The 72089-nt window shown below is 41.4% G+C and overlaps 2 long non-coding RNA genes across 3 annotated transcripts; one reads left to right on the forward strand and one right to left on the reverse strand.

Annotated features, from left to right (window-relative positions):
• Window positions 1-23240: 23240 nt before the first annotated feature.
• On the forward strand, window positions 23241-30982 carry LOC308188958. The gene is made up of 3 exons (XR_013945904.1): window positions 23241-23447; window positions 23755-23822; window positions 30852-30982. It is a non-coding gene; the product is annotated as an uncharacterized lncRNA (long non-coding RNA).
• On the reverse strand, window positions 30888-57109 carry LOC308188957. 2 transcript variants are annotated; one of them, XR_013945902.1, is made up of 4 exons: window positions 56983-57109; window positions 50401-50462; window positions 33118-33249; window positions 30888-32654 (listed from the first exon to the last, which is right to left on the reverse strand). It is a non-coding gene; the product is annotated as an uncharacterized lncRNA (long non-coding RNA). The 2 variants fall into 2 exon arrangements; XR_013945903.1 differs by lacking the exon at window positions 50401-50462 and having other exon boundaries at window positions 30898-32654; window positions 56983-57103.
• Between the last annotated feature and the right edge of the window lie 14980 nt (window positions 57110-72089).

Consider the following 72089-nt stretch of genomic DNA (forward strand, 5'->3'; position numbering starts at 1 on the left):
TATATGTATTGGCATAGCACAGAAATGAATCTTTCCCACAGCTGACATCTAAAGATTATTGGCACTGAATCAGTCTGATAAATGTATATAAGCCTTGGATAAAACTTTGAAGAGCAAAGACCTCATTTTTAATTGTGATATCAGCACTTAGCCTGAGAGCTCCTATACAAATGGGCTTCTTCATCAACTGAACAGTAACTGCCTATGTGTTTGCTTTTACCTTCCAGAAGACAACAGTAAATAGGAAATAACTTGAATCTCTTTTCCTAAGGGATAAACTGCCTTCTGTTTACCATGCAGTGCTTTGCCCAGGAATATAAACAGCTGCTGTAGAGCAGCTGATGTGCAGTGTCTTGTTGGTGGGTCAAAGCCCTGGAATATCAATACTTGCAGGACCAGGATCTTCAAAGGGACTTAACTCCTACCAACGGCACTGGCTATTTTGGACCTGGCATATTTATATTGTTGATGTTCTGGACCTATTTTCATAAGTCACAAGTGAAAAACTGATTTAGGTCTTATAATACATGACTTCTTTTGAAAAGGTTGCCACTTAGAAGCATGACTTATCTCAGCTAAGCAGCCTTCAGAAATGATCGTGCTCTGGCTCTGTGCCTGGAACCAAAATGACAGGCTATTTGTTGGACTAGACAAACCTTGCAAGGTTAATTTGCAGCCATTTACATCTGCTGTGTAAAGAGAAGATAAAGAAAAGCATGGAATCAAAACTAATAAAAAATCATCCTTTATTGACTCTCATAATCTTCCTGTTAAGTCGATTAATTTATATGTACAGGAATATATAAGAAAGGAGTGAATTTGTAATTACACATAATGCGTTGCTGCTAAGGGCAATGCTGAAACAGATGTTTTTGTTCATGACTATGGTTTTAATTATACTTACATCTCAGGCAAGACAAAAAAAGTGGGTGAGAGAGACAGATCAGCCTTTCCTGCAGAAGAAAGGGAAGAACTGGACTTCTTGGAGTAGGTGTGTAGTGGGTGGGATCACGTGGGTGTACAGAATCTTCCCTAGCAGAAGCTAAGGTTTTGTTTATAGGCTGCAGAGCATCTTTTGCATCGCTCATCTTCACAATGAAGTAATTTTTAAGTTGGGAACTAAAACCAGATTTTAGCTCACAGAAAATCTCCTAACACCTTCACCCAGTTCTCACAGGAACCTCTTCAAAATCCAGTGTGAATACTGTTGCTTGTCTCTCCCATGCCCTTAATGTTGCATTCCACTGTTGGTGGTTACCGCCTGTGGTTAGAACTCCAAATTGCTATATCCTGCTTGTTTTCAAACTTTTCTCCATTTTAAACTGCTTTTTAGCAGAAGTGTTTTCACACTACATGCACAAAAAAATGAGTCTCAGACCTGCCCATTTGTCCTTTCCATTTAGTTCACCATCACTACACCAGATACCAAAATGGTTCTCTGCTCTTCTGGTTTTGGGGCAAGAGTATGGGAACTTTGAACTCATTTTCAGTGTCAGCCACCAGGTTTACAGATAGCCACTGCAGTGAAGTCCCATACCATGTTTCCTGATATTTCATGCTGAATTCCCTTTCTGAGTTTTATTCTATGACTTGAGACACTCAGAATAATTTCTTCCTCCCCCTTTGGAGGAGGAAGGAACTGTGGACGCTGCTGCTGTAGCCAGGCTAGCGTCATGCTTCCATCACAGTCCTGGCACAGCCAAGCCATACATATTTAAGTCCTCTTTACCATGCCTGTGAGTTTCAGACTTTTACCGGTGCTTTTATTTTGGGCATCCCCAAACACATTGAGCTGAGCACTCAGGATACAACATGATATAAAAAGAGTCAGACAGAACAGTGTATTGCAGCATCTCTACTTTCCCAGTAGTTTTGGTAACTAGCTGTGCTGCTTTCACCTACGTTACCACCTCTCTTCTTGTAATACCAGTCCTGACATCTGTTTTTGTTTTTCCTCACCATCTTCCTTCAGATCTGCTTATTGTGCAAACATTGGGTTTTGTTTCCCTAAGAAAAAGCCCATTTTCCCCACTTTGGTGACAGGACACACACATCCAAAATTGCTCTAAGTGTTATAACAATAGCCATCTCTATCAGATGGCAACTTATGTCCCATTTACAATACCTTCCCCATTTTCCTTCCATCTTTCAGGGGATATCATGACTCAGTCTATTCCAACAGTCAGGATCTGGGACAGGGGGGAGATGCTCCACAAAAAGGAGCAAACTTAACAGTAGAATTCACATTACTTCAATGTGATGTCTTCTTGCATATCTTCCAGGAAGGAGCCCTGCAGTCCAGACACTGCTTGATCTGCACTCAGACACTGTTTCTATCATCGCATTATTGTCCCCTTACACAGCTCTTTAATTAGAATTTCCTTGGTGGGATCTCATTTGCCAGCTTACTGATGTGACCCACAGGTAGCTTCACCAAGAACAAGACGTAATTTAATTGACAAGAGGTACAAAACAATAGAAATTAAATAGTGAAAGTGAAGGGAAATGCATTAAAAAGATTGTGTTATCTCTTGTTAAATCCATACCAGTTGTGGCAGGTTGCCCTGGTGCTCTTTCTTCTCCTCTGAAGACTCTTCTCTGCAATTCCCTCTGCCAGAAACCCAGTGTCTACCCTCAGTACTGTCTTTCTCTGTCTTCTTGGAAGAGCTTTTCAGATGTCCTTCATCTTCCTAAATTCCTAGGCTTCAATTTGTTAATTCAGCCTAATGCTCCCCAAATATTCTCCCAGTCTGTGACCTCCATTAATGCACTGATGACATCTCACAGGAACAGCTGCTGGGCAGCCTGATGTACCAGTCAGATGTAACACAGTGCTGCCCTCCACTTCTTCTGCCACCCTGGTGGAACAGCCACCAGCTTTATGGCACATTGAAGCCAGGTAGCTTTTCTATTCCTGATGCTCTTTATGATACTGACCATCACCTGCTGTTTATTACCACAGCCTGATTATACAGTTCACACCTGATGGAGATAGCTAGTTATTCTGCAGCGTTTAAATGGTCCCATGACACCACCTAAACTTGTTGACAGTGCTTTCCTTACAACCCTTCAGCTGGGTTTTCAGAACACAAGGTAAAAACTGAGATCAGGTCAATTCAAATACAAGTTGTTTTCAGGACACCATCATGTGGATCACAAATACTCTGCTGAAGTGCTTGTACATTATACCTGCTCCACTTTCTTCTAGTGTTCATCTTATTATGCTATATTGAAAAGTAATCACATTTTCAAATGGGTCTGCATTTAAGAAACCTGCCTGACTGCCTTTATTCTACTTCATTATGTATCTGAGCACACCCTGTGTGCATAGCATTTCAGTGTAATCAAAAAGGTAAAATGTATAAAGCCTTCCCAAAAAATAATGAAATAGCCTATTCAGGATAGCAATAAAGAACTTAAGTTGCTACTTACAAATCAATTTTAAACATTCTTTTCTTCTTTTGGAGTTTTTATTCATGGCAGATATTTGAGTGAAGGAGCTCACAGAAGAAATGGCCTGGTGTGCTGAACGATTTAGCTAACACTATGCAGAGCTCAGCCTAGCCTTGCTGTGGCAGATCACTGTCATGCTTAATCACCTGAACCCCTCAAGCAAAACAGCTGTTTGGGTGTTATGTTTTAGTGGAATCTTTTGCCCACATCCAGCCTTCCACAGAGAGAAGAACAGTGATCTTGGCAAGCAGGATTTGTGCCATCCTTGTAAGCAGCTTTCAGCCTGAGAGGTTACCAACCACACGCATGAGCCAAGACCTAAGGGCTGCTCTTCACGTTTGCAAAAACAAACAAACAAACAAAAAAAACACCAGTACCTTTGGAAAAAAAATGATCCAAGTAGCCTTAGATACCTAAACCAATGTCCTTATCCTCCTTTTAGAGTGAGTGGAGAAAAGAAATCTCTAAATCAATGTTTAGCTGACCTGTTTTAGATGTGTACGTTAATATAAGCCAAGCTATGCTTGTGACAAGGGGAAGAGCACGTAGCGGTATGTTTATGCTCTTTGCAATTGCCTGTCAGTCATTAAGTAAGCCATCTCATCACAGATGAGGTGAGACTACTGAGGAGGCTAGTCCAGCCCAAATCTGAGGTCCTTCAAACATGAGTACTTCTCTGTCAACTGACTTCACTGTCAATTGTTTTGCCCATGATGGTAATTGGTGAGTGATTTCCTTGTCCTTATCTTAACACTTGAGCCCTTTTTATCATATTTTCTCCCTCTTTCCCTTTGAGGAGGGGGAGTGAGAGAGCAGTTGTGGTGGAGTTCAGCTGCCCAGCTGGGTTAAAATACCACACCAAGGCCTCATCTAACCTGGCATTGAGCACCTCCAGGGATGGGACAACCACAGCTCCTCTGGGCAACCTGTTCTAGTGCCTCACCACGCTCTGAGTGAAGAATTTCCTCCTAACATGTAATCTAATCTTTCCTCTTTTAGTTTAAAACTGTTCCCTCTTGTCCCTTGTCTCAGCATGGTCTCTGGTATGAAGACTTTGCTCACGGGCACATACATCAGTGACACCAGAGAGTGCAGTCAGATATCACTGTGACATCTGGATCATGATGGGAGGCAAAGGGGAGCCCCCAGTTATCCTGCCTGCAGCCATGCCATGAGCTGCCTCTCCACGGAGGAGCTCTGGGAGACCTGGGAAAATGCCAGACGAGACAGCAGTGTCCTGGGACACAGATTCGTGACCAATCCCTACACTCCACAATCTAGGGAGCCCAGGAGGACTCGCTCAGAGACCCTGCTCCCTTAGAGATGCCTATATTTAGTCAGATGAATTTCTGTTTAAGAGCAAAGAGTTGTCACTAGCTGAGCTGCAAGCAAAACAGATGCTCAGCCCAGCCAGGAGGCCATTACGCTGTGATTATTATTACCGTATGCTTAATTTCCAGCTCTCTAGTGCTTGTCACTGATGGATGCTGTCGCAAAAAAGTCTCCAATCTTGCAGATTGTTGAGAGCACACAGAAATGTAATTTTCTTGCTTTATCCCAGTAAATCTCTACCGTTCAAGTAAACTGGCTAATCATTAGTACATATCCATGCTTAGGCCCTGAAAGCTTAAGCACAAGTTAAGATAATCCACTGCTGAGCTGACAATGAGGAGGAACATGTGGCAAAATTAATTTTTTTTATAGTTAGAGGTATTAAAAAGCCATTCAGCAAAATGAAGTTGTTGTTATCACAAATAAATTACAGTTCAGCAGGAAAGAATTATATTGAAAATGGATTGGCTGTAAAATTAATAATGTTTTGGGCAATGTGCCTGCTGCTGGTGCTTCAGAGATGTGTCAGGCTCTGGCAGTGATCACGCCAGTCCCACACAGTTCTCTGCATCCCATCTTCTAAGAGGGGTCTCTTAAGTCTTGTTCCTGGGTATCTGGCATGTACCCATATATATCATGGAGGAAGAAGGCACCGTGGTTGTGTGCTGTCTGTGCAGATCTCTGCAGGGAACATGTGCCCGAGAGGATGGCCAGCATACTGCCCCCGTGCCTCTTCTGTTCTCTAAACAGAGAGCTGTATAGGGTATTTCCACACCAATCTTTTCTATTTTAATGCATGGCTGTGTGGCAGGAGGAGGGGAGTATTCTCCTTACTCAGGGGTGAATTTTAGCTTGAAAAAAGTCTATTTTAGTTGTAGCAGTGTCTCTGAGACAGTTGTCAACAACTTTTAGAGCAGTGGCCACATCTCCTTTATGCCAGTGAGTGCCCTTATATAAACAATTACAGTAACAAATACAAGCCAGTACAATTGTGTTCAGTTGGAGAACTGGGAGAAGCTATCTCAGATCCTGTCTGTTAATGATGTGGCTTCATCCAAGGAAGAGCCAGGTTTCCTATGTGGACCTTAGTCTCTTTGGAAAAACTCACACATGAATTAACAGTAGAAGAGCCTTATACATCTCTTCTGAAAAGTCATAATCAGAGCTATGGCAACTGCCATATCCCCGTAGACAAAAGATGCTTACGATTGATACCGGATTGCTTGAGGACAGCTTGTCATTACATCTTCCTTGTGCTCTAGACAGGGCACTTGTAGCATTTAATATTCTTTGATGAGGTGATAAAATCCAAATGTGTTGTGTGTGCTTGGATTTTTTGTCCTCCTGCTCCATCTGCATGTGTCCATTTAGGATAATATGAGCAGAAGTTTTTGTAAGAAAAGTTCTATCCATGGTAAACTTACACTCCCCAGGACTGACAATGGCTATGGGGTCAGCAAAGGACAACAGTCTTGTAAGGAAATGATGGGGACAATCAATATCCTGCCCCAGATTCAATGTTGATAGCTTCTCTCAAAAGATTGGTTGCTTCCAGTCACTCTCTCTCAAGTTTATCTTGCTGCCCATCACATTAAGCAGGAGAATTTTCAACAAAATATCCCCAGTGGACTTCCTGATGTCAGAAAATCCTATTACTAGTCTTGATTGCATAGATATAGCAGATAGATACCATGGTTATAGCCTCATTAAAACTGTGTAGAGAATGAATGAGTTCTAATGAGACCCTTTGGAATACATGTAACTGTGTCTGTTGACTGTCTTTCAGCAAATACCAAGTCATAAAAACGTCATTGAAGGTTACATATATTCAAGAAAGAAAAAGTAAGTACCTCTTGAGATAAGAAATACTGTCCTTCATAATACAAGTCTTATCTGTAGCAGACACTCATTTTTAGATTTGTCTAAATCTAAAGTTGAAGTTACTGCTTTCAGCCTCAGAACCAACTGGGAGAGATTTATCTACTTCAAGAAAGAAATTCAAAGTATTGGTCTCAAAAGGCAACTAAATTAAAGTCCAGTTAGATATGATGACATAAAAATAATAATTAGAGCATACATGCTGGGAAAAAAAAAAAAAAGTTTCCGGTCAAAATGTGTCTCTCTTTAGAGATGTGTTGCAGCAACAGAGCTGTTGAACTGGTGAACTGTTGAACTCCACTTGTGATATTCTGATGAAAATATCACGGTGTGAGGTAATAATGTGATGGGTAGGTGGTAGTTGGTCTCGTAGTTTGCAATGCCTCTATCCTTAACCTGTCTTCTTTGTGGAGCGAGAGGCAGCTTCTCCAGGCCTGCAGCTCTCAGTGAAACTTGTCTCCCTTTGCTGGCATCTGAGGGATGCAGGGGAGAGGAGTCTGGGGTGTCACACCTCCATTACCAAGCGCAGACTAGAGTAGGGACTTAGCATCAGGGAAGTGGTGCAAGAAAGTGTATTGCAATGGCAGTTGTTTCAGAGACATCAAGGAACATCTTTTTGGAATCACTGTTTCATTTTGCGGGGAGATGCAATTTTACTTCACAAATCTGAATGAAGAAAAAAATAAAGCATCAAGCAGTTGTAGTGGTTCCCAAGCTACTCCAAGAGCAACTCACTCATATGATGTTTCCTGTTCATCGCTTTCAATGTGCTTCATTGGGATTGTACAGAGAAGAGCACACAGCTGAACAAGGAGCAGACTCTAAGCTTTTGAGTCCTTTCCTGGAGTGTTATCCACTGAGATGGACCTCCCTCAGACACTGTCTAAATTAAACTCATGAAACTAAATGATACAGAGCTAGCCTGCAACTGCATTCCCTACTGCTTACTTTGGTGTCATAGGTAAGCCTATAAATCCAGGCTATATCTCTGACTTATTACATCTTGAGGTGGTGTGCATCTTCTCAGCTTCTTTCAAAAGGACACAGCCTCTGCTGGCTCTAGTCATGTTAAAGAACTGTGAGAAAAACAGAACTCAACAGGCTTTACAAATGTTCTATAAATATATATGTACATAAACAGTCATGTTGTGTGTGGTGAATGTGCATATGTTGTGTGTGACTAGACACAAATTTTTAAGCTGTTGATGCCATTATATAAAATCCAATCCAGACTATTTTAGCTGCTGACAGCATGGGCAATTTGCTTTTCCCACAGCCTACTGATTTTAGGTTCAGCCTTCCTAGCAGGCACTTGCTTTTGAAAAGAAAATGTGAAATTATGAGAATGTGTGCATGTCTAAAAGGTGAAGACAGCATGATATGTGCCCTTGAATGGGTCAGACTGGATTATATTCTTGAGGACATTGTTTTTTTCTCGACGTTATTTCAGACTCACCATGATTGCAGATTTAGGCAGGTCTGACAGAGACTAGAGCGAGCATCTGCCTTAGTATGGTGCATGCATTTGCACAGCGATGGAAAATTACCTCAGCAAAATGTTTTGCCACTTAGCAGCAGACCGTCGATGTCAAAATAGCGATAAATGCTCTCCCAGCCCACTAACATCAGCAACGTGCTTGCCTCTCCTGGCATTTTCCTTCTTGTACCCATGCTGAAGCCAACGAACAAGTCTTTCTGATGCATCTCTGTGGCCGTGGTGGGGCCTGGAACAGCACGCACAAGTGATGTGGGAGGAGCAGTGACTGTCAGGGCTGACATCACACCATTGTTCTCGTGACATATTGTCCCCACCAAATGAGGCGTATGCCCTGCTTTGTATGAAATCCCCAGAGCTGTTCCTCCCCAGAAGTGTCTCTTTCAGTGACACAGGAGGGATTCATGCAAGGACTATGAAGTCCTTTGAGATGACTTAACACCAGCGAGTGGTGAAAATAACAATGACTGAGATCTCTGTTTCAATCTGCATGTGCTACCTGGTCCCTAGAGCCTAACGCATATATAGCCAGAGGAAGGGTGCTGGATTGGCAAAGATGGAGTAAAATACCATAGGCTGCTGCACTTTCAGCAACGTGCTTAGACTGCTTTGTGTAGGGCCATGGCTCATGCCAGAATCCGATCTATTCACATGCTTTCCTGAAGTTAGCAGTCGGTATCATCCCTTACTCAAACCCTAATTTTGAACACATTTTGGAACAACATAAACCAGACAGGCACGATGTCAGGCCCAGCCTATCTGCTTTGCTCACTCTTTCTGGAGCTGGGTGTTCCTTTCTCTCTTGTGCTGATTGATGAAGAGGTCTCTCAGATCTCACACCGTGGAGTTCAAGGCTCTCAGCACTGCCTTGTTCTTCCCTCCAGATATGCCATGGCTCACACTTTGCTTTTCAACTTATGGGCCTGTAGCCTGCATGACTTCTGCATGTTCCCATCCACCCTCAGTGTCTTTGTTTTCTCTTTTTTTCCCTAACTTATCCTTGATATAAAAATTTAGAATGATTAAAGGACCCCAGCCTGAGCTTGTGAAGCATTCAGACAGCTAGCTCTGAATTTACCTCAATTCCCCTTTCATGAGTGTAGCAAATAGATTTTTTACTCAACTTTGATTTAGTAGCAATTTAAGATTTATTAATATTTTTATGGTAAATCACAAGATTAGATTATGTGATTCTTATCAGAACTTAATCATCAGTCAATTTAACGCAATGATTCAACAAAATTTACTACAATTGAAACAGAGACTTAAAGATTTGAGAATGACAAGGCTCACGCAGGACTTACTGCAGGCTATTGGGGGGGGGGGTCTAAACTCAGTCACGTGCTCACAAACTTCCCCCCTTTTTTGTGAATTATTCATCCTTCTCCTTCATCAGCATTTGTCACCTTGATCCTTGTGAAATCCACCCTGAAAGGCATCCCAGCTCAGGGGGAGGCTGACTGTCACAGCCCACTGGAATCTCTGGAGAGCTCAAGGGGCTCTTAGGACCATGAGGTGTGGGCTGTTAGTCAGTACTTTTCTATCCTGGCTATAGTTCAGATAAGGCAATTTTGGTACTTTCCACCAGCCACGTCATTCTGGTACCTTCCAGAATGTACAGTTCTGGTACTTCCCAGACTGGGCTATGCTATCTTGAACCATTGCTGAGTTTGGGGAAAGAGCTACTCCACCACAGTCCACCCCATGACTGAAGTCAGTTTGTCTCTTTTGCACAGTAGTGGTGTGATCACCTCTTGCCTACAAATAGATGAAGCCTCATTTCAGTTAAAGTTTGAGGGAACAATTTCATGTGTGATGAATCTCTGTAACTATTAAAGAAAGTTTCATCTAGTGGGGCTAGATGGTATAACATTCATGGGGAAGCCCTTGTGGTAATGTAACGTTTAGCCTTCCTCCTTCCTCCTATCATATACCTTGATGTGTAACATAATGTTCAATAATAAACACGAATTAGCAAGATCATAATGGCCTGTAGCATTAGGTTAAATACTTTAGTTGCTGTACAGGACCATCCAAGCAAGACTTCTGACCATTTGTGTTCTCCATCCTTTTTAACTCTCCCCAGTAGTTGAGATATTTCTTACCTATCATGATGGATAGTGATTACAGGTTTGTGTCCATTGTTCTGGGTGCATTTTAGCAGCTGATGCCAGTCATCATGTTGTAGTTTCTTTGTTAACATAAGGTTTATTCTGTTGGGGATAGGCAATAAATCTTGACTTATTAAATAGCTAGATTGTAAAAACTGATAAGATGTAACAGGAGTTGAATAATTAATGTTGTATCCTATAATTTTAGTAAAGTTGCAAACATATATTTGAGTGCTTGTAACTACAGTAGTGTTATCTACAAATATAAAATCACAAGGGGTTCTCATACAAACACATCCTTTTCCAATATATACAAGTGTCATTTCAGGGGGTTCATCGGAATGCACTTCAAAATGACAAACATTTGTTTGGTGTCAAGAAAAATGTCTTGGGCTTTGGTGGTGTTATTCTTCACAAATAAATCCTTGTTCTTCCTGTACAGTGCACATGTTGACATCAACAGTTAACCATTTATTTCCATTTTGTTGAGCCCACACTGTATGCTCCAATGGATAGAGGGTAGTCCCTTTTTGATTTAATCCTGTCACAGTAATTGGGTATATGACATATAGTGAAGCATTGTGTATTGTAAACACAAAAGCTATTGCCTTATTGTTGATTGGGTCATAAGTAAAACTGACTAAATGCCACCAGAATTAGAATTTCCTTTCAAATTTGGTTGCATTCAACTCGTAATAGTCCAGCTCCATTGATTATTGTAGGTATACTTCATTTCTGTGCATGACTACAGTAGAGAAGTTCATTATCAGAATTTGTTTTTGTAAAGCTACTCTAAGGTTTTCTAAGTGTAGTAGCATTATTAGACTGTAGCATATTTGCCTGAACACAGCATTTCTGTTTGCCATCCTGCAGGTGCTGTAAGAGAAAATAACGATTCATTTCGACAGGAAAATTCTGAACAGGTCATTCCATTAAAAAGAAAGATTAATTCATTATGCACTAATTTTATGTTTAGATTTCCTAGTAAATGGAGTACTAAACTCATACTGTTTGGCATAAGTTTTCACTTATCTCTTTTGGAAGGTGTTTTCTTAACTATATTTAGTAATAATTGCCATCTTTTCTTCTACAGACTAGGGCTCTGTTTATTTCTCAACTTAAGGTTTCCATTGACAGAGCCATTTTCTCCATCCTGTGCTGGTAAAGTAAACGCTCTTATTTTAAAGTCTTTTTTTTTTTCTTTTTTCTTTTTTTCCTAGTTTGTATTGGTTGTTCTTAATGCATTTTTTAAACTTATTTGACTACACAGATGGAAGGTAAAAGTCTTTCATCTATTCAGAATATTGTAGTCATGTTCCTTTAAATGTAGTTAACTTAGGCATGCAGCTGCTGTTATTGCTGCTCTTTCTGATTCCCCCACCCTTTTAAGGGCAGTTCCTTTAATTAAAGTGTTATTTTACGTTGACACAATAACACATCTTCAGGGAGTGCAATTGTTTTAAAATTCAGTACATACAGCATGAACGATTGTGGGTGAAAGAGATAATTTGTTATTTTTCCAAATTCAATTTGTTTCAGAAATTCCACCCCATGCCACAAGAGAAAATGAATATTGGATATACAAATATTTTTGAATTAGAGTGCAGGGGCTGTGTGAAATACACTCATTGTAGCCTCCTTACTTTTACTGGGGCTGGGGTGATGTTTGAACTGAATGACTTGTCCAAGGCCATACATTTAAACCATCAACACCAGAAATCTTTTTCGTGACGATTTATAATTGCAAAGTAAGTAGCCAGTATGTGCTTCTTGCCCAGGAACCTTAAATTAGTTTAAGCAGTTTGGCACACAACACTTGATCTGTTTACATCAGTAATCTTAACCCTTTGCTGTCAAATAACATGCTCAACTTCTCAGCATCTGGTTGTGCTGACATTAAAATTTATGCTCCCATATTTATTTAAAAAAAAAAAAAAAAGAAAAAAAAAAAAAGAAAAAGACTTTACCAATTGTCTTTAAGGACCAACTGGAATTAATATATATGTACCCATATAAATATATAGATTCACACATACATTCACTACATTCACACATATTTATATTTATACATATAAAATACATATATGGCTGTTACTTACTCTTAAGCTTTTGCTCAGACATACAGGTCCAACCTCTTTCAGGCACCTCTCGTTCTTAATTCAGGCCTTGCAATTCAACCCTCTGAGGGAGGAAGGTTTTTTTTTTTTTTTTTTTTTTTTCCCTTTCTGGATCTGGAACCAGAAGAAATAAAATGCAGTCTTTTCCTTCACTGTTATTTCTTTTCTGGACTGCATTAGTTAGGCTCAAAATAATGTTAGTAGGTTGACCTTGCATCATGGCTCTATGAATATCTAGAGTTAATCTTTCTCTCCATAATTAATTTCTCCATTTCTTGAAAATCTCTTTTGCAATTAGATAAGATTTAAGAATTGGTGGGGCTCCTCTAATCAGCATCTTTTATACTGTGAAATTTACTTAACTGTGAGACATCGTGAGTTCCTCTTTTGTATATTGCTTGTACGCAAGCAGGTTTTATGAAGGCTGTAGAGAGGCCACTGCAAGATTTAATGGGGATTACGGAGGGTTCACCCCTCTCTATGGTGTCTATTTCCTCAGCCCAATAAACTTGGTTGGTGGTAGAATGGGGCACATTTACTGGTCAGATACTAAATAAAAGCAAACTCTTTGGCCCCAATAGTCATCCACTTCATCCTCACTTAATGTTATTCAGTTGCTGCCACTTAGGCATACTTGCCACAAATATTTAGTTCCAGTTTTGCTTGGTTTTCTGCTATATTGTTCTTGTAGATTTACCAATTGCAATGCATCCCAGGGGGTGGTTTGCACAGTATGTTGCAGAGCACCACCCCAAGGTCTCTCGTTTTTTTTCTGTTTTAATGACATCTAGCCTCATATTCAGGAGGATTTTAGTGAATTAAAGGATCATCTTTTCCTGGCCAAAAATCTATTCACAACAATGAGAAGCTGTGTCATTTTTGCGAGAGGCCTTTGGTGCATGGGTCTGTGCACAGGAACACAGTGTGTATTATTCATCACATGAGTTGGCATGAAGGAAATGCACAGGAAATGTAGCTAACTTCTCTTGATCTCTGGTTTAGAGACGTGTATACTCTCGCTTTTCACCACTGCACCTAAACTGCATCCGCAGGTACTGGGTGGATGGGAGGTTCATCTCTGGTGAAGATGTTTAATATGAGCTGGGCAACTCTTCTTGCCATGCCATTTATTTTCTGTGGTGACATTATAGCACCTATTCATTTCTCACAGCAGATTTGTATTGGATTATCTGTGTTTAGGATTCTGTCCTTAGGTTGAAAAAAAGCCTTTTCAGCAGGAATGCTGCACAGCCTTTTCCATCTGTACTGTGTTCGGTGAGGAGGCTGAGCTCATATGTTACACTGAATTAAAAACTAGATCCTTCTTATAGCTATATCATCGCTGTTTCACTGCCGCGTAGCAGGTGAGAGGGAAACAGGCTGCGGACAGCTTCTGCTCTGACAGAGACCATCTGTGTGACTGCTGACACATAATTTAAGCCCTTTTTCACTGTTCCCAAGTTATGTCGCGAGAAACGACATGCAGAAGGCACTGAGGAACTCTAATATAGCACAGTGATGGGAAATCTACAAGCACGTGCTGTCTGAGCAAAAAAATTTGCATCTCCCAGTTTTATAAATGGTGCTTTCATGGCTTCTTGAAATGCCCTGTCCTCTCCATAGGCTAGTTAATTTTAATGAACTGTCAGCATTTGGCACAGCAAACGAGTTAAGGATTAATAAAAACCTGGTGCTCTGGCTGGTTTGAAGAACCGTGCTAAACATCAAACATCAGCAAGAGGCAATATGGAATAGAGTCAGTACAAGGGTGGGCTGCTTCCAAGCACAAAATGCTGGGCTGGTTTTACTTTCCATGTTTCTTTAAAACACAGCTTTTAAACCTTTTCTATCCCAGTAGACTTTTTCCCCTCCTATGTCTTTCTCAGGATAAGGGACAAAGCCACATTCTTAAAATGCTCTTAGTGACAGATGGAGTGGTGGAGGTGTTTCTGGCAACCTTACAACTGACAAATGCCTGGACAGAATATACAGTACCTTGCTGCTGGCCCTTATGGTAATTTTTCTTCCCCTTTCCTGGAAGCAAATGGTGGGCAAATGACACTCTCTCTTCTTGCAGAAGTCTGATGTGGAGAGCCTCTCAGGGGCAATCTACACAGGACAGTGAATTTAGGGGCTCCATCCTGCAAGCTGCTCAGAGCCCTACCAGCAAGAGGTGTGGAAGGAGTTTGGTGGTGCTGTTTTTCTGGGCCAGACAGCAGGCTGGTGGCATAGCTGTTGTTTGCAAAGATTTTACTTGCTTCTCATACTCCTGTCAGGAAAGCTCTTCCAGTGCCCCTGGGGAGTCTGCTGTCTCAGTGACACTGTGTCATCCAGATAAATGCCAAATGTTCACTTTCACCTTTTCAGTGCAATAACAGCCTTAGCCCAGGGCATCTCAAGGGATGAATAACTGTCTAATTTGCAAGATATTAAAAGAATCCATAAATTATTGGTGGGACCCACATGAGGTTGCATAAAAAGACTTTGCCCTTCACAGCAACCAGGGAGGCAGCCCTCTCCCCCAGTGTCTCCAAGCCAATCCTCACTGGCATCATCAGCTGTGCAGCAGGGCCTTGCTCCGGTAACAGCACCTGTTCCAGGATAATCCTACTACCTCGAGCAGAAAGAACAACATACTTCACTGGCTTAAATCCCAGGTGGTGGCCACCTAACAGAGCCCAACATATCAACACAGACTGCTCAACAAAACTTGATGTTTAGACACCTCAGGATGCAACTATCAGCAAAAGCCTAAGTAGGCCCTGCATCCACACTGAAGTTTGGGTAATGAGCACATAAACTTTTGGATCTTCCCACTCCCTCATGCCACAGCTAATGCTGAGGCATGCACTGATTGCAAAGAGAAGGTCATATATGTTGACAGCCAGCTTTCGTGGGGATTTGTGATAAAATTCTTGCTTCCATGATGTGCAAATTGCTGTCTCAGGATACTCTTCAATCAGTGTGTCTCACAGGAGAAGGAGGTCCTAGGAGAAAAGAAGCAGCCTTCTATTTTGGCAATAACTGATTGTTGACTATTGTCACCCCAGCATGACGTTATGGTACTGGTCATAACACTTTGTTAGTCGTGTTGAGGTCAAGGCTGCCCAGTGCTGTGTAAAGACAAAGCAAAGAAATCTTCCTCAAAAAAAAGTCTATGCTGATGGAGGTCCATCTCCTTGAGGAGCAAGTAAGGATGTTCTTGAGTATTCTCTTGTGGCATTTGGCAGGCAGAGGAGTGAATTGTGCATATGTAGTCAGGACCTTGGTGTTGAACCTGAGTTTGCAACTTCTGCATCTTTTTGGTACTGGCTTCTGGCTGTGCGTTGGAAACCATACAGCCAAAACATGTGTAGGACCAAATCCCACTGAGTTGTTGTGCGAGGGAACTCAATTCACAGGGTCTTTTCCCATAGTATTTTCTGCCTACCAGAGTTACAGGAATCTAGGTTAACACTGTTAACCACTACTTCAGGTATGAAGGTGGGCAGCCTGCCCTCGCGTTTGCATGCTACTTATACCAAATTGTATAGACAATAACAAACTGATTTGGAAGTTGTGATGACAACTTAATGACAAGAACAAACTGCATCTTTAGAACCCTGTGATTTAAATCATCTGTAAGTAGGATTTGGATCTAATAGACTACCATTCAAGGCTGAGCAGCTCAGTAATTGCAGCAGTACCCAGAATACAATAAGCTACCATGAAAAAAAAAAAAAAAAGGCAACAAAAAGAGGAAGAAAGAAAAGGAAAACAGCCTTATTCAAGACAACAGTTCTACAAGAAGTAATTGCCATTGCAGCTTGGCTGCTGTTAGGTGTTAGGCGCTTCTGTAGCAACATAAGCTCTTCCCAGCTGACTGTGCTTAGCAAAGCTAAAAATAGGAGGAACAAAGCCCAGCCCAAAATAGCAATAGGAAGAAGTACCAATCCTCTTAATTCGACCCAAGCACTAGAAAAATGTGGCTAAGGCAGATTAGCACATACTTGATGATTTTGTCTGGTTGCTGTTTTTGCTTTGAAGAGGTGTGTTCTGAATTGGTGTTTGAAGGCAAAGACGTCCAGTAGAGATGTAACTTCTCCAGTGCGAGGAGGTGACCAGTCTGGCTGTAACATGAGGATCTCTGCTTTTCCTCAGGTTTCTGATGACTAATTAGTTCAAAGATCATTTTACAGCATGGTTTATTCTCTCTAGGATTTGAAGTATTCTCCACATATTCTTACTCCAATGGTCCATTAATAAAAGTGATATAAGATTTACTAGTGGGTCTTGTTCTGAAGCATGTAAGCTAATTTTTCCTCCTGAGTTGAGTGCTGCACAGGTAAGGTTCAGTCATGTTTCTTCTGAAGCTGAAGATACTTTCCTAGTTTTCCTTCAATTAGGTCAATCTTTCAGTGGTTTTGAACATGTTGAGATCACTTTAATCATAGCAGAGGTGCTGTATTTTAAGAATCCTCTTGCTTTGGTCATAAACTTAAAACCAGCTTTCCACAGTACTGTGGTTAAAAAAAAAAAAATGTTTGGGGGTTCTGCATGAAAATGTTAATGCTTCTGATTTTCTAGATTGCTAAGAAAGAATGTGCTACATCAGCCAGCCTGATCTGCTGAATGTTGTGTGCTCTTTAAGTCTAGCACCAAGGGACACAGCAGAAAATGGTATTAACAGATTAAGAGTATACAACAGAGAGGCAAGAATATGAGGACAAGGCAGTGTTTTGATATTCAGGGATGATATAGATACAGCAACAGAGAAAAGACTAACAGAGAAGAGCTGATAGAAGCAGAGGACTCAGGAAAGAGAAGCTTAGCAGCAGCAATTGAAATGCTGAAATCAGTAAAACGTAGGGATGGCACTGACCACTCTCTGTCCTGTTGCCTACCTCTGCACGCAGAAGCATAAATACATCAGAAACATCCCTGTTATGTTTGCCTAGCCATGAAGGAGCTCCTGAGCAACTCGGTGTCATTTATAACTTGAAAGCTTTCCTCTGAGTCATGCCTAAATGTTCACGAAGGCATTTTCCTTCCATTTTTGAGTTCACTGAATTTGCCTTCCTCCTCTGTACTGTAGTGAAGGGTTTCACATTGACACACAGGTTGGAAAAATGCCCAAATATATTAAAAACTGCAGAGTTCCACTCGGGTTTGTGCAGGTGTGTTGAAATTTCAGACTTTGTCATCCTCTGAAACCAGGTAAATTCAATGTATTGCTGGTCTGGAATGAAAGTGGTATTTCAGCTGCCTCTAAGCAAACTCAGTCTCTTAAGGCTATACGTTCATCTGTCCTTTTGTCTGTCAGTCTTCCCCACAGAAACCAAGTTTAAGAGAAAATTTCTTTCAAGTGCTGTGAAAATCAACACCTGGCTGAGGGAGAGCAAACCAAATTAATGGTTTCTGAGAAACAGACAGCAAGTCCTCAGCTTTATACTTTATTTGCACTGATTGTGGCTCTCCAGCCAGTGTGTAACTCAGAATTAACCCCAGTACTGACATTCTTGGCGCTGGTGGGAAGACTGGGGCAGCATGGTGGTGTGCTGTAGTGCGATACTGCAAGAGATACAGGCTGCAAATCTGGAGGAGCCTGGACTCCACAGACACCACTTCTTGCTTTTCAGGACCTCTGCCTGCCAGAGAAGCTGGAGCACATGGCCTCTGGAGGAGCAAATCTGCTCTGAAAAGCAAGAAGAGTGTGGTGATTTTTGGAAAAAAGGTGGCTGATTGTAGGAGGCAGAAAGAGCTGCTTCTCACCCTGGAACTGCTCGTGCTTCCAAGAAAATAGTGGGCAGAGGTTTGGCAGGCTCGCCCAAACGGAGACGTGAGGGTACTTTGAACGCTGTGAAATACACAACCCTGGGCACATCTGACACACAAACCGATGCTGGGGGCAAAGGCTTATGCAGTTTGCCAAGCTGAAGGTCAGGCCTGATATTTGGTCCAAAATAATCCCCTTCCTGCTCCTTCTGGTGAAGGTTTTATCATCGTGGTGTTATTTTAGTCTGTTTTGTTGTTGTTGTTGTTGTTGTTTTTTCCAGCCTGTGGAAATAATGCTTCCAGCCTCCACTTGCAACTCATAAGCATGAATTAAAAACCTGACAGCTTGTCAGGCTGTCTTGTAGCAGCACTTGCCTCTGCATTGCCACAGTGAGGCAAAAGAAAGCGTAAAGGATAGTTAGGACAGTGAAGGACCCCTGTGCAGTGAGAGGAGATAATTTCCTGGTAATGCGCATGAAAAACTGAAATGTTAAAAGTGAAGGTCATTTGGGGGGTTTCCTTAAAAAGAAATTGGTACATTTCTAACTCGTTGACTATCATGCCTTGATACAATCCAAAAGACCAAAGGCATTTGGAGCAAAAGGTGTGCAGGAGAGCCATGGGGGTGGAGATGGGTGGTGAAGCCACCTCTGTGCTCTGGCCAGCCTGGCTTGTATTGGAGGCCAAAAGAAAAAACACAAATGTTTCTCTGCCCAGACAGCCCCCTCTGCAAGTTACATCAGAGCTCTGGCATTGCTTGGATTACTCATGGCAGCAGTGACACTGTTTGACCACAGCAGTCTTGGATAAGTGAGGGTTTCAGGGACAGAGATTATCTTTCACCTGTGGGGAAAAATGGAATAGATTACGGTTCAGAGTCTCTTCACTGATTCTGACAAGAAGCTGAGTCTATGTGGGGTGGCTGGAAGATGGTTTCACGTTAAGCACCGTGAAAGCAGCTCTGGAGATAGGAAACAATAAAGATATCAAGGTAATTGTTTAAGTGAGGAGTGGACGAATGCCATCACACTGTGAAGGGTACTTAAATAAGTAATGAACAGATTTGGCAGTCCTGCAATGTCAATAAAAAATAGATGAGAAACTATTGCTGAAAGAAAGGGAAAGGAGAGCTTTATGAACGCACACCATGCAGCATCCCTGAACAAAAGAGTGAGTCATTGAAGTCCTGAGTGATGAGACCAGACCCCAAAGGTGGATGGAAGTCCTGGGCAGCAGGATCTTGACCTATTGCTGTCTGTTAGAGAGGGGGACCTGGAGGGAAGACATACTCAGTTTGTGAGTTATTTTTATCGTATTTGGGAAGCACTCCTTAAAAAAAAAAAAAAAAAAAAAAAAAAAAAAAAAAAAAAAAAAAGAGTCAAAAGAGTCAACCTGAGCCACAAAGGACAGATGTAGTAAAGCAACATGTAAATGGAGAACGGACTATACAGAAGCATGCCCAGGTGTTGGACAACCTAGTTTAGGGCTATGGTTTGCTGCGTTAGGGTAAACAGGGCTTGGAAACCATGGAGAGGACCCTCCACAAGATCCTCACAGGGTAGCACGGGCTGAATCTCCTCTCTGTGTGGCCTTTTTAGAACGGAAGCCGGGAAACAGTGGGATGAACTAGTGAAGTGACACCTCAGTGGGGTCAGCCATGGGCACCTCAAGCTATTATGTCAGCTGCATCTTCACTGTAGATGATGTTCACTGCCTATCCAGCAGAACTGGCTGGACAGAGGTAGAAACAGGGAACCCTGTGTGGAACACCGAGTTACTACAAGAAGGGGCCACAGTCAGAAGGCTGGCAGTTGCCTCACCTCAAAATGAAAGGAGAGCTTTAAAAAAATACTATTGTACTCCAGAAAACCATTTGTCACTATAACGTATTTGCCTGCTTGTCTTCCTGCTGGCATTTTCTTCCCTTGGTGAAGCATTGCTTTGTTCAGCCGTTTGAGTTAATGTTTGCAAATAGGAACAGAAGCAACCAGCATCCAGATGGCTCAGGGCAGAACCCCAGGATGGTATTTATTATGGACAACTTAGAATTTAACCCAGGCCCTTTCTTTGTCCACCTACACTTGCCTGAAATGTGTTTTATGTTAATTAAGGTCAAGCTTAAGCAGACTACTAAGAGTAAAAATTGTCAGTTGTGTAAAAAAATATGTAGATCCTCACCTGGGTATTATTTTCTTGGTTGTATATGAATGGCAGTGAAATTTCTTTGCATTTGTAAAGGTAAAGTGGAATCTATCTGCAGCCTGCTCCTTCTATTTCAATCTTTTTTTTGTCAAGGTTTCTCATTTTTATGCTCTGGAGGTTAGTGCATTTGACGCTTGCTTGGAGCAATACGCCCACACCCTTCATTTTGACCTTGCATTCTTACAAACTGAGTCCACTGGCAGCACAAGAAATTGAGCGCTAGCATTCAATGGGGAGTGTGGAATCCTTTATTTCCATCTCAGGTAAAAATTCTGGACTGTGTATGCAAGCAGGGCTGGTGCTAAATTAATTGGACATGTGGATTTGTTCACACAAAGCAGCGTGAAGCTGCTGCCTTTCACAGCAAAGCCCAGCCTACCCACCTCTAGGCTCCCTTCTCACCAGTGTTCCCCACCGCCAACACTCATACAATTAAAGATTACCTCTCTGCTAAACAAGACTCCTTATGCTTACCTACACCCTCCTATACACTCTTCCTAAGGCTAAAATTTGCTCGCAAAACAATGTGATTTTTTTGACAACAGTTAAAAAAGCCTGGATTCACTCTGCTCCCCTAGATATGACTGGGGGAAAAGATGCTGCTGGGTGAAGCTCAGCTCTGCAGTGTGCTGCTCCCTGAGACTGCTCTCTTTTGTCCAACTGTTATGTGACTGAGACCCTGCACAATCCCAAGTGCACTCTTATCTCTGTTTCCACTAAACTCTTCTTTCAGTGCAAGAACAACAGTTGCCCCATACTTGAACCTGGTGCTCAAGTGTGCTGCTCACCTGGGGCTCTGTCCTGCTTGCTCAGAAGGTCTTGGTGCTGGACCAGATCTGCTGTCCACTCATCCCCTAAGTAGGAACTGGGAACGGTTTCTCTATAATTTTTATTTTAATTGTTTTTACCTTTTTATTTTTTTTTTCTTTTTCTATTGAGAAAGTCATCTCTAAATGCCATAGCTCAAAACAGTGACAGATATCTTCCAATCATCTATACAATCTTCTTAGAGCTGCTATGCTGTCTATGAAGGTCTTTTTGTAAAACAATCTTTTTTATTTTTAGTTTGGATTGTTTCTGACTTCTTCGTCTCTTTTGAGGAAATTAAAATAGTAGTGCTTCAAATAGGTAAGCATAAAAGATGTCCTATACATGAAGCACTTCATTATTTGTCTGCCGCTAGAGGTTCCAATCTGATAAGGAAAGAGCATGCATTAGTGTCTCACAAAGGAAGCTGCAAAAAGAGTTTCATTAATATACTTCTGATATCATAAGAGAAAAAAAAGAAAAAGCATTCTTCTTTAATGTTGTGTTCAGCACAGTGGAAAGTATGTCTGGGCAAATACGCGATATGAATAATACCAGAGAGATCCTTTATTCAGGAAAAGAAACTAACATGAGAAGCTGTTTGCTAATAAACAAGTATTCTTTCCCTCTCACATAAAATACTGGACCAGTTTAAGGAAAAGAAAAGCAGCAAATTTAAAGAAACATTGAAATCCTCTTTAGAATTGTTCCACTTAACTGGATTTAGCTATTCCGAGGTTTAGAGAGTGTGAGGTTTTACTAAGAACATGAAACATTGATATGGCCAGATTAGAAAGCATCACTGATTTAGAGAGCTCCAAGGCCAGGAAATGGAAAATTCAGTACAAAATTCTGCTTATGGCTATCTGGCTAATTGTTTGCTTTCCTTGGAGGGTGCAGCTATTTCAGGCAGTCATGGCCTATTGGGAATAAAATATATAGTACTAGATACTAGCATTTAGCATCTTCCTATTTTAGAAGTCTTTATGATAATTTCAGAGGGCTGATTAAAGATGTTGGCTAGATGTGAAATCCATGATACTGCAGGATTTGGGATTTGAGAACATGAGGAGGGGCCAGTGCTGCAGGAGCTGAGGTGGTGCTCAGGGTGGAGGGCTATGATGTGGGGGCAGGAGCATTTGTCTCTGTTTTGATATTTAACTTTCTTCCACTTGCAAAAAATGCCATGCTCCACCTTCTAAGTTTGAAAGATGGGATTCCTCAAGCACCCATGGCCTTACGTTGCTACTTAAATATTTATTTTTGACTTCTTCCATTCAACATAGGAACCCAAAGATTGAATATTTGATCTGAAGTCTACCCTAAAACCTGCTGCTATGTATGGGATATATATGGATAGATCTTTGAAGAAAATAGATAATCTGTTTATTAGGAAGTATATGTATTTGAAAGAGAACTCAGATTGACTGGACTGGTTTTCAGATGGTTTTATTATACTTTATTGTAAAATATTGTACTAACACTATCCCATCTAAACTGACGTCCTCACCAAAAACTGCTTAGAACGTATCATGTTTATAACTCTTGGTTGTCTCTCCAAGAAGAGTTGAAAGCTCATGTGAAAAAGAGACTTGAAAGCTGTTGGTTTAAAGAGACAAAAATGGTTGTATTACATCTCTCCTGTCAGACGCTATGATTTGACCAAGAATAGCTGAGATGTGTAACTTTGTTTTAGCCCAGATTGCCTTCTCCTTGGATATCATTCTTGGTATTTCCCATCTGATTTCCCCATGCCATCCAAACTCTACAGACTGAATCATGTTCTCTTTATGCAATGGTGTTTTCAATGCTAGCATAGACAGGCAGCATCTAGAAGAGAAGCCAATCCCTTTCTGTTGTTTTTGTTCCTACTCTGGTAGCGCCTTTGGCCAAGGTCTGTGTCCAAAGTGTATACAGATGAAATAACAGCAAGACTCTGGCCTAGACTATTTAAGCCTCAAACCTTAGCATTGCAGATAATTAGACAGAACTAACTAGGATCTGCGTCCCTGAACCCTTGTTTGATTTTTTTTTTTTGGCCCAGAAGGACCAGGGTGGAAGGAATGGTCTCTATCTCCGTTTCACAATTTGAAAAGTACTACTTGTAGACATATAGACAGACAGCAGCTAGGCTAATATATATATAGATATATAGATATATGTATAAATAGTTGTGTAACATACATAGCAATTAAATTGTTTATCTGAGGTTACAGATTATACCTGTGGAAGAGACACGGTTTGAACTGACTCAGTTTAACTCCACAGCGCTGCCTCTTCTGCACTTACTCCACCCAGGTAAGCTTTTTGATCTGGTTTGCTTAACCACCTTTCAGTGTACAAGCATCTTAGCTCCCACTAAAGCTATCTTTCATTCTGATATAGTTATTTGTAGTTATACAATATTTATATTAATAACCAGGATTGTGACAAGAAAGCCATTTGCAGCATGTGGGTTTAGGCATGTTGTACCACTTCTGCTCCCCAAAAGGATTAGGAGGTAACGGGTGGTTACTGGGTACCACAGATGTTTGGAAAATCTTATTTAGAAGAAAACTTCCCTTACATGAGTCTTGTTATTGTGTGTGTTCTCGTTTTTTATCAGGAGAAAAGAGAAAACTTCTAAGGACCCTCTATGAGTAAAGATGCTAAGTTCACAGAAAAAGCTAAGAGGTAAATGATTTCTTTTTCCTGAACATTTCCCTGATACAGATCTTTCTTTCCTTTTTTTTTTTTTTTTTTTTTTTTGTCATTCACATACAATTTTCACTCTTGAATTTTATTCTCAGTGAGAATTGCCAACATTTGGGGATTGCGTTTTACATTTCATAAATCTTGAAATGTCCAAAATTGACAACAGCACACATGGGTATATGTAAGAGTACATGCACACATTATTCATGGCACTATCTGGATAGAGAGCTTTAGTTTTCACTTCCAGTAATTCTTAGCTAAGGCAATCTTACAGCCATAAATTCACTACAGAAAATATGCTAAAGCTTAGGCGAGAAAAGAGAAATGTTTAATTCTGAAAGTGTAAATGTATTCAATTTTAACTTTGTGAACAAATGATGTCTTTTTTTTTCTTTTTACCCTGTCACATTTTATTGCAATATAAATCAAAAGTAATAGGTACTTCTGAACATGGGGTTTTTAGCTGTTGCAAGAAAGCAATACCAAAGGCTTCAGCTCTTTTGGTGGAGGATTGGCTGACCCACAGACCCTGTGTAGTCATAATTGTGCCAGTGGACATTTCTGTCCCCACAACCTGTTTCTGTGATGGTGTTTCTTTACAGAAGTTTACTATTGACTTCATGTCAATGTTATTTGAAAAGCCAACAGGCCAGTGACTCAGGTGAAAGAGCTCCTTGGAAGAGCTCTTATTTTGATCCTCATCATGATGTTCTTCAGCTTTATTTTCCTATCCTGATATATTAACTTAATGGGTCATAAAAGGCCCTTACCTGCTGGATGCGTCACTCTACACATATGCTTAAAATGCATAAGAATGCCATTATCGTTATTTCCAATAAAAGTTGTATGGTTGATGGAGAAAAAGCCCATTTCCATCATTATGTCATTTGCTAGATGCTTTTTATGACTTTTTTACTGCTTTGCTTAGGGCTTAGACTGCAAAGCATATTGTTTCTTTCATTGTGTCTCTTCCAAGACCAAGACCTCCCTGCAGGTAGGCATAGTTTCAGCCTGGATAGCACTTAAATAGGAGATGCTTTTTTAAACTCAGCTGTCACCTTTGTTTGAAACCAAATGCAAATGGGAAATATCTCCACCTTCAAGGGCAGAAGTTGGAAGGTGTCTGTACCATGTAGCAATGATATCTCAGTGCTGGCTGGTTCCCCAGCTGTAAACCCTTACCCATAGCCAAGTCTCACGCTTGACTGTGCCTCGGTTTCACTGTGAAAAAAAATGGCCAAGTTTAAGGCCAAAATAGATAGTTATATCTGTGCTATTCTCTGATGACAAAGGTAAGTTTTCTTCCTCCCATCCGTCTGAATAGAAATCTTTAGAAGTTTACTTTAGAATCAGCTCCATCTGACATGAAAAATAGTGATACCAAACCCTGATGAGATGCATCTGTGGGTCCTGAGGGAACTGGTGGATGTAGTTGCTAAGCCATCATATTTGAGAAGTTGTGGCAGTCAGGTGAAGTTCCCACTGACTGGAAGAGGGGAAACATAACCCACATTTTCAAAAAGGAAAAAAAAGATAGACATGGGGAACTACAGGCCAGTCAGTCTTACCTCTGTGCCTGGCAAGATCATGCAGCAAATCCTCCTGGAAACTATGCTAAGGCACATGGAAAATAAGGAGGTGATTGGTGACACTAGCATAGCTTCACTAAGGGCAGATCATGCCTGACAAATCTGGTGGCCTTCTACAACAGAGTTACAGCATTGGTGGATAGGGGGAGAGCAATTGACAGCGTCTACCTAGACTTTTGCAAAACATTTGACACTGTCCTCATGATCTCATCTCTAAATTGGAGAGACCTGCATTTGATGGGTGGCCCACCTGGTGGGTAAGGAATTGGCTGGATGGTCACAGTCAAAGAGTTGTGGTCAATGTCCACAGTGTCCAGGTAGAGATCAGTAACAAGCGGTGTTCCTCAGGGCTCAGTATAGGGACCGGCACTATTTAGCTCTTTTATCAGTGACATGGACAGCGAAATTGAGTGCACCCTCAGCAAGTTTGCTGATGACAGCAAGCTTTGTGGTGCGGTCACCATGCCAGAGGGAAGGGATGCCACCCAGAGGGACCTGGGCAGGCCTGAGAGATGGGCCTGGGCAAACCTCATGAGGTTCAACAAGGCCAAGTGCAAGGCTCTGTGTCTGAGCCGGGGCAATCCCAAGCACAAGTACAGGCTGGGCAGAGAACGGATTGAGAGCGGCCCTGAGGAAAAGGACCTTGGGGGTGTTGGTGGATGAGAAGCTCGACATGAGCCAGCAATGTGTGCCTTCAGCCCAGAAAGCCAACCGTGTCCTGGGCTGCACCAAAAGCAGCGTGGGCAGCAGGGGAGGGAGGGGATTGTCCCCCTGTGCTCTGCTCTCATGAGACCCCACCTGGAGCCTGCACTCAGCTCTGGGCCCCAGCACCAGAAGGACAGGGACCTGTTGAAGTGAGTCCAGAGGAGGCCACGAGGATGCTCAGAGGCTGGAGCACCTCTGCTGTGGAGCCAGGCTGAGGGAGTTGGGGTTGTTCAGCCTGGAGAGGAGAAGGCTCCGGGGAGACCTCACAGCGGCCTGCCAGGGCCTAAAGGGGGCTGCAGGAGAGCTGGGGAGGGACTCTTGGTCAGGGGGTGTAGGGATAGGACATGGGGTAATGGCTTTGAAATGAAGGAGGGTATGTTTAGATTAGATATTAGAAAGATGTTTTTTTATTATGAGGGTTGTAAGGCCCTGTCCCAGGCTGCCCAGAGGAGCTGTGGCTGCCCCATCCCTGGCAGTGCCCAAGGCCAGGCTGGATGGGGCTGGGGGTGGCCTGGGCCGGTGGAAGGGGTCCCTGCCCATGGCTGCAGCTGGAGATGGATGTTCTTTAAGGTCCCTTCCAACCCAATCTATTCTATGATACATGGTGTTTTTTAAGGCAAATGCGCACGCCTTTCCCGTATGTTTTGGAGGAACCCCTGAATGCTTTTGGATGATCAAACCCCACACTAGGTTCCATGAGCCAGACAGCTGAACATCTTTCTTGGAGCTATATAGGAAAACACTGGGACTGAACAAAGCACAAAGTAAAATGGTATGCACTTTTGTCCCAAAAAATAACCCGTGCAAATGTCACTGAGAACAATGTGATTTTGCAAAACACACTTCCCGGCTAGGAAAGACTGTGATGACGTGACAGCACTGTTAATTACTTTATACTTATGAGCTGATTTTATATTTAAAGATTGAGCTTTTCTGTTTTCACTTGTTGGCATCAGGACACCTGTATACCTTCACTGGTGATGGTATAAAATGACACTCACTGTCAGATTTCTTCTTCAGAGCAAATCTGCACAGTCAGTTAATTCTCTTATCAGAATAAGATGAATGGATGAACCTCATTAATCTAGGCAACCCAGCGTCTTCTGCAGCCTTTGAATTTCAAATGGCCACTCTTCTTTCAGTGGAAATATTTGATTTCAGTGAGAGTTGGAACGGACTCAAATCTCACTGAGGTTTTAAAATCACCCATGTATTGTTAAACCATCAGTAAGCCCTCTGTCTTTATAGGCTTGGCAGCAATTACTGCATTAACTGATTCTGAGCAAATCACTGATATTAATTAGAAAAACCTCCATGGACAATTGTCTAATTAGACACCATTTCTATGTTCTTTACATGACTTTATGAAAGCACTGGGAGAGCCTTTTCCTATTGCCCGCACTGGTGTTCATTAAAGTATTTCAGGAAGGATTTGATATATATTTCCTGTTCCATGACAGTTCTCATCAATATCAAGAAAGACATTGCTTGGATTCCAGCACATCACCATCAGCCATAGAAACGTTCCTCTGCTGTACAGAGGAAGGAGAGGGAGCAGATGGAATTAAAATACTTAAAATTGGTTCTATAGGGAGTTCTCAAATGATAACAACCTTTGCTACTGCCATTCATTATAGATGCTTATTGTTGAATGTGTAAAGAGAGCCGTAATTATTGATTGCTCAGCAGGCTGAAGGTGACAGCTAGTAAGAGGTATTAATACCTCGTATAAAGAAGTGAATAAGAAATCATTTTTCAGAGAGTAGGTTTATTCTGGAGATAAATTGCAATTTTATAACCCTCAAGAAAATGAAGTGTAGGAGCAAAAAGGTCTGCTCACACTTTCTGCCTGAAGAAACACAGAGATACAGCACATTGCTTGTGCTTTAGCATTCATCAGTGAATGCTGAGCATTATCATAGAGCCACTTTGTTTTTTCTTTCACTTATCCCAAGCCACTGGCTTCTGTGAAACTACAGCAGATTTATGTCTTCACAAACAATTTTTAGTGCTTTTGTTACCCTCTGTGTAAACTGTAATTGTTGCAAACATTGGCTTTAATTCTTACAATATTTCAGTAAACTAGAATATTTATTGGAAAATAAAGTTTAGAGAAAATAAATCTACTGGCGTTGGTCAAATTCAGCAAATATCTCTGGCCTCAAAAATGTGGAAAACCATGACTAGCAAAGTGCTCCAATCAGATTTGCCAAGCAAAACATTTTGCTATTTGATTTGGAGAATGGCATTTTGAATTGAAAATTGACCATAAAAAATAATTGTGTTAATCTCCTCAAATTCATGGAACATTTAATTTCAGTTCAAACAAAATGTTTCAAAATGAGCTCAAATGATTCTTTCTTCCTGTCCATTTCCTTTTCAGTTCAGCTGGGTGGTGGAAAATAAATAAATAAATCCTGTCTCTCTGTGCTGATCCCCAAACCTGAAACAGCCACACTCCTACATAAACCCCTGTGCTTTACAGTATTTCACATTTAATCAGTCAGGTTGCTCTGGGACAGCTGCATGAATAGCACCACTGGGTCTACCCATAGCATCAGCAGAAAAGATTGACTAATTACAACAGTAGAAACAATTATGAGTTTACAGTACGATATCATGGATATAAACTGGACTAATATAATGTAATTTCAGGTCTGTGGTCTTGTGGCCAACTGGAGAAAGACCAATGCACCTCCTGAAGGCATCTCACATGGCTTACCCCATCTCACATGGGATAAAATGGATGCAGAGGGAATAACCAGATGAATAAATAGTTGCGTAACATTTAGGTAGCTGATGGTAGCTGTGGCCATGGGGGGAGCCCATCCTTTACGACTGGTTTATGCTTGTCCATTGCCTCAGTGAATTCCCTGAATCTTAAACTAAGAAAGTGTGGGTCTGTACAGAATTATTATTAGTTCTTGTCAGGTCTCACCTCTCAGCTTGTCATTATTGGATATCTAAATTATTTTTACTGAGCCAAATTTAGACCATTATTCAGATAACTTAGACATTAAGTGCTGTTGATTGGCATTCAGTACCTTGGGGGATGCAATGTGACAAAAAAGCAAACAGCTTGCTCATCAGTAAATAAGAACTAATACAGATGGCTTTCTTACAGCTGAAGTTCCCTTTACTTTGAAGAATTAATGATTTATTCTATTAAAATATCTCTCTGGAAGTACACTTTATTGAGTTATTGGCTGACATTTTGATTTTCTTCATCAGGGGAAGTGAAACACACAAACACTGTAACCTTTCCTTTTGCATTCAGTGATATGTGATGAAGGTCAAAATGCAGTTACTATAGTTTTTCACTCTGGTATTACATTGTTTAAATAATGTCATAATGTTATTTTTACATAGTTGGCAGTTTATGGGTTCTCTGTATTCAAGCTGTGATTTTTGTATTTCCTGCTATGCTTGATCATTTTTGTAATACTTTGATGTCAGTAATCAATTTGTATGTTTTTGTTTTTTTTTTTTTTTTAAGCACACAAATCTCAACACATGCAGCCCAATTATCTGTACAGAATAATTCCTCATTGCCTCTATAGCTGTATCTTGCTCTGAATACTCCCAGAGCAAGGTATAACTCCAGGAATGTAAGTGGTAGAATTAAAGCTATAAAGCAGGCTTTAAACTTAAGCATTTAAGTATGCTGAAGTGGTTCAGGAGTCTCTTATCTTTTTGAAATTCAGTGGAACTCAAAGTCTTAAATGCCTGCCTGACTTTTAAAAAAATGAGACTTACTCATAAGATTTCCAGAAAAATATGTATTAGCCAGTTATTCTGAAACAATTTACTGTATAATAAGGGGCCATTCTAAAGGGGAAAAAAAGAAAGTAATTGGCACTATCAAACAAGTGTGAAGGTCATGAGTTGTTCTCCTGCCACACAGCAACATCTAGTCCCCCTCCACCTCCCATTCTGGATGTAAAAAAATGTTTGAAAAGATCAAAACTTTCTCCTGTAGGTGCTTAAAAGGTACTGCGATGCTTGAAAGCTGATTGTCAAAATGTGAAATGTATGTTTCCTTGCAGTCATTAGAGAAAACCATCCCAGGAGGCTACCCTGAACTTTGGGATGGGAAGACCTAGGATCATTTCCCATCTGACTGTGAAACTGTATCACCCAGTCAAACTACATCTTAGACTTGTTAGTAACACAAGCAGAGCCAAGGTCTGTTTTCTCTTCTTGAGGGCACATGGTGTGGTATGGCTTTCATCCTTAAATTAAACTCCTCCCTTCTCCATCTCCCCAGAATGGGGAGCTGTCATCCCTATTGATTCCCAATCTGTTCTCTCTAAAAGTTGGGACAAGGAAGATGCATCTGTGCTTATCATCCGGCTGTTTAGGAGAAGAGGCAGGTCTGACCACCCACGCGGAGTGACCTTACTTTGGGCTCTTTGACTCTGCTCCTTGTAGTGTGGGCTTTTATAAATTGCTGTCTGCCTCGTGTTGAACACAGTGGTATCTAATTCATACTCCTCTGGTTCAGGGCCTTCCTCAGTAGAGGAGATTAATGTTCCTGTTTGCTTGATTTTTTTTATTTTCGTTTGTGCACAAGTCTCTGTGCAATTACCTGAATAATAGGAGAAATCCCTCTCTGTAGAATACCCCATAGCCTGTTTGACTTTAGGAGTTTTGGATCTCCATTGTTGTTTTTTTGTTTGTTTGTTTGTTTGTTTTGTTTTGTTTTGTTTTTTAGGTGGAGAAGCTTTCAGTCCTCCATGTGATCTCTGATTGACTTCAGCAGCATTGAACCAGACATGTTTGTTCCTTAGCTCCTGACAGAACCAGTGCCTCTGGGAGGGTGAAAAGAAATGCCCAGGACCTTACCTGCAAAAACACCACATACAAAAAGAAAATATTGATGAAAAGACTCAGGAAATTCATCCCACACAAACAACAACAAACAGACAAATATAGATCAATTTAGGAATGTTAATGCTTGGGAGATATTTGAATTTCTATGCTCAGAAAATGAAAGACTGTTGTACCAAATACAACCAAAGCTCTTTGTCAATCAGCACATCTTATGCCCCATTTTAGTGAGTTAACACACCTATTTTTCTCATGTTCCTAGAGGAAGTTTCTTTTAGCCTTCTGCAAGGGGTGATGGTTAATTCTTGCTGTATTTTCTTCCTTCTTTAATTCGATAAAGCAAGAATAGCTCCAATCAATCATCAGAAAGGGTGTCATACATAAAAGATCAAAATGAGATGGTGGGGGAAACAGAGAAGGTGGAATATTAGATGAAACAGTTGCTCGGAAAAACAGGAGGGAACTGAGTCACACGGCTGTGCCTTGCTGCACGCTGGATGCTCTCTTTGCTATTTGGTAGCCTGTGGTTTGACACAACGTCTCTTTTAAGTTCCATGCTCTACCACCACATGAAAACCAGCACGACGGGCAGAGGGAGCACAAAGCCTTAGCAACGAATTCAAGGTTGGTGCAGGAATTTCTGCTCTTTCTGCTCTCTGCCCTTGGCTGATACTGTCAAACACAGCACCTCCATCCACAATAGACTCACCGCCTTGCCCCAGCTGAGCTCTCAAGATCTCTTGCTCTGACAAGTTGCTTTGCAAGGCGCCTGGCACCCTAGGAGATACGGTTTTCAGGTTTGCATTTTCCTCCCTCTGAATCATCCTCTGTGACTGACAGTTTAATTGTGCACCTAAATGAGCAATTTCAGGTTCTTGCTCAGATATGAACCTGCAAGCTGAATGACTGTGATTAGCATCTGAGAGACTTTGGATTCAGTTAGACCCTCGAGCACCCTGGCAGACAAAGCCCAGAATTGTTATTCTATTCAGAGTCCTCTCAGACACAGATTTGCACAAAGATTTTCTGCTTCCACCCAGCTATGGTGAGGCTCTTGGCACCAAGGTGAGCACAGAAGGGAGGGAGCAAGCTCTGCCATTCCTGCTACGTGTGTATGGATAGGGGGAGATGAAGGGAACTGAGTTGTTCAGGCTATGAGCTGTCAAGTCCAGAAACCACTTTCAAAGACTATTGCCGGTTGATTTGCCAGTTGGGTCCAAAGGGCTGTCCTGGGGTAAGTGGGTGTCAGATAATCTGACCACATCCACTTCTTAAAATGATTGCAATACTGCAGGATATCCTATCTTTGTACCTCCTTGAACTTTCCTTTATTTCTTACCTGCATGTGTCCTCTTGTAATTGTTTTCCTACACCTACATGTTCATCAAATGGAAAAGCGTTCCTCCACTTTGACTTTTGAATTTAATATTTTAACTATTTTTTTTTACTATAGGTCTTTTTCACTCCTCCAGAACAAGAGAGAAGTTACATGTCTGAGATTTATTTCCTTTCTTTCTGGGGAAACACAGTTGCATGAGGGCAACTAACTATATTTTCCACTTGACTGTTCATGTCTGGTAGTGGAGATCAGTCGGTATCCATTATTAAAGACACGGCTCTTTTCGTGTGAATACACCATGTGCAAATTTCTGGAGGTGCAGTAGAGTCCTTCTGCCTTGAACAGCATCTGGGAAACAAAGTAAAGCTTCTTTCATGAAACTATATGAGTAATTGTTTGTATGATCATGAGTGAATTCAACTTCTCAACTGCAAAGCTCCAGAGCTGAAGCAGGTTCCTACTGCTGTGCCAATCCTGAAACTCAGCTCTTCAGCAGCATGCTTCCCGTGCAGGGCAGCTAAACCTGGCTGAAGGCAGCTGCCTGCTGATTGCAGCTGATGTTGTGGCATGGTAAGTTGGGGATTCATTTGGAAATTAATTTACCTTTTATGTTTTTCAGGAACCACTGAACATGTGATGTTGTGTGGAGACGAAGGGGATGGACAGAAGTTAGCAGGTCAGGCATAGAGAAGGAGCTCATGTATATGGCAGATACAGCTTAGGAAGCCCCCTGAGCAGCCCCCCATGCTCATAGCCATCAGAAAGCCAGGCCCACCCAGCCTAACCAGCCTGGGGATGCCCGACATCTCACCTCAGTGAGTTCTCTGCAACAGGAGGAGTATCTGGTCTGATAATATTCGGTACACGCCACCGAAACATCAGCTAGTAACTTGTGCCTTAATTTTATCATGTTGTGCCTGCTTCTTGACTGAATGATGAAGTCCTATGGTCAGGAAATAAAAAATGACAAGCGACATGTAATGAATAGCCCCACTCTAGATAACCTGTTGTTGTTTTGTTTGTTTGCTTGTTTATTTTTAGAGCTCCATGACTGCATCCCTGAAAACCAGAGGCACCTACATTTCTGTTTGACGATTGGGTATGATCAACAATAAATGATCTTTTCAGAGACCTCTGCTAACATGCACACTGTAAACTCTGTGTAGCCTGTGATGAAATAACTGCTGTGCTTCATCCCCATCTAAATAAAAAATAATAAGGAAGAGACTCCTGTTAGGAATAACAAGGGTGGGACAACAAAAAGACCCTCCTGTATGACCTTGGAGTTTCTTTAGAGGTCATTCTGGAGTTTTCGGGTTGGTGTAACTTCTTCATTTTCTTCATAATTGCTGGGAAACTACTTGTACACTGGCCTCAGAGACAGGGAGCACTGGGAAAGCTTGGCAGCTTATTATTCCATGAAAGAAACTTTCAAAAGAAGTTTGAATGTATAATGAACTGTGAACGTGTACAGGGATTTCTTCCCTTCCCTCATTCTCCTTGTGAATTCCCAGCATTGTGTGGTTTAAATGCAAAATATAGGCTCAAGACAAATGCAGATGCTAAACCATGCAAGTACGATCTGTGATACCTTATAATAAGGCCATATTCCTAAACTGGGTCTATATAGAACAAAATGTTTTATGCAGTAGGGTGTCCTATCACGCAAGCTCTGGAATATGCTATTCTTTTAAACCCCTATTTTCTTGCTTTTATTGTCTTCTTGGGTTGACACGTCCTGAAGCTGAGAGACAGGATAACAGAAATGCAAATATGTATATATATAAATAAAACTGGGGGACAGGAGCACACCTGAAAACAAGAGAACTTCAGGAAAGTAGCCTGAACAGTAACTTCTCCACCAAGAACATAAGGCATATGCCAGCCTCCAATCATATCAGAGGTGGATTAATTTTAAGAATTGAAATTCATCTTCATCTGACTTCAAGCTCCCAACCATAGTGAAAGAGGATTATAAGCCGTTGGAGGAGAAGCTAAGGAAGATCTTGAATAAACCAATTAATTCACAACAGCTTTCAGCAGGACGGGTTTTATTAAAAAATATGCTTACTCAGCCTCGCAGAGGCACTGCAAACAGCTCACCTGTGTGCAGGATCAGGTCACATATGCACCTGCATAACTCTTGTGGAGCATTGGCTTGCAGAGGTGTCCTGTAAGAAGCTTGTCTGCATGGTCCTGAGGAGGAACCTCTCCATTCCTGTGTATTCCTGGACATTTTACATTTTGTAAAATTTCCGTTGACTAGAGTGGGGTGCTAACTACTCCATTCCCTCTTCAAACACAGGGGCTTAGCTAAAGCATCGAACTCCAGTACTGAGGCTGAAGCCTGCTTAAAAGCCACATCTGCAGTTACAGATTGAGGCGATTGATAAAACACAAGCAGTCTGGTGATTAGCCAATATTCTATGATCTGGAGGTAAATTTTAATAGAAAATGTAAGACTTCAAGTATTCATGCAAATTAAGGAACAAGGAATGTGCATCTGATTTTAATGCTTGCAAAATAATAATGCTGAAAAAAAAAACTATCATAATAGCATATATCTGTATGAATATGCACAAACTCACACAGAGTGATCCCATATATCTTGTATGTACAGTGGTGACTGTAACACAGAATGATAAAGGAAATGTTAATTTGATTTTGTAACAAAGAAAGAAAGGCAAAATAGAAGAATATGTAAATTACAGAGCTCTACTAAAGGATATAAAGTACAAATTTGTTATTGTAATGGAGAAGAACAACTTACCTTAGGCTACTGTCCATCTGAAGCTCAACAAAGCTGTAAATACGTGCATGCTTGGTAAGAGCTGCAATTTTATATTGTCTTATTATTTGTACATTATAATTTATCTTTAGCTTCATTGTGTCTATAGTAAAAGAAGCAATGCTGTTTCCTAGACTGCACTCTTCTCTGCTTTGTGACTTCTCCTCAGGTTTCATGTGTCACTAATTGAAGGAGACAAACCTCATAAATTATTGAACATAAAGCCAGGTTTTAATTAAACTCAGTGGCGTAGCCAACAAAAGCTAAGGAGCTCAGTCTTGGGATGGGAGGTCTATGTCCTCCCTTGTGAGCAGTGTCAGCTCTCTCTTTCAAAACAAGGTCTTTCAAACACGGTTAAGTCATTTCCCTAGCATCAAAAGAGCTAATAATGCGGCAAAATAAGTAAGTGTGTAACTTCTTTAGACTCTCTTGATGATCCTAATCTACTTGACTACTTGAAGGCTTTTGTCTTGTAGGGCCAGGTGAGACTGTGAAGAAGTTCACAACTGATGTGCTGTGAAAATGCTTCAAAATCTCTCCCATGGAAAATAGACAGCCCTCATTTTTCTCTTCAAGAAAGCGTTAGACAAAATGTCCAACATTGCTTTCAAATCCTCCTGTGTGTCTGAGGAAAACCCAAATGGCTTTTTACTTCCTGAGCTGTGTAACGCTGTCTCTGAAAGAGAAATGACCCAAGGAAAAAGGCATGAGTTACTCAACCTGAGGAGAGCATCTGCACCCTTATGCAACCAGCTATCACCTTTTACTGGCCTGGAAAATTTATTTTATGTAATACAGGAATTGGTCAAGTTTCTTATCAGGGGTCGTGGCCCCATGTGATGCTGAAACCCAGTAAGAGACGGCTTCTGTCCTGCAGAGCTTGTAATCGTAGCCAACAGCGCTGGTAAAGGGAAGGTGTCAAATAAAAGCTGAGACATCTGCCACGCTTGCACAGCAGGTCAGGAGCAGAGCTGTGAGCTGATCCCAGATGGGTTTCAGTGCTGGGTCAGGCTAGTTTCGTACTTTTAAAAGTAATAAATTCAAACCACATTTGCATTAACCTAGGACAGGGTGGACAGTGGAATGCACAAGGGGAAAACTTCAGAAAGGTGGGCAAATTAAAGGCATTGGGGATCTGCAGACTGCGTAATGCAAACAGAGTAAATCCTGGCAATTTGCATCCTCTGGAATCACAGACATTTGGTCTTTGGATGCATTTTATGCGGCAGTAAGCTTCTATTTTTAGTCCGGTCTTGAAAAGAGCAAAGCCAGAACACGGGGTCAGCATTTTGACCTGCTGTAAATTGTGGTACAGTGGATAGCTCTGTGTAGGGGCAGGCAGCTCCGTCACCCAATTAGCCTGAGTAACACTGCTGGACCTCCATCGCAAGGGCCCTACTGGCCTCTTCCAGTCTGTGGAGACTTTCCAATTTAAAGCAGATGCAGTTCTGGTCCACCACCAAGTAGCCTAACAGAGAAGAGATATGTACCCTTCTTCCCTCCCCATGGCTTTCTCTACTTTAGCATCTCTCAAGCTACACTAGGGATTTGTGTTTGGAGGCAGGAGCTGAGGCTCATTTTTTACAAAGAATTCATAAGAAACCAGGTGAGGAAAGATTCAAAAGCAAGTCCAAGCAATGAATTTGTTTTTATTTATAACCCCCTTTAAAGATTCAGCTGTTTGGTGCAAAGACATCCTGGAGACTGCCCTGTGTTACATCTAGTTCATCGCTTTGGTAGTTGGTGGGACTACGCTGTAGGTAACCAGCATGAGGGAGGGTTGTATATCAGACTTTGTTAAACCACTTCAAACCACCTGAGGTGGCTCATTTCAATTATCCATTTAAAAATAGAATTGTTTTTCTTTCCCTGCTCTGCTGATTCCTGCCTGGTTTATTTTAGAATTGCTTTGAGGCTCAGGGGCAGAAAGTACTTAATGAGGATTTAGCTCAACAGATGCTTATCTGGCTGCTTCTCCTATATTCTTCAAATGTTAAAAGCCACCTTACACAGGCTGATCTTTTACAAATGTGTCACCAGGTTATTAGTCAGTAGGTAAAGGATTAAAAAATAAAAAGCCAGAACATATAATAGTGCTTGGTCAGAAGTTATTTTCCCAAAAGCTCATACTCAGTCCCAAATCCTGCAGTTGTAAATGCCCTGCTATTTTTTTTTTTTCCAGGATCATTTCTAGATATGCCTTCATTCAGGGAATAAAGGTCAAAGAACTCCTTGGAAATTTGGCCTAGATGGTGTCTGACCCTCACAGCCCCATTACTGCATTGTGGTCACCCACAGTCACTTCTGCATAGTGCCTTGGCTGTCTGCTTTGTTTGCTTGCTCCCACAGTCCCAGCATCTATCAGAAAGGATTTTAGGAAGCAATGACACCATCTTGGCTTTCTGTGTGGGAAGTGAGATATCTGCATTAATTATACATTTCCCAGCCTCTTCCCACTGGCAACAGCATGTGCAAGAACGGGTGGTTATTTAGGGCCAAGGGGGATGCGATTCTGGGGCTGTTGCAACCTAAAGAGATTGCTATGATGACAATCAGGAGCTGCCTGCTTCTCCAGGGAGCAACTGGGGGGATCTCCGCAGAACACAGAAGACAAGTCAGCAAATACGTGTGTGCTGAAGGATAAAAGAATTTAAAGCCTCAGCTGAAACGAAGCTTTCTGGCAACAAGAAGGACAACATGAAGGAACTTAATAATTTATAATAATAATAATATCTCTGTGGTGTTTGTCTTTGGGCCAAGGATAATATGTGGAAAATGCTATTGTGTCTGACAGCAGCTTGGAGGTGTTTGGGGGATCTTTGCTGTTGTGGTTTTTGTTTGTTTGCTTGGTTAGTTGTTTTTAGGTTTTTCTTTCTTTTTCTCTCTTTTGTATTTTTTTATTTTTTTTTTTATTTTAGCAACATTCAGGCAATTCACCCAGAGAAGTCTGCAACAGAGGTATTTCAAGAGCATAAGTCCGTATGAGAAATTGAACTGGATGAATGTGTTTCTCTGGCAGTCGATAAAATGAGAGGGAGAAAGGGAGAAACACAGAGAAACTGTGATGTTGAAACCTTCACACATCTGAAAAGCCACGACTGTAATTTTAAGTAACTGGGGGTAGGTGAGGGGACCATCGCTACTCAGGGGTCCCGTTAGGTTATGTGGTTAGCTGTTCATTGCCCACACATGAAGAAGCACAGAGACACACAGAGGGGAGACAGACCCCAATAACCTACCCAGGGAAACAACCCCCGGCCCCTGCAGCTCCCAGGCCTGCCCCAGGAGAGCCTCAGCCCCATGGCCTGGGGGTGACAAACACCTCATGAGCCAATCAGTCCTAGAAGTTCCCTAAATCACCTCACAGTCTGGGAAAGTGTGGGGTTCGTTATGGGATGCAGAGGAAGAGCATTTGGGGATTGCACAGGACTTTTTGGGGAGTTTAGGGGAGGAACCAAAGGAGGGAAGAAGGAGAGATGTCGGTGGTTTGGAAAGGAAAAAGCATGAGAAAATAGAAGGATAAAGAGATAAGTGGGGCAGATTGTATGTAAGCAGGTTGCTGGCCTGGGCATGCTTGTCCACACCAGCGCAGTCTGTCCTGGCTCCTCATTAAACTTAATTTCTACCTACTGTCCTGGTGAGGGGCTCCCTGTCCTGCATGAACATGTGTCTGTGGGGTCCCAGTACAGCAACCAAAGTCACCCCATATGTGTGTCTGAGATGGCAGCAACTGGAGAGACCAGAGCATATGCGTGTTTTGTGGGTGATCACAAGTTAGCAAGTCAGGATGTTTGATGAGGAGGCTATGAGGCTTAGGAGCCAGGTACTGGGTTGACCACAGGTCTGGGCTGAATACTGGAGATCCCTGAGGCTGGCAAGTTGGCTGTTGGAGGGATGAGAAGGTCCAAGCCAGCTACTGCAGAGACCACGATATCTGGGGTCCTGCTAAGAGACTTGTTTGCATGTGTACATGAAGCAACTGGAGACGAGAGGATCCAAGAGATAGCTTCTGGGTAGGCTGTGTCTAAAGTCAGCTACTGGAAAGATCCACATGGTATATATGTATAGCTGTAGGATGATTCTTGCTCTTGGAAGTCTGTTTCATGTGCTGGAGAAACCACTCTTCCTGATTTTCTTCTCCAGTGTCACATGCTCCAGCTCCCATCATCTGATGGCCTCCTTTCAGACTAAACTCAATCATCTCTCTATTTCCTAGAATTACCTTAACACTAATGCTTTGTCTTCTGGTGCCGTTCCATACCCAGTAGTCAAGAGTCCATTCAGAAATATCATAGCAGTGGTACCAGGTATTGCTGGATTATTCCTAGTAGTTGGACCATCCTGACCCTCCATAAAGTGTTTGCCACAATTCGTTTGATCCAAAGAAAGTTACAAACAACAAACTTGAAATGACTCCCTACAGCCATCCATCTAAAAGTAAAATTACCATTTCTGAACCCTGAATATCCATTTGCAATTTTTAAGGATTGTTTTGAGACTTGGAGGCAGGCACAGCTTTAGAAGGAATTAGACAGGCAGATATTTATCTGGCTGTCTCTGTCTAATTTCATTCCTGAAAGCTAATGCTCTGTGTTGTCTGGGTATGGGTCTTTTAAATAAGGAATTTAATATTTCTGTGGCTTGGTCTTTTCTTTTTTTCTTTTTTTCTTTTATTTTTAATGATGTCAAGCCAGTTATTATTTCACAGTGCATTACTAAACTACTCTGACATATTTTTCAGTTTCTTATTGTAAATTAACCTTAACTGACTGTGGGTAAAGTCCAAAATCTACACAATAAGACAAGATCCATTTCTTTATTATGCCAACATAGTCAGATTATTGTTCGTATAGTTTCAGGCTGTTACTTCTGATTCAACAAAAGTTTTAAACACTGCTTTAAGAGCTCTACCATTTGGAGTTATGATACTTATATGTCTTCTGTATGGAAAATTACACATGGAATTTGGGACAGCAATACAAGAGTCAAAACTGCTAGATGGGTCATCTAAGGTTCAGGGCAACTTCAGGTAAATTGCTGTGGATGATTTCTGTCTCCCTTTTCTTATGATTCTTGCTATGGAAACAGGAAAGAAAATTGAAACACTTCCCAGGGAAAACCATGGATGGTTAGAAAGCAATCTGTATTTATAGTCTACATATCAGTTCAGTTTTTGGAGACCTTTAGTGAACAGCATGTAACAGAAGTTCAGTAAAATATTCAGGGTGGGCGAACTGTTTCAGTTCTGAGGTATAAGTTTGTCTACACCTGAGTGTCCAATGTTTCCGTTGTCAAACAAGACATTGATAAATTCCTGGCTAGGATTCCAGGAGTATCAGACATCTGCTGGGGAGAAAGGGAGCCAGCCTGAAACAATCACTGATCGGGCCTGAAACATGAAAATCTCTGTCTGGAGATATTCAAAACTCAGCTAGATGATGTTCTGAGCAGTCTGACCTAACTTTGCAGCTAGTCCTGCCTTCAGTGGCAGGTCAGACTGGAGACCTCCAGAGGTTCTTTCAGTCCAGGGTTATTCTATGAATCTTTGTTGAATTTATCTTTTCATGTTATAAATTGTGTGACATTTCAGATATTTTTCTTGTCTTATTGTGATATTTAGTATATTGTATAATTTTAATAATCCATTAAACTGGGGTATACCAGTTTATACTGATCCATGTTTGTGAAATGTAATCTCTCTAATTTAATGCCATAGTCTGTAGCTATGGATGAAAAATGATCTAGATGAAAAAGAGGATCTCTTTAAGATGTCTCTCTTGGACACAAAGGTCTGGATGTAGTTTCATAATCTTCAGTGCCTCCTCAGGGGAGAACAAATCTCTGAGGAACAGAAATAGCTAGTAGGACTAAAGAGTGAAGATACTGATATTGATGGGTCAAATACAGTTTGGATGATATCTATCTACTGGTTCCAAGAGATAATAAAGGCCCAAGACTTGACACACAAAAAAATACATATTATGGTACTGAAGAAGAGATGAAGCAGACCTCTGTTCCCCTCCAGAAATAAAGGAGCAGGATTGCAAATTTTGATAGAAGTGATTTGGAAGGGGGACATATTTATGTTGTTGGTGCTATAAACACACTGTATGCTGTTATAACACTTTCATGCTGGGTTGCAGAAGCCTGTAAGAACAGACTTTCCCTTCCCTTCCCTTCCCTTCCCTTCCCTTCCCTTCCCTTCCCTTCCCTTCCCTTCCCTTCCCTTCCCTTCCCTTCCCTTCCCTTCCCTTCCCTTCCCTTCCCTTCCCTTCCCTTCCCTTCCCTTCCCTTCCCTTCCCTTCCCTTCCCTTCCCTTCCCTTCCCTTCCCTTCCCTTCCCTTCCCTTCCCTTCCCTTCCCTTCCCTTCCCTTCCCTTCCCTTCCCTTCCCTTCCCTTCCCTTCCCTTCCCTTCCCTTCCCTTCCCTTCCCTTCCCTTCCCTTCCCTTCCCTTCCCTTCCCTTCCCTTCCCTTCCCTTCCCTTCCCTTCCCTTCCCTTCCCTTCCCTTCCCTTCCCTTCCCTTCCCTTCCCTTCCCTTCCCTTCCCTTCCCTTCCCTTCCCTTCCCTTCCCTTCCCTTCCCTTCCCTTCCCTTCCCTTCCCTTCCCTTCCCTTCCCTTCCCTTCCCTTCCCTTTCCTTTCCCCTTTATAAATATCTGCTTCTGCCTCAAGAAAAACATGAAATCACTAGGAATGAGGAGAGGGACACAGGGCCATGTGAAATAGCAGTGTTGGAGGAAAAGTCTTTTAGAAACTTAAGATTCAGACACTCCACTCCTAAATGCAGGAGCTGAAGAACAATTCTTATTCAGTAAAAATGTTTCCTTACCCTTTGCATGCCTACTTTGCTATGCGCTTTGCCTGTCTTGTACCAGAACTGTAAGTACACGCTGGCTCTTTCTAAAAAGTCATGCCATGCTCTTGAGAAGGGCTCCAGTCCCTCATCACAGCCCTTCAGCCTCCTGCAGAAGGAACAGCAATGAGGTAAAGAATACCAGACTCCAGGAAGAAAATCTTCCCTGTAATGCACTTTTTATTCCTCAGGTTTTATTTTTAATGCTATGGAAAGATCTGTTGTTGGTTTAAAGGTTTGAGAAAATTTTGTTTAAAGACTAGAAATAAGTATTTAAGGGCTTGGGCCAGGTAATACTCAAGCAAACTGCTGGAATTGGTGAGTTTTAGGCTGGGATCACTCCTCATGAGAGTGGAAGAGGTGAATATTGTGTATGTTGGTGATGCTTTGGGGAATATAGAGGAGAGTTAAAAAAGGACTAGGTTTCTTGGTCTCTAAACTTACTCACTAGAAGAAAACAACCATGAAACCTGTGACACACAGTGAAGACGCAATGGCAAAAAGCAAGAACTGCTGTTTTTTTTTCTATCTATCTCCTTTCCTACTGCTCTTTTAAAGGGTCTTAAAACGTTTCTCAGTCACAAGCAAAGATCTGAGATTTTAAAGGTCCGATCTTTTGTCACTAAAGGTGAGTGTTAAGTGCATTTTGTAAATGGTCTCTTTAGGCAGTAAGATGGAGAGCAAAAAGATTCTGGCTTTGTATTTTTGTCCAGGTGACAGTTTCAGTGATTCAAAGGAGACACAAAACTCCAGAGTCAGAAGCTAGCTGATAAATATTTGTTGAGATGCTTTCACATTGGGCTGCAAAAGTCTGTGAGAATGTGTATACATCTCCAGCAAATTGCCCCTTACTGACAAAGGTATTTTATTTCCCCACTAGTCACCATAGAGCAAGCAATGATCTCACCTTGCATGCTAGATGAAAATACCTGGGTTTTCAAGTGAGCAGCATCACACTACCCATCAGCATTAAATTGCAGATTAGTTTCCAAGTGTACAATGTTCAGTAACCTCCTGTTCTCATATGGAGGCAGATAAGTCTTACGCCCTCAAAGCTGTCTTTGCTTAGAGAGAAAGTATTCCACCCAGCAGTATTTATGTTACACAGACACCGTAATCCTCCAGCTGACTCTTTTGTCTTGGCCCCCCTCTGTCTATCACTCAGCTCCAAAGAACACTTTGTGCCTCTCAGTCATTCCTGGAGTATCTGTCAGAGGCATCTTCTCTAGCCCCGCATCAAACCAGGGCATTACATTGTAAGGTTGCCCTGACTTTGAGGATTAAATGGAGATGTTCTCTGAAATGCTCAGTTGTGCATCAATGGTGTCTGACTGGATGGTTATAACAAGGTGGGGAAAGCTGGAGAAGTGCACTGTGTCAGGGGATGAGACTTGGCAAAAATTCTTCTTTGAGGGACTGTATGGCACTCACGGAGAGGAAAGATGCATAGTCTAGAAGAGGCTGCTGGCCTTCCTTCTGCAGCAGAGGGGACAGTCTACCAGAGAATTTAAATTAATTAATTAATTAATTAATTAATTGTTGTGTGGAGATTTAGGTATAACAACCTTGAGGAAAAATAAACAGAGCACTTCATTTGCTTGCTTAGAGCAAGTGCTTGACTTCCTCCACCAATCTCCAAAGTGCATTCCTGTCCCTAAGGATGGATCAGCGCTACCAGGACTGAATCTCAGCTTGCTCATCAGCCCACACCAGCTCCAGCCCCAAGCTGAATGCAGAAGCTGGAGACAAGCAGGCTGTTGTTGGCTGCAGGGCTCAGGTGATGCCGTGCAAACGTCTCCAGGGAAAACATACCAAAGCCAACAGCTGACTCCAATCATCTTTCCTCACCTATGGGTCTTAGAAGAAGACACTATCCGTGATCAGGGTAGTTGTCCTTCCTTGCCTTTGCTGAGACATATAGAGCACACGTTGCACAGAAAGGTCATTGTGGAAGTCTGCATACTGAAAGTGGTTTGTGCTGGTGAAATCTCTTTCCCACATCTGAGTGCAGTGTTAAAAGTCTAATACTTGCTGGGCTGGAAAATCTTATTTGTTCAGAAATTTTCTGTGACTTTGTATCAGTATAGAGGAGGGAGGGAGGGAGTAGGAAGGAAGGAAGGAAGGAAGGAAGGACAAGAGAAAGAAAAAGAAAAAGAAAAAGAAAGGAAGAAAACAAAACCCCTCAACTGTTCATGTGGCTTTCTTTGTGGAAATTTCAGCTAGGGTAATTGCTAAGTAACTTAATTTATCAGCAAAGGCCATTTTGGGAATCTAATGGCATATTGCCTCCTTGTTCCAGGCAGGTGTCCTTGTCTTAAAAAGAAATTAAGTGATAAGAAGCAGAGAGGGACATAAATCCTGCAAAGTAGAACAGCAGGGACTGCAACTAGGTGGATGTGATCAGCAGATGGAATCAGATTATCTTCAAACACATTAGACTTCATTTTAATAGAATAAATCTGGAGAGGAGTATGGACAAAGGAGCAATTCCATCAGGAGACTGAAAAATATAGTAGGTGTCCTCTTATTTGAGACAAAAACTGATCCCACGACATGCAGACAGAGATAATCTCATGTTGGAAGGTACGGTGCATATGGTGCAAGTACAAGGCAATTAAATATAATTGAGGTACACAATCTTACTTGGGATACTCCTGCAAGAAGAGGGTGGAATCTAGAGGTCTAGTTATATTAGCTCTCACACCTGCCATGACTTTCCACAAAGGTTATTTACAATCGAAGAAGCACAGAGATAACAGTACCAAGATATTTTTTAAAAAAGGTCTGGTATTTAAATTAATCCAGGAGAAATGGGTTTAATCACATAAAGTTTAATTTAAAATTTGATCGTGGTCTATTACAGAAGGTTCATTCCTGCTACTGTACAGCATGTCCAAGTCATCTTCACAATGCCAAGTTTCTCAGACAACAGTGTTTTGTCAAACTGAATGGCAATTTAATTATTCTTAACTGTTTTTAAATTTGTTATTTTCCAGCACTGGTAACTGAAATAAAACTAGTGATCCAGAACTTCAAGTCACTGCAGAAAGACTGTCTCTGGAACCTTAATTAACATGTTTCCAGCTAACTCAGGCACCTCTGACACTGTGGAAAGTATAGCTTAATGTGAATGAAAGAGACAAAAATGTATATATATAATGAATTATTTAAATTTATTTTTGCATATTTTTTATATAATAATATATTATAAGCAGAAAAAAAATGATAAAGACATTGATCAAGCTAAAAGCATTAAAAATGAAGCTATTTTCTCTTTGATGCATTTTCATAGTGTCACTCATGTAAAATGATGTCCAAAGTCCATGTGGCTCAGAGCTGGCCAGCCTTTTTAGGTAGTCCTCCTGTAATTTTCCTCTAAAGACAGCATAACATAAGCACCAAAAGACTCCCAAATTCTCCTTTTTCGTATATATAAGAAAGTAACCTTTTACACAGAGTAAACAGCAATCTGGGATGAGACATTAAAATAAAAAGTTGAAAACAAAGCCTTCCTTACTTCACTGTATGCTTTGGGACAATATCTGTCATTCATACTCATTCTCAGTCAGCGTTTCTGGGTTGTAACAAAAAGTCCTGACATTTCCAAGACTCTGCTGTGCATCTGCTCCCCGCTCTTCTCAGTCACCTCCCAGGTGCATTGCAGCTGCAGGCTTCCTGTGCTATCGTTATTTCTATTGACTGCAATTAACCATCCAAGAATTAGTTGGGAAAGTTTGGTTGTTCTCAGGGATGGAGCAGTCTCCTCTCCTTCAAGAAATCCAGCCTGGCCCAGAGAGTTGCACACAGCAAAGAAAAATTACTTTGTCTAAGTTTAAAGAGTCTTGTTGTATTCATTTATTTTTTTATTTTGCCTTCAGCAGTTGGCTCTTCATTGTCCACCTATGTAATTCTCTGTAGTGGTAAGGAATAGTGTGGGTCTGCCTCCTTTCTTTGTTGCAGACCAGTTGTCCTGAATATTCATTTCTTTTCCATTTTCATTTTTACCATATGTAAAAGAGGAAATAGAGAGCATGAAGATTGTCTTGTCTGGTCCTATGTAATGAGAGGCTGAACTTTGGATGGACCTGTTGAATATGGACTTCAGTGGCTGGATGTGAAGTGTACATCAATTTCCCAGTGTTTGTTTAACTTTTTCATTTTGTAAGGGAAGGTACTGTTAGGCTATGAAATCCTCGAGGCAATTTAAAGCAAGCACTTTAATGTACTGCACATGCCGTAAGGACACCAGATTACGTCTGAGGTCTGGATCAGAGCTGGTTCTTGATCAGGAATTTACCCTTTGTGAAGAGCACAAGGGTGCTCCTATGGTTGTAAGCATGGGGATCTTGACTCTTGGGGATCTGGACTCTTGGGGATCCTGACTCTTGCAGCTCAGGGCTTACACTAAGCATAGTAGAGAGAGGCTTCCACACAAGAAGAAAAATGGAGAATGGCCACCAGAAATCTGAAGGATAACTTAGTAAATAGCCAAAGGCCAATGCAGATATTTCTCTCTATATATGTGTTTTTGGAGATGTGGTGCTTCGCAAGAATTATTGACATTTGAGTGGCAACTAGGTCATACATCAGGGTGAACTGTTTTCAGAGGACGCATGGAGGACTTGTCAAAGACTGCCAAACCCAGAAGCCCAGGGCAAGAGAGCCACGGCTGATGTCCTGCTCTGGATGAGGCACAGTGGGAACATGGAAAATAATCCACAAAGTGCTAGGCAGAAAAGTAACAGAAACAGAAAGGAGAGACAAAGTGGATTTTTGCTGGGCTAAAACTACCATGTAACCATAAGCAGTGCATCTCTGTCCTAGGCACACACGGTACAGACCGTGCATGGGTTGGGTTCAGAAGGTGGAGTGGGTGGGCCACCATATTTATTGACTTTCTCAGACTGCTGAAGAAATCGTTGTCCATATGCACTGGAATGATATATGGGTTTAAACCTTCTGTTCTGCCTAAAACTGGTACAACAATTACCCATGAAAATGTACTACAACAAGTCAAATCATTTTAAGGACAGAAAACATTTTTTTCAGGTGAAGTGAGGTGGGCATGCATTTGAAAAGGATACTTGCAAGTTCTCAAACCTTGACTGGATAAAGCCATGGGTAACCTGCCATTACTTCAAAATTATTCCTGCTCTGAGCAGCCGCTTCAGAGGTGTCCAGAGGTCTCTTCCAACATAAATTGTTCCTGATTCTAGAATTACAGTGTGTTTTGTTTTGTTTTGGTTTTCATTTTTTTGTCTGTTTGTTGTTGTTGTTTTTCTCAAGGTTTTTGTAAAGCCGTTTTTGAACTGGAACAGGATTTTTATTTTTTTATTTTATTCCTAAAAAGCTGATGACCTTTTCTGCAACTTGCCTGGAAAAAAAAAAAAAAAAAAAAAAAATAGAGGTAAGTGTTTAACCAGGATCTTAAGGCCTATCTTTAACAGCTGATACCCCAACACTCTGTCATGCTGCCAAGCAGCCGTTCATTTAGATAATGGTTACTTCTGTGCCTGCTATTGGACAGAGAAGAACTAGGTTAAGCTGTTGGCTTTGCCAGAAGCTTAAACATCTTTTCCATTAATATCTTGGATAAACCACAGAAACTTTTCTAAGTGAATTCACTTAGAAAATCACTTAGGTACATTGGAAAATGCTGTTTTCTATTCCTTCATCCGTGATAACAGATGATAACCATTTTCCATGTCGCACGAGGAATTGTAAGAATTAAGGCACCTGTGTTTACACATCATGCAGCTTGTGGTGATAACTGTCTTTATAAGAGTGTTGATAATTTGATTAAGTCTGTTTGGTTTGGAGTGTAATGTTACATTCTGCCTGCACCATAAACTCAGCCATGTGGAGAACATCGGCATTTAAAAATATATGCTCACTGCAGAAATGTATCCAGTATTACAACTTGTTTTAAAGCTTGCTCAGAAATTCTGTACAAGGGTTTAGTGATGGGATTTGGTAGGTCAGGTTGATAGTTTGATTTGATGATCTTGAAGGTCTTTTCCAGCCTAGATGATTCTATGATTTTTATAATTCTATAATCCTATGATCAGAAAAAAACTGCAGATTTTTCTGCTGGTCTTGCAGCCCAAGTGACACTTGGATCCTGAGGGAGAAAGGCCTCAACAAATATGAAATCGATCACATTAAAGACCTGTATGGAAATGTCAGCATTATATGGAACTGTGGCAAGATTACACAGAACTGATTAACATCTAGGTCATGGTCAGCCAAGGAAAACAAATGTCATTGCTGCTATTTAATCTGGCAAACAAGCTTCTAATCTGCATGCCGAGTCAGGTGGCAGCTGTGACTAGCAGAGTAAAACAAATCACCTCAAAGGCATTTGCAGAAGGTCTGGTCCTGCTCAGTGACTCTGGAGAAGGAAGGAGTAGGAGCATCTGGATCACAGCATCATCCCATAAACGTACTGACCAGAAGAGCCAGATTGAACAGTGCCACAGGTTTCAGGTCACGCTCAGCCAGTGACTGTGGGGCCTGGGAAGGATGAACTGAAAGTCTGTGGTCGCTCCTGGTGAGAAAATCTGGCAGTAAAGATGGGGCCCTGTGTCACAACACCAAGGCCAGATCCAGTTGAAAAAATGAGAGACATGGCTGACCAGAATCAGAATATCACGTTAATAAACATTGTAATTTATATAGAAATTCTGTTTATTGCATTCTCTTTGCCAAGCCTCACATTTAGCAGAGAAGTCAAACCTGAAGGGAACCTACCAATGCATCTAAGATGCCAGCATTCAAAGGGTGGTTAAGGATGCCTCTTTTCGTACTTTCACATGCAACAGTTCACTATCCACCAGTACTAGAGGTGGAGTACTGGGTGCAACAAGATTTGCTAACTTCATCCCTGTATGCAAGTTTGCTGTCTGCACAGTATAACCCTCTCAGTAGCATCACAGCCTGCCAGATTTCCTTGATGGGGAAGTAGAGAAAAACCTTGAGATGATGTGTATGGCAGCAATAAAAATAAATAAATTAATTAATTAAATAAAATAAATAAAATAGAGGAGAAGAGAAGAGACGTGACACTAAAAGGGAGACACGAGGATAAGGGAGTCAAACTGTTCTCAGCATTGACTGAAGATATAACAAAAGATGACAACCACAACTTGCAGCCTGGGATGTTCAGGTTGGACACTGAAGATGATGGTTTTTATTAGCAAGGAAGGGGAGCAGTAGAAGAGGTTGGTCAGAGAAGTTGTTGGAACTCCATCCTTGTCTCACCATCTAAGACTCACCTAGACAAAACCACACCTGAGTTAATCTATTTTTCATGATAGTCCTGCTTGAAGCAGGAGATCAGACTGGAGGTGTACTAAGGTCCTTTGGTCCAACCAAAGAGGAGAGAGAGGGATTGAAGGCAACAGATGTTCATGAAATTTTACAAATTTCTTTAACCGTAGGCCCACCTTCAAACTACAGTCATTGCAATGTTCTTCAAATCTATTCTCCTCGTGTTTATTTTTTTTTGTTTGTTTGTAGTCTACACATGGTAAGACATTTTTGGAAAAGCAGTGTTCAGTACATCAGGATTTGTTGCAAGAAACTCCTCATAAACCTCGCAAACAGACTTCCACAACAACCTGGAGAACAAAAGAGACAGTAGCAGATTCCTCACTGCCTGCTATGTGCCTTCTGCCACACCAATTTCAGTGACGGAGCCCCACTCTCAGCTCATGTAATCTCACGTGGAAGTGTTACAGCCCATAGGGCTGTAGCTATGACTACTTGTATCTGCAATACACATTAACATAGCTCCTTAGCTGTGATTCATTGGGAAGGGTTGTTATTATTTTTTATAGAAAAATGCTGAATGTGTTCTTTAGGTGCTTTGATTTTGGACAAGAAAAATCAGCTGCTAATGTGTTCTTTTATCTTGCTGGCTGACACTGTTGCCTTTCCCTTCCCACACAGCTTATATAGTGATGAGAGTCTTCTTGGAGAGAATACAGAACTTGTCGCCTTTGTTCATCTTCCTTTCTTATGACTATCCTGAGGACATACAAATTCAATCAGCTTACCAGGGCCTAACAGGTTATGAGTTGTCTGTGTGGTTATTCCTATCCCAAGGCAAATGGCAGGTAATACAAATAGTTCTGGATCCCCTTCATTGACAGGTGTGCCCCAAAATAAATTACTGCTTATTTCCCATGGGCTGTAAGCATGTACCATCACCACAGCTCAGTTAACGTAATCAAGTTTGTGGATATCTACAGCTGAACATGTCACATGGGGCTTCATTTCTTGATGTAGGGAATTTTAGGAAATAGGAAATTTTAGGGCACATGCCACCTGTCAGGTTTCCAAAGTCTGTTTAGGGTAAGAGGGATGCTACCTATGAAGCACTTATTCCTTCCCGTTATCACAGTGAATCTAGTCAAAAGCAAAGATGTGGCACTTTGGTCATCAGTATCTCACCTGGTGAATTCCACCCACTGTCCCTTTTAAAGTCATCTCAGTTGTGTGCCTGGTGTCTAACCCTGGGAAGGAAGAGGAGAAAAAGAAGTAACACATCTACTGTACGCTGTCTGTGCTAAGAGTTGATACCCCTGTGAGGACTGGGAAGACAGCCTGAATGTTTTCATCATCAAATTATCATTCCAAATTTGGCTTATAATATATGGTACAGTGCATTTCAGGGTGCTGAGCTGATACTGCATGACAATCTGAATGGCACTGTACACTATCACAGAACACGTCTTATGAATGAAGGAGAAGCTAAATGTCAGAACTTGGATGTGCCTGTCAGTTATTATTTATGGGGATACTTGTAGAGTTTTTCAGGAATTCATGTTGGTCCTTGTGCTGTTGAAGGCTTCCTGCCACTTTCTGGAAATACATAAAATGATGGTTTATTATAAGGAAAGATGAAGGCAGGACACCAGCACCCAGGCTTGTCAATCTGATGCTTGTGACAAATCGTTTTCTCTTCCACCCCCAGGCCCATGCTCTGCCACCAAATCCTGGGCTCATTGGCCATGCACTACAGCTCCCTTCATCTGATGTAGGGAGAAGGAGAACACATTTAGCCTGTTTCCTTCAGCTTTTCACAAAAGTATGTCCCATGAACAGAGTCCAAGTAAACCAGGACACTGCTGGCTGCCGTGATGGGAACACCCCACAGCTGGTCTAACACTGCTGGCTTCTTGGCAGGGCTATAAAAAGAGACAATTTTGCACGATGGTCAAAAAATATATTTGGGACCTTTTCCTCCACTCTTCTGCTCATGAAACAATCATGGTCAACTGAATGAAACTGTTTCTTTGGTAATAAATGTCAACAATTAAATCTTAACACCACAAACATTTCGGCTCTTTTCTTGTATCTAGTTGGGGGACCCTCTTATCTATTCTGTCCTGATGTAGGCAAATCTTAGAAAAAGCAGATATTTACGTCAGTTCTGCAAGCCTTGTTCTTAGGCCTTCTTTAGTATCCTTAACATATCCTTTTTTTTTTTTTTTAGTCCAGTTCTAGTTATTTTAGAGAAAAAAAAAAAGAGAAAGAAAAAAAAAAAAACAAGAAAAACTAATCCAATGTAGTGTAACTGTGAAGAAGGAAGAGCTAATTGTACAGGCCAATGTCAGAGAGTAAGATAAAATCATCTGTTGTTCTTATGGGAATGAAACAATTTAGGCTACTAACCAAGTGTATTTCCAGAGAGTGTAAATTTGTAAACATAATTATTCCTTGGAAAAATGCAATTCTAATACCTCTGTTCCTTATGCAAAGAACTAAAATGCACAGAAACTACCCAACACATCCTGAACTTTCAATCCCTGTGTTCCAACCTATGTAATAAATAGCTTGTAAAGAAAATACAGACCAAGAATCACTCACAGATGTGATCTGACAAATAAACTATTTCTCTGGACTGTTGCACAAAACAAACATGGTGGGAACATCAGGATAAGACAAAGTTTATTTGAAACCAGCAGCAAATATTTGCTGAACATCTCTTGCAAATTGGTAGTTTAAATGACCAAAAAATATATATATATGTATATATATATCTATTAATATCCATTCGTCTGTGCTGTTTGCATTCTAATGTTCTTCAGTTTAGCAAGTGTACTGTATACTTGGCATTGCTTAAAAACTTGATTTACATTACAGTCAGTCATAGCAATGGCATTATCTGCCCTGAAATAAAATAGTTCTAGCCATTGGCTTATGCATCATTCCTGCAGGGGAGTGAAGCTTTTCTCAGCATAATGGGCTCAATTTTTCCATTACTCCCAAAGCACTTTACAGTTTAGGCTTGGCAGCTGTTGACATTGAGGCAGCAAAATGCTACCACTGTGGGTGGGTGTGAAATTTGAGCCAGCTGTCTCCCACATCCAGTTTTTAAGATGATGAACAGAGGAAAACACCTCTGACATAGCTGGAGACCCTATGGACCCTTACAGCCACTCCTGCTCAACATGAGTTGGAGCTTGTGAGGTGCTGAGGGACCTTCTGTAGCTCTGCATCTGCTGAAGGAGTTCACAGGTTGTTGGGCTGTATTGGTACAGGGGTTTTGTTTCAAGCCTTGTTTTCAGACGTCAGTGCTGGATTACAGAATGGAGTTATGAGAAATACTGCCTCAGAGCATTACCAGAAACACAGTAATTCAATAAACATAAGAGCCCCCAGATTTAAGTACAAGATATATCCTTTCATGCTAAAGGCCACTGGCTGCACATGCAATAGTTAGATGACTGGGAACTGTAACTTCCCTTCGATTCAACTTTTTACATGGTCTCTTTTGTATTTTTGTTACGAGAGACTAAATGCCTTTGGGTTCTTCGGTAGTGCCCCATATCCCAGCACTACACCTCCCACCCCTCTGTACCTGTGCTATCCCAGACACCATCAGCATCACTAAATCCATTGTCATGAATACACATTACAATCTTTATCCTGGATTTTATGGTGTCCCAGAAGTTTCATTAACCTGTCAGTAGAAAGTTCAGACAGATCGATGGATTGCATATGCAAATTACCTCTCCACTGCAGGAAACAAGCAGTTTCTGGTGCATTTCCACATCTATTTGTAGAACTCTGGTTTGTGCTGCAGCTTTGCTAATGCTTACATATGGGACCAAATCAAATCAGAACCCTTCTCATTTGTTAACTAATACCAGAAAATAAATTAGATCGAGAAAAGGTCTATAAAATATATTATTCTGATAAAGGCTAATGGGATCCTAAGAAGGTCTGGTTAAGAAATTCCTGGCAATATATATATAACCTTCAAAATTATCAATTTTTTATGGAAATGAGAATAAAATTTCAACAGGGCTGTAATTAAGGAAGGGTCTGACTGAAGGGGCACTAGTTTACTGTTTATTCCAGGAGCCCTGAGATCGCAATTCAAATCTACCTCCTCTCAGATTTAGGCCAGGGCCTTGGAATCAGACTTTTTTATCACAGGTGGGTGCTGGTACCGAGAGTAAGATTCAACCTTTAATCAATCAGTACCATCGAAGAGCACTACGAAATAGTAATTCCCTGTTCTCCAATCCATTTGCTGTCTTCTAGACGCTATCTGCTTGAGATTTAAGCCTACATTCGATCACCCAGTTTTCATGTTAGCTCAGTAGCAGTAATAAAACAACCAGCAGAAATAAAAGACCAGCTGTAGCGTTGCCCAGGAGAGAGCACTATGTGGAGATGTGTGTGCTTGAACAGGCTTGCAGAACTGGGGAAATGACAGCTCTTCTCCCAGTCAGTCGCAGATCTTAGAAATATAAAGGCTCAACTCACAGAAAGCAACATACTGGCTTCATAAATGCATACATACAATATACAAGAGCTCTCTGGGAGGAAGCAGAATCAGATTGCCACGGGCAGTTACATATGAAATAGCTGCTGCCATTTGTATTATTACTGTAGGACCTTGTCGGTACCTGAAAATCCCTGGGGAGAAATTTGTCAGGAGATACACTGCAGTAATAACGCTTGAATAATGGTTGGGTTTGATTACCAGTCACTCTGGTCTGTGCAGTAAGGCCAAAAATTGCCAGTTCTGTAAATGGCATAGTGCTCCTGTTTTCCTGAATGTAAGGAAAAGCAGAACAGGAGCTGCCCGTGCTCAGGTGAGTGCCATGGGCAAGCATTTACACTCCACAAACACATGTGGGGCAGGAGAAGGATTGGCTATAGCAGAGCAAAACCCCTTGTCTGATGTTGACAGCTTGCAGCCACCGATGTTTCAAATCCCTTCACTGCAGTTACAAATCCCTTAGCCAGCACAACTCAGCACAAAGCTCATGGGGTCCCCCAGTAGTTGCTGGTTACCCTCTGGATGGTACAGCATCCGTTGTGGTGGCCACATTTGTCCCTTCATTTCACTCACATCTCTGTGCCCCTTGTCCAATGCCATCGTGGAGGTGCCTGAACATTTCTATTTTTTTTTTCCTCTGGTGTCTATAGCAGTGTTACTCACTGTAAGAAGGGCTGGAACAGTTCATTTTAAGTGAATACTGCAAAACAATCTGAAAACAACAAACCAATAAATCCGTGATTGGTACTAGCCAAGTAAACACAGCTGACAGACCTTACACAAGAACTGACACAAAACATTACACACACAACTCCTCCTTCCTGAACAAGTTCCAGTGGCTTGGAGGACAAAACAACTGCTTGTTCTTCAATTAAGCCTAGTTCTTAGAAGCATAAAAGCTCATTACTCAGAAGAGACTATTTACTGCTAATTACTCCTTTCAGATTTGTAAACAAGGCTCTTTGCAATACAAGAAAAACTCATCGGAAGAGTTATCCTCTTCCAAGGAAGACACAGAAACCTACTGCAATCTTTCTGAGCAAGCTGATTCTTTGATGTCAGATGATGCATTCTGGCAATACACTGCTCGTGACCTGCTTCGAGAGCATGGGTGACTTTCTAGAGTGTTTTGGTAGGAATTTCAGGGTGGGGGGAGGATAAAAGAGTAATTACTGTTGGGCAAGGGTAAATTACAAACAGAAACAGGAGGTTAAATCAACTCATATAGCGTTATTTGTTAATTCCGGATGAGTGTGTTTTAATTGACTTTTTGCTGTCTTTCTCTGAATTGCCCTGATCATGTTATGACTGACCTTTTTTGTCTTTTAAAAGACAGCATTGACTTTGTTTCTATTTTTATTGGACTATATAATCCCTTTCTGGACTGGTGACATTAATATCCCCAGGAGACTGTCTTGGCTCCAAGTCAGTGAGCTGTTTTGCTTTCCTTTTCCCATCTACACACAGCAAAGATGTTACTACCGACAATTAACTCAATAATCCACTGGATAGATGAGCACCTTTCCAAGAATCTTGTATGAAGTGTCTTGTGAAAGTGTCAGGCTTGATTAGACTTTCAAACTGAGCTTTCTGAACTGACATTAAGATTTGTGGTTTAGCAAGTATAAACAAATATGCAGATTTAATCTGCCTTAATTTCAAGTTGAAGGTTTATTATGAAACTATGAAACAAACTAGAAAGATTTTAATCCATGCGACTGGGAAGATTATTTAGTGAAAAAGATCAGTCTACTGGTACAACGTATGGTGTAGTGACAAAAATATAGATCCAAGGTTGGGACAAGTGTTGGGACTCTGAGATTATCCAAACTGCCCGCGCTGACTTGGGTACCAGTCACAGTTCAGACTACACACTCTCACAGACCTGAAATGAATGAGCTGGCCAGTAGGAAATGCTGAAAACAGTAATACATCAGAAACTCCTCTTTCTGATTCAAGCACTTCTGGCTGTAGTTAATTACCAATATAAAAACAAGGCTCAAAGCCCAGAAGGTTTCTAGGGACAGATACCTGGATCTCACACAATGAGGAAACACAAAGAAATATTCCCTTGATATTTGCTTGGACTGTTTCTGGAATTTGCATTAAATATTAAAGGTGTGGGAGGATCCAAATTCAAGGTCTGTCATGGTTTCAATCCCAAGCACTGCAAAGCGGTTGGGTTGTAAGGAAGTCTAAGCAGTATCTGGGGAAGAGCTGCATGCATGACATCCTGGCTGTTCTTTGCTTCGCTTCCGTTTCTCAGAGTACTCATCTCTTGTTTGGTTTCTTTTCTCAAGTACAGATGAAAACCACCGGACCTGACTTCTGGTGAAGCCAACGTAAGGGATATGATATTCAGAGCTGCATTATCACCCCTTTAGTTCCACCTACACTGAGAAATTCAAGCATGCCAGGTTTTGTTGCTAGAGTACAACCATCTCTCGTGCAAAAGGGAGGGTGCTGCCGGTCACACTTCAGGCTTGAGCCAACGAGCTTTTCCTGGACGGGTCAGGAGTTAATACAGACCAGCATCTGTTCCTGACAGATTTTTTGGATGTGGGCCCCCTGTTCCAAAGTCCAAGCTGAATACAACGTAGGGTATACTCTGCTGGTTGTTGCCCAGGGCCAGGGGATACATTTAACTCATCTATATAGATGCCTGCTTGGACTCCATTGTACTGATGCAACGCAGTTTTGAAACCATGACCACAAGTATCCCAAAACAAAAGGCACCAGAGGAGTGGCAGAGAGCTGCTTGCTTACCCCTATACAACATCCAACAGCCTTGTTTAGCACTCCCTAGAGGCCATCACACAACCATTGTTTTAGACTATGCTAACATGTTAGAGAAATTGCTTTTGAGCAACCACATGATTACAGGAATCACGCATATCCAATCCTTCTCTTTTCCCCAAGTCCTCCACCCAAGTGACCTCCAATTTCAACGATATCTCTTTTCAAAAGTTTTATTTTGTGATACTGCCTGAGTACTGAAACATACTCTGTATAAAAATCAACAGCACTAGTAAAATCTATCTTAGACTTGAGCTAGGAAAGAATTGATTGTGATGCCTGGATTGGCTGTTGCACAGCTGAAGATACTTGTTTAGTATCTGCAGCTTCCTTTAGTTAGCAGAATTTATCTTGAGTTACTCCTGGGCAAAGGAGGACAGACTCTTTAAAGGAGCGTCTTTAAAGCAGGCTTTCTAAAAATAAGGGACTAAAGCACTCACCATGAGGGTCGTGCCGCTGCTGGGATTTCAGTGAAGAATTTAAAGTCTGGCTCCACCCCCAGGGTCAAAGCCTCACACTGACACAATAGAGAAATGCAATGTTCTATGAGTGTCCTATGGCAGGGACAGGCAGGCAGTGTTCCCAAACACACACTGCTATTTTTAAAGGAGAGTTGCCTTACGAAACAGATGAGTCTGTGTTGAAGTCTCATGCAGGAGGCGTGCATATGCATGTGTGTGCACATGCATATGTGTTTAGTTAACTGAGTGAGCAGAACTGTTGTGTGAATTATTATATTTTTGTATGTTTGAAATGGAGAGGTAGTGAAGTGGACATAATACAAGAAGCTAGAAAAGGTTGTTGGTATAGACGAGTAACATCAAGTCAATGCACTAATATCCTAGATTAAAAAAAAAAAAAAAGTCCCCAGTTCTCCTCAAACTTCCATGGCTGCTTTATTTACAATTACCTACTCTGAACACCCAGTCAAATAAGCTTCCTGACTCTCCCAGGCTGGCACACTGTAGAAAGCCATCAGTGACTCACGCTTGGTTACATAATTTTTTTGATAAGCATGAGCTGCCCATCAATATGGAAGAGCACCTTAATTTCATGCCTGTCCACATGGCAGTGCTGCCAGCTCACAGACTTCACTGAGGACTCTGCTAGTTCACATCACTTACTTCTCCAGCTTCTACAGTGAAGCCACTGGAAAGGAACTCACTTCAGCTAAGAAAACCCACAGAGCCCTGCAAATTTTTTCTGCCCTGGCTGGTTGTGGAGAGTGTCTTGAAAACCTGGAACAAAGAGACGAGAGAATCCCTTTAGATTTAGGGAAAGGCTTGTAAGAAAACATCTTCAATATTTGCCTCCCTCCAAATACACTTTGGGTGAGGGGTACTCATCATTTCTAAAATTTAGCGTTGGTAATACCAATTTTAAAAATCACTGCTGATTTGTGCACTTACCAGAAATTGCCCAAGAAGCAGGTCAGATGAGAGCGGGCTGAAGCACAATGCTGCCTCACCTCACTGCTAGTAGTTCTTGGATAACTTTTCATTAGATCTTAGTAATTACAGTCAAGACTGGATAGCCTTAATAGTTAAGTCTCCACAGTTTTTTGTTGGTGGTGTTTTTTTTTAGAAATAGTCTTGCCAAGGCTTGTCAGCAATGAGTGCAAACCCCAATTTATGATTTGGGATGGAAGAGGGAAGAAAAAGAAGACAATAAAACCACCCATCTTTTACCTTTTTGAGTTGATTCTTTACCTGCTAGCTATCCAGTAACCTTCCCTGTGACCAACATTTCAGAAGGGATAGATATATCTAAGCAAAAAACATAGTTCCATATGATATTTTCTGCAGCAGCAAGGCTGGTTCATGGTCCCTTGCTGTTCACTTCCATCTTCATATCAGTTAACCTGCAATCTCACTGAGATATTTGATCACCAAGTCAACTGGGGTGAGAAAAAGCACCAAACACAGGTAAACCCTGTTACTATTTCACTCCATGTTTCAAGAATACGTCCTAAAAGCTTCTCAGGTGCATTGTCGCTCAGGAGGACATTATAAATGCCTTTCTCGACCATAAACCCTGGATGCTTTGTGATTTAATCTGAGAAATGCTACTATAATTGTTGAGGCTGATTTGGCAAACATTCTCCACCATATATGAAGCCTTTCCTCTACTCCTTTTCAGGCTATTTTGCAACTTTGTTTTCAGCATTACCCAGTGGCACAGGATAACTTTTGTTTCCTTCACCTATAAAGGTTTCTGTTATTCTTCCTCCCTCCCTTCCAATGAGGTTTTGCCTGCGGTGGAATTGCTCACCTTAGGGTTTTGGTGCTGTGAGCTGTTAAGTAATGAAAAATTGCTCACCTTCTAATGGGGGTTTGGCAGTCTTTGTGAAAAGCTGGTCCTGTTCCAGGTTGTAGTAGACAGCTGTCATGCAACAGCATGAGCTATAAAATGCCTTTGTCAGGGAGCAGCAAGGGCCAGCTGCTTCCCAAGGCACAGAGAGCCAAGAAGCAGGAGTGATAACACAGCTAGCAGGGCAAGGGCTTCACAGGCTAAGACATTGTCCTACAACCCCAGAGATCCAGAGGTAGCATCCACGTTCAGGCAAAAGTCCAGATCATCAGGCAAGTTCCCAGTGATGAGGCAGGTCTAAAGCTAAGCCAGGAAGTCAATATGCAGGTCAGGATTAGGTCTAGCAGCAATAGCCAGACATAGTCCAGTGATTGTCACATAAGTCCATGGTCACAAGGTAGCTCCAAGGTCAAGCTGAGAGGCCAGCCCATGGGTCAGAGCTTGGATTAACAGAGTCTATAACCAGACACAGCTGTGACTGAGCCAAGGACAAATATTCCTACAACGTAACTCAGGTCAAGGCTGAAGGCTAAGCTTAACTGGAGCCCCTAATCCCATGAGCAAAGGTTGTGCACAGTTACCCTCAGAGGAGGCTGGTCAAGATCATTTAAGCCCAGTAGCTCTCTAAGGACCCCAAGCAGCCTGTTCCTCTTTACTGATTATAAAGGGAACAGACACCTGTGGGTGATCAGGTGAATATCACAACAGATATAAATCAATCTCTTCCTCATTTGGTCTTCATTTCTGATGGTGCATAGCCAAAAATCAAGCTCTGTTCCTGAGGAAATTTTTCATCCAGTTAGAAGCAGGGCACTTTGGGAAACTAGAACAGCAATTATTGAGTACTGTGTAGTTTCCATAAGAGGTGGATGCTGGTTTCTGTATGCAGCAGTAGCTAAAGCAGGTAATGCCTACATAAGATCTCTTTTCTTGCAAAGATATTACTTCAAGTGTTGGAAGCACTTTTTTTTTTTTTGACATTAGGACATTGTTAGCAATAAGTAGCATCTTTTCAAGGTCTTTATCAAAGACTCTACTAAAGATCTGCAGGATTGGTTCACTTGCATATCAGCAAAATACTCTGAATCACCCAGAATCACAGAATTGAAGGGGTTGGAAGAGACCTCGAAAGGTCATCAGGTCCAACCCCCCTGCCAAAGCAGGTTCCTTAGAGCAGGCTGCCCAGGTAGGCGTCCAGACAGGCCTTGAATGTCTCCAGAGAAGGAGACTCCACAACATCCCTGGGCAGCCTGTTCCAGTGCTCCATCACCTTCACTGTGAAGAAGTTCTTTCTCATGTTGGCGCGGAACTTCCTGTGCTCTATCTTGTGGCCATTACCCCTTGTCCTGTCCCCACAAAGCACTGAAAAGAGGTTGGCCAAATCCCTCTGTCTCCCACACCTCAGGTATTTATACACATTGATGAGATCCCCTCTCAGTCTTCTTTCCTCCAGGCTGAACAGACCCAGGTCTCTCAGCCTTTCCTCATAGGGAAGATGCTCCAGGCCCCATATCATCTTTGTGGCCCTCCGCTGGACTCTTTCCAGGAGATCCCTGTCTTTTTTGTGCTGGGGAGCCCAGAACTGGACACAGTACTCCAGGTGAGGCCTGACCAGGGCAGAGTAGAGGAGGAGGATCACCTCCCTTGACCTGCTGGCCACGCTCCTTTTAATGCACGCCAGGATCCCATTGGCCCTCTTGGCCACGAGGGCACACTGCTGGCTCATGGTCAACCTGTCGTCCACCAGGACCACCAGGTCCTTCTCCTCAGAGCTCCTCTCCAGCAGGTCATCCCCCAGCCTGTACTGATATGTCCGGTTGTTCCTTCCCAGGTGCAGGACTCTAAACTTGCTCTTATTAAACCTCATTTGGTTTCTTCCTGCCCATCTCTCCAGCCGGTACAGGTCTCACTGAATGGCAGCACAGCCTTCTGGTGTGTCGGCCACTCCTCCCAGCTTTGTGTCATCGGCGTACTTGCTGAGGGCAGACACTATTCCCTCATCAAGGTCGTCGATGAAGATGTTGAACAAAAGCAGACCCAGCACCGACCCCTGGGGAACGCTGCCAGTCACAGGTCTCCAGCCGGACTCTGTGCCACCGATCACCACCCTCTGAGCTCGGCCAGTCAGCCAGTTCTCAACCCACCTAACTGTCCACTCCTCTATCCCACACTTTCTCAGCTTTGCTGTCAGGATGTCATGGGAGACAATATTGAAAGCCTTGCTAAAGTCAAAGTAGATGACATCCACTGCTCTCCCGCCATCTACCCAGCTGGTGATGCCATCATAGAAGGCAATGAGGTTGTTCAAGCATGACTTCCCCTTGGTGAATCCATGCTGACTACTCCTCATAACATTCTTCTCTTCCAATTGCTTGGAGATGGCATCCAGAACAAGCTGTTCCAACACCTTTCCAGGGACAGAGGTGAGACTGACTGGCCTCCAGTTTCCCGGATCCTTCTTCTTGTCCTTCTTGAAGACCGGAGTGACATTGGCTATCCTCCAATCTTCAGGCACCTCTCCTGTTCTCCAGGACCTTTCAAAGATGATAGAGAGCGGTTCGGCGATCACCTCTGCCAACTCCCTTAGCACACGTGGATGAATCCTATCGGGACCCATGGATTTGCGTGCATTGAGCCCACTCAGACGCTCCCGAACCACTCTCTCGTCAACCACAGGGGAGCCCTCCATTTCCCAGCCCCTTTCTCCTCCCACCAGGGTCGAGGAGTCCCAGGGGAGTTCCTTAAAGCAAAGACTGAAGCAAAGAAGGCATTCAGTATCTCCGCCTTCTCGGCGTCTCCCATTACCAGGACACCCCCATCGTTCAGTAAGGGACCCACATTATCCCTAGTCTTCCTTTTACTGTTTACATACTTTAAAAAAACCTTCTTATTATCTTTTATCTCTTTTGCAAGCCTCATCTGTAGGTGGGCTTTAGCCTTCCTTGTTGCATCCCTGCAGGCCCTGACAACACTTCTATACTCCTCCCAAGAGGACAGGCCCTTTTTCCACATTTCATAGACCTTCCTCTTCCTTTTGATCTTATCGATGAGCTCCTTGCTCATCCACGCTGGTTTCCTGCCCCCCTTCCCCAATTTCCTACTCTTAGGGATGCACCGATCCTGAGCTTGGAAGAAGTGCTGTTTAAATGTAGCCCTGCTCTCACAAACACTCTTGCCTTCTAGCAACCTAGCCCGTGAGATATTCCCAAGCAGGTCCTGGAAGAGGTCGAAGTCGTCTCTTTGAAAGTCCAAGGCAGCAATCCTGCTACTAGCCTTACTTCTTCCACCAAGTTCCATCTTGAACTCCACCATCTCATGGGCACTGCATCCCAAGCTGCCCCCAACCCTCACATCCCTAACAAGCCCATTCCTGTTGGTAAGGACAAAGTCCAGAAGCACCCCCCGCCTCGTCGGCTCCTCCACCACCTGCGTCAGAAAATTGTCTTCAACGCATTGTAAGAACCGTTTGGACTGCGCGTGCCTCGCCAAGTTGCTTACCCAACAGATGTCACAGCATGTACAGCATATGGGCTGTACATGGGGAGACATTGCTATTGTTCCTACAAAGGGATCTCAGCCTAAAGATTTATCATGCCAGAAGACAGGAGGCATGCTGTGGAGGTCAGCTGAACATTCCCTTAGATACCTGCTAGCTGGTAAACCTTAATATCTGAACTTTGTTTTTACTTTCTTGTTCTATACCAAGAAAATATAATCTGATTTTTAAGTCTTTGTAAGCTGCTGAGTTTTTTTGTTCCCTTCTGCTGTTTTCCCCCCACCTCTAATCCACTCCCTACCCCAAGGTTTTGTTAGTATGATACACGAGTGGGACTTGCTGGATTAGTGGAGCATTGAATTGCTTACAGTCTGTCACTGTCCTAGAGCCTTGGCTGCTTAGAGACTCTGGGTTAGACTGCAGTGATGATTTTTAAACAACTTTAAAGAGACCTTTCTTGATACATGAGTATTTGTATCTCCATGGTTCTGTCAGTTCAGTGGCTCTCAAACCAATGCATGGAACAGCCTGGAACAAACTCCTGTGTGCCATTGGTGTCTGGCTATGGGACAATCTCCTCAAGAAGTTCAGGCAACTCTGTTTCCTGTTTTGTTTTTGTTTTTGTTTTTGTTTGTTTGTTTTTTTTTATTTTATATTTTATTTTTTTTTCAGAAAAAATTTCAGCACCTCAGTCTTGGAGAAGATTCCTTCCATTTTTAAATTCTCCCACACTTTCCCTCACCGCCACAAAACAGCACAACAGAGCTAAAAAACATTGTATCCTTAAATATATTCTGAATCTAGGAAGGCAGGATGCCAGAGAATCTGAACAATACTGCTGTTGCTCTTGATCGTATATGGAAAGCAATTACATATTATAATGATATCTGGCAGCATCTGTCTCCAACATGGATAGATTATGGATAAGTCCCATGGGAAATATCTACGTTCTGCAATGTGCTGCCAGAACTGAGATATTCAGTCTAGTCCCAACCAAGCTAATTCTGGACATGGAAACAATATAGTTGTGTCAGTAGGATGTTCCACACAGATAAATTTGCCGTGCTGATTGACCCATCATAGCTCCATTTTGAGAGGCGTATGGTCTGTGACAAAATGAGTTTCCACGACTGTCATCCAGAGCTTCCCACAGAAAGGAGAGCACACTTTACTTTAGAAGACAATAATGGCAAGCCCAGGGGTAAGACAAACTAGTCTCAGAAGAAGTAAAACATGCCAAATTACACAGAGATTAGCCATGTCTTCTTGCCTCACAGCTAGAATCAACCTAAGTTCATGTTGATTTTTGCACTGGAGTGAGCCCTGATAGCAGTCCACACCTGCTGTGTTCATCACCGTGAAGATTTTTGTGGAGTCAGCCAGATTCCCAAGGTCAGTTGGTATGTCTTGGTACTCAAAAACCCCTAATATTTTTTTCTTCTGTGATTTTTTCCTTTTTTTTTCCATATGTATTCCAATATTCCATATTTAATTATATACATTTCTGCATTTTCCACATCTTCCTTTCCTTTTCTGGGAGATTATAATGATGGGGACTATATACTTCTACCTCTTCTTCCCAGGGGGGAAAGAGAACCTGATTTTTGTGACCCTTTCCTTAGATAAGAATCTCTTGTCACAGGTAAACACCGAATCTTCAACACCTCCTTGGGCAGGTACAAGAAAAGATTTGGACTTCTAGGCAATGGTGATGTGATGTAGTTCCTGAGCCCAAATACACTATTTCGGTCTTATTTTTGACCTTAACTGTGTCTATTGAGTTGCAGGTAAGGAGCTGTGTCATGTCTGGTGAGCTCAGCATAGCGTAAACTGTTCCTGCCTTCAGCAGACTGCACAGCCAGACACAGAGATGCAAAGTAAATGTGAAAATCCATGGCAATTACACAGTGGTGTGTTTAGGGATACAATCCAAGTGGGAAAAGGATTTGGAGGGATGTGAACCCAAAGGCACAGTTCATGAAGCGAATGCTGTCATCTTTATTTGCTCTATTTATTTTCAATTTTATTTTCCTTCTTTCTGTCCCTGGATTCCTACCATAATTGCATAGCACAAGTTTGTACCCAATTTATGAATACTTGAAGGACTTTAACCATTTCAATTCTGATTAAATATTTGGTAAACACATGACAATTAAAACTGGAGAAGGAAATAGATTTTCTTTTTCACTTGAAATTCTGACAACTGGGGAAAAAAAAAAAAGAATTTTAAATGGATAATAGGAAAGCAACTTTCTCCATGAAATGAAATTAACAATAACATCAAATGCTGTTTGTTTTGGGGGGAATCAAAATATTTAATTATGATTTCTGCTCTCGTGTTTTCCCATGCTTTCATGGGAAATAAAGTAAAACAAAAAGCTGTTTTAAATTGGAAAACAAACTCTGTTGCTCCTGAAAGACTAACCAGGGAATATTTATATGGATGTGTTCTATTCTGATTTTTCAATACACTATTTTATCAAACCTGACATATTTCCATGATACGTTTTTCTTTTGACAGGTTGACATTTCCCAGTAGGAAAATATTCCCTGGGAATGTTTTTGATGTTTTTATTTTTTTTTTTTCAGATGATCTGCCATTCTTAAAGCAAAGGCACAAGTTGTGGGATGCTGAAAAGAGTTGTAACAGTTCCACGAGGAGGGGAGGCAAGGTAAGGTGTGGGGAAAGGGCTTGGAAGCAGGCAGATCACTGCATTTCGCATTCTGCCTCAACGAATAAGCAAATACTAGGGATTAATTAAAGCAGGTGACCTGATGCCTCTTTATCATGAGAGCACAGCCTCTGTAGAAAATCTTTAATGTGAGACTTAAGGTCTTGACTTTTAATAAGCATTCCCCTACTAGTCTGTTAAGTCTCAAGACTTAAATAGCTGCTCAGAAGCTCAACAGACTGAATTTACTATTAGGGAAAAGTACGCTTGCTTAAAGGCATTTATTTCTTGAAAACAAATGAGTAGGACTGGGACTCAACTTTTAAGCAGAGATATCCACTGAGACTGATGAAAATTACTGCCTTTTACATATAGTGATGGCAAGATCTGGCTTGGTATTTAGACCGTGTTAAAACTACGAAGCCATATTCCCACTGACGTTAGTATAAAACCAGAATAATTCCAATGAGGTTGACTTGTTCCAGCAGTAGCGCATTACCTTTTCTCTGCTTAATATGATTCACTGTTCTTGGTATCACAAAAGTCTGTAGTTTTTCGTTATTAGAAAAAAAAAGAAGTTATGGGCACTTTTTTGTCCTCTACAAAATGACTGCTTGTTCCTGTTGTTGTTTGTACTGACAACATTTCTTTAGACACTAAATATTTTACTAAGGAACACGGACCTGGATATCATTATGTCCTCCATTCTGAGAATAGTAAAATTATTGATCTGACACCTTGAAATGTCAGAGAAGTACAGGAGGTATTGTTAGCCAGTGGGGTACAAATGTTCATGGCAAATTAAATAATAATAATAATAATTATTATAAAAAAAAGTGGTTATTTGTAAGCAGCTCCTGTCTTGTTATCCTATTTTCATTTCCCAGTGGTATTCTTTGAATTTACTATGAACTATATTGCAAACACTATGGTATCTGAAAGATTTGGAGCCTGCAGAAATTGGCCAGGGAATGATTATTTCCTATTTCTTTCAATTCAAGAACTATGAGCTGCAAAACAAAACTGCCAAGGGTCAGTTTCAAAACCAGTGGTAGAAAATGATTCCTCACACTGTGTGAACTGTGAGACTCCTCCATACATCATGTTGTGAAAGGTAAGAGTTTACATGGGTGCAAAATAATGGGCATAACCAGAAATAAATATGGAATATGGAATGCATGTGGAATAGAAAACAAACTATATAAATCATATAAAAATATATAAATAAATATTATATATATAAATATATAAAATAATATAAATCATATAATCTTATAAAATCTTAAAAAAAAACAAACTATAATTTTTAAATGGAAAGACGTCATCTGACTCAGGAGACTGCTAGGACAGAACTTGCTGGAGGATGGGTAAATACTCAGGGGACTCCAGGGATTGTCCCATTTTCATGGTAGTCATACAGTCTTAGCCCATAAAGTGGAGTGAGAATCCTTTGCTTTAACAAGACACAGCCACCCTTATACAGTTATACAACTCTGCAGTTTCAAGGAGGCTACTCCTCATTTAACCTGGGTCACTGCTGTGCTCACACAGACCTATCCAGGAGTCAGTGGCATCTGCACCTTCTTTTCACTGAGGTTTATTTTTTCTGTGATCACTTATGCCTCACAGGTGAGGAGGCAGGTACGTCATATCAGACTTCAGTTCTGGAAAGAGAGTGTGTGTTTACCTGTGGAGGCTTGTGAAACTGGGGTGAGTGGACCAGATGTGCTTGAAGGATGAATCTGAGATACAAATGGTTAATCAACATATTTATCCTTATCCGCTTTCCATTGCTGTGTTTACTCAAGCTCTTGGAAAGTTTATCAATATGTTTGTCATTGAGGTTTCCACTCACTTAAAACACCGCTGCCTGTTGCTACATGAAACTAATCCAAAACCTGCAGACCTATTCACCTGACTGCAGACCTATTAATAACATTCTTTGCATGCTTGAGTGATCACAGACAAGCCATACATCTAATAAGTGCTTTTGAACCACTGTCAAGCTCCTTTTTAAACCTCATTAAGATTGGATTATTTGGTTATTATTAATCTTGGTGGCCTCGTGCCAGTGGTCCTGACTCCTACTGGTTATTGTAACATGTTGTCCATAAGATTACAGGAAATGGCAAATTCAAAGCTGAGGTGGAAAGAAAGAGAAAAGCACAAAGCTATCCCCAAGCCACTTCTTGTTTCGTAGCACTGTCTGCAGGACAGATGAAGTTAGGAACCAGCATCCTGTGCTTTCAGCATTAAACTATAATGTAGTTGAGACAGATGAAGAGTGGTCTTTAGTTCGCTGCCAAAAAAACGGTAATCAGTGTACTCACTATGCAGCGGAGGAGAGCGTGCTGCCTGCCACTCAGTAACAAAAATACTTCTTGGTGATAGAAACACCACATGTTCCATGCTTTACATACAGATGCTACATTTTGTGGTAACTACAAAAACAATCTGGGTCTTTCCACCTCTACAGGTAGAAAAAACAGAGAAGTGAAGGCTTGACTTGAAGCACAATACGTCAGCAGTGGAATGTGTGAAACTTGAATTCCTGGCTCTCAGGCTCTTGCCCAACTCAGTAGACCAAGGTGGCCTTTCCTCCCTTGCTACTTTTTGTTTTGTTTTGTTTTGTTTTTCTGAATCCAAGAATTGGGATATCTGATACTTGGGTAGTTTCCTACTATTGTGGAAATGACATGTCCTAGAAAGCCTCATGGGGTAAGTCTTGTTGTATGGAAAAATTAAGGTTAGAAGAGGCTGAAAATCAATGGGCTTCCTTCAACGAAAGACTGGTATAATGTGAGAACACGGAGTAAGAAAGCTCATCTGTGTCCTAATGCTTGGCGAATTTTTTTTTTACCATTTTACCATTTGCATTCTGACAGTCAGCCATCAAAGGCTCGGCACAGTGAGTCTCCTGTACTGAACAGAAGTAGGAGCAATGGGTGCTCCTAGCTATTGCTCTGAGTCCCCTTGAATACTGCTGAGAGGATGTGTTTTCAGAAATGAGCTCTTCTTGAAGACAGCACCACAAGGGAGAGGTACTGAGGGAATGGTTTAGCTGCCACACTTGACACCTCAGTGACAAGTGAACAAGAGATAGGTATTAGGTGCATTTAAGCTTGCTTTTCCTTGGTTTTAGGCTTTACTTCTGTAACCTGGAGTCTTATTCTGTAAAGGACATCCCCATTGGGCTCACTAGACTAAAACCTAATGTTTTTACTTTAATCTTGATTGTTGCCCAAAGTAGACGAACATGATTACTCTGGATAGATGGGTCAAGAAGAAGGTTCTTTTTTTGTTAATTTTCCCTCTTCAGTGGAAGATGGTAGGTATGATCCTGTGCCAGAAGAAGGGGATAAATTCTTTCAAGCAGGCAGAGCTCTGTGGAGAGGCACTCATCCATGGGAAACATCCTCTGCAACAAGTGCCTTTTCCTTTCTTTCAATAAAAGTATTTTTGTCTGGCTTTTCTCTGTGTCCCTGTGAGCCTGTTTGTTCTACTCACGAGTCAGATCAGACCGTCAACTCACTCAACTTTCTCCTGATTCCATTTGGTTGATAAAACCATTGGAAGGGAGGTATGTGGAATCATGCCTATGCAGCATCCGGCTCCTAGTATAAATCACATAAGAACAAAAACTGGAAATGTCCATGATTTCCTGACAATAAGTAATCTTCACCGTTTTCCCCATTAGGAGTTCTGCAAACACTTCTCTCAAAGGAAAATTAAATGGCAATGAAATACAGAATGGTAGAAAAACTTAAGCTGGAAGAAACCTCTGGAGATCTCTAGTCTAATCGCTGCTCAAAGCAGGGCTGACTTCAAAGTCAGGTTCAGGAAGTTGTCGAGTAAGGTACTGAAAATCCCCAAGCTTATTTTTTAAATAGGGTAGTTACCTGCAGCACTGATAGGCTCTCTGAATCATTTTTCATTAAATAATGTAGAATACATCAGAGCTCTTTCCAGTTTGGATCAGAAGAGATTCACTAACATGGTATGAGATGATGATTTCATTCATTTTTACTGCTTGCTGTCTGCCTCCATACAGGGTAATCTCTAGGTTTTTAATTGTTACAAAATGTTTTGGAGTTCAGTAGGTCACTGCAAAAATTAAAATTCTCATGGACTACCTGCACTCATACCTTACTTTTAATTCAATCATTGTAAGAATGATGTTATTTTGCAGCCCAGCTGCATTTTTACCACAGCACTTCTCAGTTATTCACAGGCCAGTATGCAGGAACTGCTGTTTTCAGGACACGTTTGTATCCATACCTCCTACCTGTATAATGAATTTCTTCATGTGGATTGAAAGAAAAGTCTGTGGGGTCTGTCTACCACTCAGCCAGCATTACTGACAGCTGTAGGTACTTAGAGAATATTATTTTGTCAATCCTGACATGTCTTGTCCAGCTGTTTCAAAGATTTCAAATGAGGATGAATAAAGCCTTTGTTAAGTCTGTCAACAGCCTTCTGTCTCTGTTCTTCAAATCCAAGAAGAGTTGAACAATTTAATATATAAAACTTCGGTCTTTCACAGCCTAGAACCTTTTTTGTTTTGTTTTGTTTTCTTTTTTTTCTGAGAAGAAGCTCAAGATTCAGTCAACTGCTCTCACCAGCTATTCTGGAAAAAGTATCTTGCTTACTTTCCACATAAAAAAAGAAGACAAATACCCTTGAAAAATCACACATCCTTAAGCATTTCAATTGCAGGTACCTTAGTTCAATCTCTCTACCTCTGTTTTCATTGTAGTGTAAATTGCATTAGTCCTAGTTATAATTTTTTCCTTTCTATTTCATATCTCAGTGCATTCATTGACAAACATTGACGCAGCATTCATTGACAAACAGCTGATACCCAGGGTACTTGATTTCTGAGCAAAATTAAATTCTTTATTACCACTTCTCTGGTAAATAAGCATGAAATGGTGCATCCCTTTTCCACTATCATAACTCATAAATCACCCTTAGACTTTGGAGATCCATGATCCACTGCTAACTTCATCCACGTTTCAGTGAGGAGGTTTCAGTAGTGGCATTTGGTATCCAGCCTGGCAAAGGCTGAACCACCCAAATTAAGGTAGCATAAGTAAACCATTATTTCTTTATAACATAAGCCATTGTGAGACCTCTGGAATGACCTCTTAGTGAAAATGGAGACTGTTAGAGCTAAAAACTTCCAATGCAAAAAATTACCGTGGAAAGGGATTATGACTGCTCTTCAGCAGGGCTATAGAGAATGAGCACAAGCAGTATTGGCTGAGCCGCAGTAAGCCTGCCAGCATGTATTTTAATTAGGTACTGACTGAGTGCACGATGCATTACTCTGTGAAATTTCATACCCAAAGCCATCAAGTTTGAAACTGCTGTAGCTGATTACTGAAATATTTAAGAGCAAAATGACATGAATGACTAAAAGTTCCTACAGCTTTCCTGCTTGTAAGAGCTCTCATATAAAATAAAGCAACGCGTGCAGATTTGACTCAGATTCTGGAAGACAGATGTTCATGTTAGGGGGTTATCGCCAAAGGTAGCACTAATTAATTGCTGCGAACAAGATGGGCGTTAGAAATCAAATGAGCTCTTTTGTCTAAATATGATGCCTGTAAGTGAGGATTTAAGCATGCTGGGCCAGATCTTCAGTCACTGTAAACTGTCATAATACTGTAGCAATGAAGAACAGCCAAGTATATGGCAAGAAATAAAACTTGCAGTGTAGGGTGTGGGTTTTTTTCAGCAAAGATTGGATGGGATTCATCTCATCTAACTTCAGATATCTAAAATGTAGATGTTCCCATCTGAACTCATGGCTCTCAGATCTTTTCATAGTTAAGGGAAGAAACAGAACTGGGTTACGAGTCAACAGACTGGCTGTAGACATTGAGTTTAGGATGACATGAAGTGAAGCTGGACATTTCTGACTGTATTGTTTACATGTCCAGTGATTATAATGGGAGCTTAGAGAGAGCAGATCATTTGTAGGAACTTGTAAATAAGGATTTTTATTGAGCCTAGTCACACTTACGATGGCAGTTTGTTGAGCCAGAAACATTCCTGGGAACCAATGTCTCATTTCCTGAGTCCCATTTTGAAAGTTGAATGTTCTATGTTGGACACATTATGAATGTCTCATGCAGAGATTGAAATATTAACAGGATCTTCTGCTTAGTATGCAATCTGTCTGCTTGCATTTATTTCTATTTATCAGCATAATTTCTGTCCCTATTGTTTGCCAAATGGAGTATTGTGCTGCTGCTGACTCTAATAGCAAATAGCAAAACTGAGATGACTGAAGGGAAGAGAAGTAACAGGAAGAACATATTATGTACAGCTTTCTTGTTTTTCTTTCCTAACGCAAGATAAGTAATTTACTTGACTATCAGTTTCTTGGCAGTAAGATTTTTGCAAGCAATTTATATACTAACGCAAATGTCACAAAAACAAACTCTATGGTCACATTCAGTAACTTCAGGAGAATTTACTATATCTCCAATTTGAGAGTCCTGAGTTACAGACATATCTAATTCTTAATTTGTGTGGATATGTCTCATTGAACGAAAGCTGGTCCTTACACAAATGCATGTGCTTACTGCCCAAAGTGGCTTCAAGTGGCTATCTTTAGGCACCCGGAATGGAAAAATGCAGCAAGCACAATCCAAAATAGAAGGCTATTATCCTTGGGAAAAGTTGATACTTTTCTTTGGGAATGACACAGCACTATTAGGCTACAGAGATGAAAGAGAGAAATGCTGTTGGCAGCTGAATTCTGGGCGAGGGGATGTGCAAATCCTTATTTTATGCATTCTTGCACTCTGTAAACCTGGTTCTCCTGTACATAACTCCACTGTTACTTTACTGAAATCCTCATAGTTACAAAATGTAAAATTGCAGTATTATTGCTATCACTGAAAAAGCAAATGTTTGTAAAGCTGTTTCTGATTCATTTACCTGCCAACTACTAAGTCAAATTTTAGAAGTTCCTCCACTAAAGCTGACAGTGTCAGGCAACCCTGTGAAGAAATATCATGAACATTTTTTGTTCTTGCTGTTTTTTGTTTTTGTGTGT

Source organism: Anser brachyrhynchus, assembly GCF_964034855.1.
Source record: "Anser brachyrhynchus genome assembly, chromosome: 2".
In the NCBI taxonomy this organism is placed as follows: Eukaryota; Metazoa; Chordata; class Aves; order Anseriformes; family Anatidae; genus Anser; species Anser brachyrhynchus.